Raw genomic sequence first — 58,177 nt, forward strand, 5'->3', positions numbered from 1 at the left:
AAACGTCAGTTTGTCTTTGACTTTGTTATGTAAAGTTAAAAAATATAGAAAGTGTTCGAAAGGCATTTCCACTGTTAGTTCGGTATAATAAAACAATTGTGGCCCCTTAGAATCGATGAATATCCAAAATTGTCAACCCTTAAAAGTTATTTCACTTCGGGCTGCGCCCTCATTGAAATAACCTTCTCGTGTTGACAATTTTGGATATTCACCTTTTCAACGGGCCATAATTGTATAATGTAGTAAAACCTTCATACATGTAGGCAAAGCAGAGATGACATTTCAGCATTTGCACAGTCACTCTTGTTTACATCTGACACCAGTGATCATGTCTACATCTTGATTATACACATGTACAGTAGCTGCTTTTTGATAACAAAAGTCTGACAACTATTAACAATTGTTATAATTCATTTGATAATACTAGGTATTTTAGTCTTGTATAACATATAAAAAAGAAGATGTGGTATGATTGCCAATGAGACAACTATCCACAAAAGACCAAAATGACACAAACATTAACAATTTAAGGTAACCGTACGGCCTTCAACAATGAGGAAAGCCCATACCACATAGTCAGCTATAAAAGGCCCTGATAAGACAATGTAAAACAATTCAAACGAGAAAACTAACGGCCTTATTTATTTTAAAAAATGAACGAAAAACAAATATGTAACACATAAACAAACGACAACCACTGAATTACAGGCTACTGACTTGGGACAGGCACATACATAAATAATGTGGCGGGGTTAAACATGTTAGCGAGTTCCCAACCCTCCCACTAACCTGGGACATTGGTATAACATGTATACTGTATGATAACCAGAATAAGGAGATGTGGTATGAATTTCAATAAGACAACCATCAACCGTAAACCAAGACAGGGATCTCCATGGATGAACATTGAACGATGGAGGAACTTCAAGTGAAGTGATGTAATTGTTAGTAACTGTACATCCTTCAACAATGAGCAAAATCAGTTCCCCATAAGTGTGATAATGAAAAACCTATAACAGGCCTAGCTATATTAGATAATGTAACACCGTGTAAACAAGTTCAGATGAGAAACCCAAGTTGGATTTTTATACCATGTATACAAAAGCAACATTGATAAGTCAGTGATGACAAATATAATATTGTGGTTAATCAAAGACTTGTACTATAATAGTTGATCATCTGCCCTTTAATATTCATGTTTTTCTACAAATCAATTAAATCTGCTTTTGAATATATGCCTTCTTAATATATATCCCAAGATGTTAAGCAACATTTTCCCATTGTTTTCCATAAACACAATAAGCATTACAAAGTCATACATGTATAACGCACTAAACCATTATAGGTCAATGTAAAGCCTCGGGCGCGGATCCAGGGGGGGGGGGGGGGGGGGGTTTCCGGGGGTTTGAACCCCCCTTTTTTGGACGATCAAGGCATTTGAATGGGTACATGTAATTAAAACCCCCCTTTGTCCTGGGTTAGTAACAACTCCTTTTTAAAATTGCTGGATCCGCTCCTTGGTCTTCAACATGGAGCCTCGGCTCACACCGAACAAAAAAATATAAAGGGACCCAAAATATTGTCTGTACATAATTATCTATCTATCTATCTAGTAACATTGTTAGTTTTCTTTACTGATTGAATAATATGTCATTATTGTACAAGCATTTATGGGATTAAATAATTTGAATTTGAACAAAATATTTTACATACGTAAGCATTGCTCACAGGCGACCAGGAGGGTTCAGTAGCCAATATTATGAGGGAACCCATAGGAACTATTTTTGCAGTTAAGAATCACAGTAGCATTCAAAAGGTTGCTGCCACAATAGAGACAACTTTGGCTAGTGATAAGGAGGCCCAAGAAAGTTGGGACTCCACCTCAGACGGTGAGGCACATACCACTTTGGTAGAAGGGGCCAGTGATGAGAAGATAGTCACAGTGTTTCCTACTCCTGTTGTTGACTGAGGAATGACTGACAATACTGAAAACAAACTTGGTCAAGTCCATGAAAAATTAGACAACATGATGGACCAATTCAAGCAACTCCTCACAAGCCCCATTGCAGGAAGCTGCTTACCTGGCAGACAGACAGGGACAGAAAGTTGCCACCACTGTGGGGAGAGGGGCCATTCCAAAATGAAATGCCCAAATGGAGGTAAGTCCGTTTCAGGGGGTCCCTCCACTGATAGAGGGCCTCCATGGGAGGGAGTGTGCTAACATTGTCTTAAGCCGGGGCATGTTAAGAAGGACTGTCTGGATTTACAGGAGAAGGATAGAACTGTTAGCTCCACAATTCAGTCAAGCAGAACAGAAACAGGACCATTAAACTTAAACGGGACTACTCAGGAGGCCGGAGTGAGTCCCCGCAAATGAAGTTAGGCCTCTCAGTAGTTGAGTCTGTACCCCAAGGCAGAGTAGCGGAGGCAGCTATAGTGGGCCCAGGGGTAGGTGCCAGGGACAGAGAGGGGAACAGAGAACCTAGAGTGTTGGTGAAGGTTAGAGCAGAGATGGAATCAGAGCAGTGCTCCAATTCTGACAAAGAGGCAACTCCTTCAAGCGGATTGGACTGCTACCTATTAAAATGTCTCTGGAACATATTGGGGCATGGTGCACCGGAGTTGGACCACAGCCTTCTCCCAGGTGGGTATTTTTTGGTTGAGGAAATCCTTAAAAGGGACCCAGGCTTTGACGGGTACTCCTTACCTGATATTCATAAACTGATCAAGGTTGATGTGGACAGAAGGTTCACTTTAATAAAGGACTCCGACAGTGGTTGTTGGAAAATAAGGGCCAACCAGGGGTATTCCTTGATGGTGGATACCCCAGCCATACCATTAGAAGAGAAATGTGAGGTGCCCCAAGGCAACTTATTTACTGCAGCATTGCTCACAGGCGACCAGGAGGGTTCAGTAGCCAATATTATGAGGGAACCCATAGGAACTATTTTTGCAGTTAAGAATCACAGTAGCATTCAAAAGGTTGCTGCTACAATAGAGACAACTTTGGCTAGTGATAAGGAGGCCCAAGAAAGTTGGGACTCCACCTCAGACGGTGAGGCACATACCACTTTGGTAGAAGGGGCCAGTGATGAGAAGATAGTCACAGTGTTTCCTACTCCTGTTGTTGACTGAGGAATGACTGACAATACTGAAAACAAACTTGGTCAAGTCCATGAAAAATTAGACAACATGATGGACCAATTCAAGCAACTCCTCACAAGCCCCATTGCAGGAAGCTGCTTACCTGGCAGACAGACAGGGACAGAAAGTTGCCACCACTGTGGGGAGAGGGGCCATTCCAAAATGAAATGCCCAAATGGAGGTAAGTCCGTTTCAGGGGGTCCCTCCACTGATAGAGGGCCTCCATGGGAGGGAGTGTGCTAACATTGTCTTAAGCCGGGGCATGTTAAGAAGGACTGTCTGGATTTACAGGAGAAGGATAGAACTGTTAGCTCCACAATTCAGTCAAGCAGAACAGAAACAGGACCATTAAACTTAAACGGGACTACTCAGGAGGCCGGAGTGAGTCCCCGCAAATGAAGTTAGGCCTCTCAGTAGTTGAGTCTGTACCCCAAGGCAGAGTACACTACTGGACGAAAAAACAACTGTCCATACCAGTAACAGTCGTTGTACATGTATATACAATGAAAATGTCATGGTTCATTGAACAATGCTTAGTTTTTGTGGTTTGATCTATTTCCAAATGTTTCTCAGATGCTACAGTATAAACTACATGTACATGCAAGACATGTATAGGATCACTATTTTTGGCATATTATTGGATATGCATAAGTTAGTTTTCATGGTTTGGATGTTAAGAATGTTAAATCTATTTCACAGTATAAATCACTAAATTTTGGGTATCATGGGTTTATAAGTCAGTTTGTAGGGTGTACATCATCTGTCTGGCATGGTTAATTTGACTGCAACTTCATTTTCAAAGGTTAATGAAAATTAAAAGTTTGTGTGATACTTGTACATGTAGTAAAACCTTCATACATGTAGGCAAAGCAGAGATGACATTTCAGCATTTGCACAGTCACTCTTGTTTACATCTGACACCAGTGATCATGTCTACATCTTGATTATACACATGTACAGTAGCTGCTTTTTGATAACAAAAGTCTGACAACTATTAACAATTGTTATAATTCATTTGATAATACTAGGTATTTTAGTCTTGTATAACATATAAAAAAGAAGATGTGGTATGATTGCCAATGAGACAACTATCCACAAAAGACCAAAATGACACAAACATTAACAATTTAAGGTAACCGTACGGCCTTCAACAATGAGGAAAGCCCATACCACATAGTCAGCTATAAAAGGCCCTGATAAGACAATGTAAAACAATTCAAACGAGAAAACTAACGGCCTTATTTATTTTAAAAAATGAACGAAAAACAAATATGTAACACATAAACAAACGACAACCACTGAATTACAGGCTACTGACTTGGGACAGGCACATACATAAATAATGTGGCGGGGTTAAACATGTTAGCGAGTTCCCAACCCTCCCACTAACCTGGGACATTGGTATAACATGTATACTGTATGATAACCAGAATAAGGAGATGTGGTATGAATTTCAATAAGACAACCATCAACCGTAAACCAAGACAGGGATCTCCATGGATGAACATTGAACGATGGAGGAACTTCAAGTGAAGTGATGTAATTGTTAGTAACTGTACATCCTTCAACAATGAGCAAAATCAGTTCCCCATAAGTGTGATAATGAAAAACCTATAACAGGCCTAGCTATATTAGATAATGTAACACCGTGTAAACAAGTTCAGATGAGAAACCCAAGTTGGATTTTTATACCATGTATACAAAAGCAACATTGATAAGTCAGTGATGACAAATATAATATTGTGGTTAATCAAAGACTTGTACTATAATAGTTGATCATCTGCCCTTTAATATTCATGTTTTTCTACAAATCAATTAAATCTGCTTTTGAATATATGCCTTCTTAATATATATCCCAAGATGTTAAGCAACATTTTCCCATTGTTTTCCATAAACACAATAAGCATTACAAAGTCATACATGTATAACGCACTAAACCATTATAGGTCAATGTAAAGCCTCGGGCGCGGATCCAGGGGGGGGGGGGGGGGGGGGGGTTCCGGGGGTTTGAACCCCCCTTTTTTGGACGATCAAGGCATTTGAATGGGTACATGTAATTAAAACCCCCCTTTGTCCTGGGTTAGTAACAACTCCTTTTTAAAATTGCTGGATCCGCTCCTTGGTCTTCAACATGGAGCCTCGGCTCACACCGAACAAAAAAATATAAAGGGACCCAAAATATTGTCTGTACATAATTATCTATCTATCTATCTAGTAACATTGTTAGTTTTCTTTACTGATTGAATAATATGTCATTATTGTACAAGCATTTATGGGATTAAATAATTTGAATTTGAACAAAATATTTTACATACGTAAGCATTGCTCACAGGCGACCAGGAGGGTTCAGTAGCCAATATTATGAGGGAACCCATAGGAACTATTTTTGCAGTTAAGAATCACAGTAGCATTCAAAAGGTTGCTGCCACAATAGAGACAACTTTGGCTAGTGATAAGGAGGCCCAAGAAAGTTGGGACTCCACCTCAGACGGTGAGGCACATACCACTTTGGTAGAAGGGGCCAGTGATGAGAAGATAGTCACAGTGTTTCCTACTCCTGTTGTTGACTGAGGAATGACTGACAATACTGAAAACAAACTTGGTCAAGTCCATGAAAAATTAGACAACATGATGGACCAATTCAAGCAACTCCTCACAAGCCCCATTGCAGGAAGCTGCTTACCTGGCAGACAGACAGGGACAGAAAGTTGCCACCACTGTGGGGAGAGGGGCCATTCCAAAATGAAATGCCCAAATGGAGGTAAGTCCGTTTCAGGGGGTCCCTCCATGGGAGGGAGTGTGCTAACATTGTCTTAAGCCGGGGCATGTTAAGAAGGACTGTCTGGATTTACAGGAGAAGGATAGAACTGTTAGCTCCACAATTCAGTCAAGCAGAACAGAAACAGGACCATTAAACTTAAACGGGACTACTCAGGAGGCCGGAGTGAGTCCCCGCAAATGAAGTTAGGCCTCTCAGTAGTTGAGTCTGTACCCCAAGGCAGAGTAGCGGAGGCAGCTATAGTGGGCCCAGGGGTAGGTGCCAGGGACAGAGAGGGGAACAGAGAACCTAGAGTGTTGGTGAAGGTTAGAGCAGAGATGGAATCAGAGCAGTGCTCCAATTCTAACAAAGAGGCAACTCCTTCAAGCGGATTGGACTGCTACCTATTAAAATGTCTCTGGAACATATTGGGGCATGGTGCACCGGAGTTGGACCACAGCCTTCTCCCAGGTGGGTATTTGTTGGTTGAGGAAATCCTTAAAAGGGACCCAGGCTTTGACGGGTACTCCTTACCTGATATTCATAAACTGATCAAGGTTGATGTGGACAGAAGGTTCACTTTAATAAAGGACTCCGACAGTGGTTGTTGGAAAATAAGGGCCAACCAGGGGTATTCCTTGATGGTGGATACCCCAGCCATACCATTAGAAGGGAAATGTGAGATAGCCCCAAGGCAACTTATTTACTGCAGCATTGCTCACAGGCGACCAGGAGGGTTCAGTAGCCAATATTATGAGGGAACCCATAGGAACTATTTTTGCAGTTAAGAATCACAGTAGCATTCAAAAGGTTGCTGCCACAATAGAGACAACTTTGGCTAGTGATAAGGAGGCCCAAGAAAGTTGGGACTCCACCTCAGACGGTGAGGCACATACCACTTTGGTAGAAGGGGCCAGTGATGAGAAGATAGTCACAGTGTTTCCTACTCCTGTTGTTGACGGAGGAATGACTGACAATACTGAAAACAGACTACCGACAGCTAGATCAAACTGCCAATAACAACTTGTAAAAAAATAGGTTAAATATCAATCAGTCAGTACACATTCCAACGTCCAATGAGTTTAGTCTCAAGACAATGTCAGAATTTATATAATCTTATATATAGTGATTCTTATTCTGCAATATTAAGAGGTGTTTGAACTGAAAACTCGTATCCGAGGCTTGTAAGATATCAACTGATTAGATTTTAAGTATTTTGTTTGCGTGTTATATATAGAATAACTGAATAATAAATGAACAGTGGCCGAGAGGTTTTTTTTATATTTTAAGATAGCAATTAAGGATATATATACTAGCTAGTAGTGTTTGAACAGTAAACGCTAATGCGAGGGCAGGAGTGTTATATATAGAATAATTGCTTACCTTATAATGAACAGTGGACAGTTTTTTTTTTTATAGATTTTATGATAACAAGGATCTAGCGTTTGGACAGTAAAATTTTAATGCTAATACATAAATAGCCGGTGAACTATCATCCGGCGATATGGATGAGTGAAATTAAATGTGTAATAACTTAACTTCGTTCACATGGTGATGAATTAGTCCGCATGCTGTATATATGTAACTGTTTATAATAACTACCATTATGAAATATACAATAACCAATTTTGTGAGTGCCCCGTGTGTAAGGGTTAGGGTGCAAATAAAGAAGTACGCTGTAGAAGCGAAGCTCCTGGCTGCTAGCCGGAGGAAGATAAAGACTAGGTAACAGATAACATATTTATATCTTTATTCTCGTAAACCAAAGTACAATGGTACAGAGACATATACAAATAAATTAACACAGTATAAATTTTAAATACAAATGTAAAATAGAGACATTAAGTAATTACTCAAGAGATTCTAGGCATTTATTTTAAAATACAGCACAAATAGTTCAGACGGGTTGCTACTATTCATGAGACCTTGAAATTTTAAAATATTTGATCTGTTTATAAAATGGTTTGTTTCAGGTTACAATGAATAAAACGAATCCATTGATCCCGAGTTTTTTTTTAATATACGACCAAAACAACAGATAGAGCGTAACCATTTTTCATAAGTGGGGCGAGTTAGTTAACATGGTTAACAAGAGTGGCGAGTTGGTGGAGAAATGGGGGCGATTTGGTGTCATGCTTCCGGAAACTGGAACATCCTAGATATTGACATCTACAGTCTACAGAAAATGGTGTTTTTGTCAATTTCAATTTGTGAAGATAACATCTTGACACAGTGATGATTATATTAAATATAATGTCTTAAAGCTTAAAATATTTATATGGTGAGAATATGCTCTTATGTAATGAATTCAAGTGTGTCATAAAAATGATATGATTTATTTATGCACAGTCGTTTGAATTTTATTTCTTCTTCTTCTTCTTCTTCTTCTTTAAGGTCAACAAGGCTTCAATACTGAAGAATACATGTTGTTGCGCATGCGTGATTGACAAAAATTTATACAAAATTTATAAAAATATTTTATAACAGTTTTAGCGACTTTTTTCTATTTTTTTTTGTTTATTTATAAGTAAAAATATGTTTTGTAATGGACGGCTAGCGTTTATTCCGACCCAAAACGTCACTTTTAAAAAAAGTAGAAAAATGCGTTGCATTCCTGTCGCTTCTCTCTACTGTGATAGTCGACTTTGGTATATTTTTACTTCGTTATTGATAGGATTTCAAACTCCTGTGGTTTATTCTGTAGTTTTAAAATTTTTCACATTTCAGTAAAAAGTTATTTTCATCTTCTACCTCACACGATTGAAATGTCACACTGTATAAACTCATCATTGCCATTGGGTAAACCTAAATGTCGCCTTTTTTAATAGCAAGATTTTGTGCACTCAATCTTATTTTACACAGAGATGATTGACCTTTCTTATTTATTAAGAACATCAACATAAGAACTACGCTGATTTGTACACGTGTTGAAAAACGTCTTATAAAAGATCATAAAAGGCAAACCTCAAACACCAAATGACAAATGAATGTGGACAATATTTCACCTATTAGTATATTGGAATTTTTGGAAAATTCAAGTTAAAACTAATTGTTTAATTACCAACTACCTTTTACAAACTTTAAAATGGAAAACCATTTGAGGGATGCCACCGGCACACTGTCAATTTAGATCTCGAAAAACGATAAATTTACAAAAAAGATTACTGATACATTTTTGTACATGTGCCATGTACTGATTGCAAATATGCTTTTGTCATTTGTTTGTCCGCTTCTCACAATCTCACAATCTTATGATTATCTTTTCTTATTCAGACTGCAGGCCATTTGATGAAACAAAAGACGCCAATTCACAAAGAAAAGGAAGAAAAAATGTCTGACACATTTAGTGATAAACCCCATAAGTGTACAGTATGTGGTAAAGGATTTAGTTTGAGTAATTACTTACGTAGGCACATGAAAATACATACAGGTGAAAAACCCCATGAATGTTCAGTATGTGGTAAGAGGTTTAGTATGAGTAATCCCTTGAAGAAGCACATGAGAGTACATACTGGTGAAAAACCCCATGAATGTACAATATGCGGTAAAGGGTTTAGTTTGAGTAATCCTTTGAAGGAGCACATGAGAATACATACGGGTGATAAACCCTATGAATGTACAGTATGTGGTAACTGGTTTAGTAGGATTAACCAATTGGAGATTCACATGAGAGCACATACTGGTGAAAAACCCCATGAATGTACAGTATGTGGTAAAAGGTTTAGTTTGAGAAGTAACTTGAACGTGCACATGAGAACACATACTGGTGATAAACCCTATGAATGTACAGTATGCGGTAAAAGGTTTAGTTTGAGATGCAACTTGAATGTGCACACGAGAACACATTCTGATGATAAACCCCATGAATGTACACTATGCGGTAAAAGGTTTAGTTTGAGAAATAACTTGAATGTACACATGAGAACACATACTGGTGATAAACCCCATGAATGTACACTATGCGGTAAAAGGTTTAGTAGAAGTATTTACTTAAAGTGGCACAAGAGAATACATACAGGTGACATACCTAATGATTGTACAGTATGTGGTAAGGGATTTAGTACGAGTCGGAACTTACTTAGACACGAGCTTATACACACTGGAGATAAACCTTATAAATGTGGAGAATGTGATAAAGAATTTATTCGAAGGCTTGACTTACAGAGACACATGAGAACACATACTGGAGATAAACCTTATAAATGTGATGTGTGTGGAAAATCGTTTAGTCAAAGTAATAGCAGAAATACACATGTAAGAACACACACAGGCGATAAACCTTATGAATGTCATGTGTGTGGAAAAGGATTTAGTCAGAGTAACAACAGAAATACACATTTAAGAACACATTCTGGTGATTAAACTTTGAATACTTATTTATGTTATGTATGTTACATGTATGTTTGTATATTTTGTGTAGTAAAGGAGTAAGCCAGAGTCATACAGAGATAAACATTTGTGAACACAGGACACCGGTGATTAACCTTATAGTTATGCATGTTTTGTTTGATATTTTGTGTAGTAAAGGAGTCAGTTAAAGTTATAGCAGAGATTTACATTTGTAAACACACACTGGTGATTAACCATAACCTTGTGAATGTTGTGTATGTTATGTATACATGTAAGACATAACAGTGTTCTGTGAAAAAGTGTCCACATGGACAGTTTTTGATTGAAATTTGATATTTAATAATGTCCATTGCCATGGAATGGTGTCCCTCAAAAGGACAGATTTTTACTGCTAACAATATGAAATAGTGACCACTCACAGGACAAATTTTCACAGTTGTTGCTAGTAAATTGTGTCCTCCAAGGGAAGTAATACAAATATAAAAAAGAAGATGTGGTATGATGGCCAATGAGACAACTGTCCATAAGAGACCAAAATGACACAGACATTAACAACTATAGGTCACCGTACGGCCTTCAACAATGAGCAAAGAACATACCGCATAGTCAGCTATAAAAGGCCCCGATAAGACAATGTAAAACAATTCAAACGAGAAAACTGACGGCCTTATTTATATAAAAAAAAATGAGCGAAAAACAAATACTAGTATGTAACACATAAACAAACGACAACCACTGAATTACAGGCTCCTGACTTGGGACAGGCACATATACATAAATAATGTGGCGGGGTTAAACATGTAAGCGGGATCCCAATCCTCCCCCTAACATGGGACAGTGGTATAACAGTACAACATAAGAACGAACTATAAAAATCAGTTGAAAGGGCTTAACTCATCAGATGGACAAAAATACAAGTGGATGTGGCTGGGTACTTATACATCCCGACACAAAAAGACACTATGAACAGATCTGAGAGTACTCGCAGTTATCTGACAGCTAATTCAAAGCCACTGACAACTAATAAAAAAATTATGCATCTACATTTGTAAGACAAAACCATCAATCCGTACACATCAAACATCCAATGGATTTAGTGTAAAGACGTCATAAACAGCCAGAGAAAAACATGACCTTGTGCAATGCCAAGTTACAGGTATCGAGATATTGTAGATCCCTGAATATGTATATGTTTATAACATACTAGTAATAATTATTTAGCTTTTAATTTACTGATAACAAAATCAATATGTATACCAATAAAAACAATATTCAATGATCTTATTACAGTGTTGAATAGGAAACCTTTTAGGATAAGTTTATTTAAAGGAGCGACAAGTTTACATGGATCATTTCTAAATTTCCAGGCACGGTTAACAACATTTCCGTAAAAATGAGGATGTGCTATCCATACATGGGAAGCACTAATGACAGGACGATTGCCCGGATAGTGACAGGACGGTTGACCGGACGAGATATAAATAGTCATAACTTTTTTGTTCTTCGGTAGATTTGTTTAATATTAGTAGACCTTAATTAAAATATTTTTTATGAAAATCAAATAAAAAAAGTGAAAAATAATATTTTTGTGTAAATAAAGTTGACCGGACGGTATTCACACTCGCCGTTATACGCTATACATATATTCAACTCCTCGACAACATGTGTTAATATCTCTTTTGTTTTACAATATTTGTCCATAAAATTCAGGAATCTGTGAGAATAATGAATATTAAATACGACAATATAAACTTTATAGTAAAAAAAAATGTTTTTTTCTGCTGAAAAAGTTGACCGGACGGTATTCACGTTCGCCGATATATGCTTTAAATATATTGAAATGATCAACACAAGTGTTAATATCTTTTTTGTTTTACAATATTTGTCCATGAAATTCAGGAATCTATGAGATTAATAAATATAACATACGAAAATATAAACTTCATGATAAACAAAAATGTTTTTCTGCCAAAAAAGTTGACCGGACGGTGTTCACATTCGCCGATGTACGCGTTAATTATATTGAACTTATAAAAAAAAAAGTGTTAAGATCTTATTTGTTTTACAATATTTTTACACGAAACTAAGAAATCTACGATATCAATAAATACTTGATATGAAAATATAGTTTTTATAGTAAATAAGAATGTTTTTCTTCAAAAAAAGTTGACCGGACGGAATTCACATTCGCCGATATATATGATTTAAATATATTGAAATGATCGACAACAAGTGTTAATATCTCTTTTATTTTTCCATATTTGTCAATGAAATTAAGGAATTTTGGAGATTTATAAATATGTTATACGAATATATATTTTTTATAGTAAAAAAAAATGTTTTTCCTCAAAATAAGTTGACCGGACGGAATTCACATTTGATGATATTGATGCTTTAAATATATTGAGCTGATCGTCATATGTTAAATATCTCTCCATGCTTGATGAAATTAAGGAATCTGTGAGATTAGTAAATATATTATACAAAAATATATACTTTATAATAAAAACTTTGAGCCCAACATGTTGACTTGAGTAAGTTCACCAGCACACTAAAGGACCTGATATTTAAAATATTTATTATTTAATTAGATTACTATCTAATTTTGCCACCTGTTGTTATCACCAATCAAGCCAATAATCATGTCATTTAAGTTTTCACACCTTATAGACATCAAATACCTGTAATTGAATTAACTTATTTAATCAGTTGGCAATTAGAATCCAATCAAAGATTACAGTGAATTGAAAAGAATACAAAACATTTTCCGAAACCTGACCATGGCGAGGATTATTTATTTTTGAAAAAATCAGCTTTGACCGTTCCATCAACACAAAAAATAGCAATGACATAATAAATTATATATGACGTTTATCATTCATGCAAATTTTCGCGTATTTTAAACTCTTTTTTAGACCACAAAAATTCCCACAAAAGTTATTTTGCGAATTATTTGTTACGTCTGACACGCATATTTTTGACGTTTTGGCAACATTTGTATCATTATTTGAAACTATTATGAAAAGTTAAAGAATATTTTTTTATATTTTTGGAAACAGTAATACCTGCCTAATCTATAGATATAAATTTCATAAAGCTGAACTATTTAGATTTCATAGAAGAGTTATTTATCAAATTGCTCTGTCGTATTTCAATGCATTGACGCTATTACGTGCTTAACGTCATTATAGAATTCGTTTCTACTGTATCCAGGGGCTTAACTATAGATTCTTTTAAAAGTGAGGCAAAATATATTCGCCATAAGGTGAGGGGTCTGGCTGCCGTTCAAGACCCCCAGAAGCTCTGTAAAAAAAATTACATAAAAACGTGCACCCCAATAGTTTCTCGGACTCTTAGGAGGCACACTTATTTGAGTGTCCTTTCCCTTGGAACCTCAGTCTCCAAAAACACTCAAAACACCAGTCAAGTTCAAGACATCAGCCAAGTTGAAAACACCAGCCAAGTTAAAAACACCTTCAAAACAGAAGGCTGTATCAACACCGAAATCTACTAAGATGGAGGTATGCTGATAATGGCAGTCAAGATCCTCAGATACTTCTTACTGACAGTCCACCTTCCGGCGTGAAGAAAGCAAAACTTGACAAGATTTCTGGGCTTAATGAAAAAAAGAGTTTTTAACACTTGTGTCGATCCCGTTAATATACTTAAAACCAGAGAGCTATAGACTCTATTAGAGTTGCGAATCTCTTGTATCATATGTCTCTGTGAAAGATCGTTAAACGGCAATGCCGCATACATCGACGAATGTGAATTCAGTCCGGTCAACTTTATTTTGAAGAAAAACATTTTTTTCATATTATATATTTAGTGAAGTCGCAGATTTCTCATTTTCATGACTTAAATCATGAATATTGTTAATCCATTTTTTTGGCAGAAAAACATTTTTGTTTATCATGAAGTTTATATTTTCGTATGTTATATTTATTAATCTCATAGATTCCTGAATTTCATGGACGAATATTGTAAAACAAAAAAGATATTTACACTTGTGTTGATCATTTCAATATGATTTAAAGTATATATCGGCGAACGTGAATACCGTCCGGTCAACTTTTTCAGCAGAAAAAACTTCTTTTTTTTACTATAAATTTATATTTTCGTATAATTTATTTATAAATCTCACAGGTTCCTGAATTTCTTGGACAAATATTGTAAAACAAAAGAGATATTAACACATGTTGTCGAGGAGTTGAATATATGTATAGTGTATAACGGCGAGTGTGAATACCGTCCGGTCAACTTTATTTACTCAAAAATATTATTTTTCACTTTTTTTATTTGATTTTCATAAAAAATATTTTAATATCTTTAAGGTCTACAAATATTAAACAAATCTACCGAATAACAAAATAGTTATGACTATTTATATCTCGTCCGGTCAACCGTCCTGTCACTATCCGGGCAATCGTCCTGTCATTAGTGCAACCCTGAGCCTATCCCATTTGAAATAAGTTTTCTACAGGCACAACCAAACTTCAAAACAAAATCTTTATATCTATGGAAAAATTTAGTAAAGGTTTTAAGTAATTTATGGTAACGATATCCCTGGTTTAATAATTTACCAGTAATACATAGATTGTGTTCGTTAAAATCAAAAACGTCACAACAGACACCGGCATAGCGAACGAGCTGTGAAATATAAACACCGTAAGATGGTGCCAAAGGAACATCACCATCTAAAAATGGAAAATTAACAATAGGGAACGAAAAAAAAATGTCTCTTTTGTCGTAAATTTTTGTGTGGAGTTTCCCGTATAAAACCGACATATCTAAATCCAGGAAAGGACAGTTATTACCGAATACATTTGATTTATTTTAAGTAAGTTCCTTGGGGTAAATTTCAGCAGTATATTGAGAAAATTCTTGATTATTTAACGAAAAAATATCATCAAGACAACGGTATGTGTTGTTGAATTTATCAATTAAATGCAATTTCGACGGGTCTTTACTGAGTTTAGTCATAAATTGTAATTCGTAAGAGTACAAAAACAAGTCTGTTATAAAGGGGTACAAATTAGTGCCCATGGGGATACCTACAACCTGTCAATAAACTTTGTTGCCGAAACGTACACAAATATATATCAAGGAGAAAATTAACAGCTTCAATCATCTCATCACACCTCCAGTAAGTATATCTAGCATGTTTACCTATCTCATTTATAGAGAAGAAGGCTTTAAATGAGTTGCAGCAAAGCTCATTACAAAGTTTTATTATTCTTGAATTTTAATTAAAATATGAAGGATTGATGAGAAATTGATCAATATACAAATGTAAACAAATAAAGAATGGATGGAAATGAATATAGAGAAATTTAAGTTCTTAGAAATTCCCAGCATTAATGGTAATGACAATGAAAGAATAACAATAAGAAGGAAGTGTAAAATCAAATATGAAGAACTTTACTATATTAAATATTATGTCAGAGAAGAAGACAATACAAAATAATGGCCATTGCCCTGAAATATTGTCTCTTAATTGGACAGCATTTACAGCAACAGTTGTGAAATACACCGTGTGTCTAAACCACACCGGCAAAATTTTGCTCGGACTCGATGGTATCTAACATCCGGCACAATGACGGAACATCAATAGACAAAAGAAGGTAGGTTTCTCCTTATTTTTTTTTTATTTTTTTATGATATCGAAAAATATATATACATATACAACTATTTTCTATTGTGAGATGCAATATTTTCTACAACCGTTCTATATTAACGGAGAAATAAGTCAAAATGCATGTCAAAATGACGAATTGAGTGAACCTTGCCTCAAAATTGTTTAATTTCTCGTTAAATTGTTCACATTGTACGGAAAGAAAGCTACGGGAAGATAGATATTGACACGGAGATTGCAAATTTAGTTATTATGAGCATCTCAATAATTGTATTTCTGTGTATGGAACGAAAGAAAAGGGTCATGTCAAATTAAAATAAACCGGTTTCGTCAATGTTGTTACTACACAATCACCCGGTTTCGTCTATATATATCACCCGTTTTTTTTTTTGAACAAACAATTTATGAAAAGAAACTTTGGCACGGATCTGAACATTGTCTTTCGAGAATTTAAATATATATTTATTGTAAAGTAAACTTGCATGGCGTGTTAAAATCTATTTTAAACGGGCACTTTTGGACATAGTTAATTATGATAATACACATTTTCCTAATGAAAGGCGTATCCCTTATTTCACTTAACTTGAAATTAATTTTAAATGGAATATAAATACTGAATAGCAAACACTGGTATCTAATTATTTTGTAACATTATTATATTTTCTTTGTTTATAATAGTAGTATGTAAAGATGAAAAATAAAAGGATGTGTTTTGATTGTGCCATAATTTTAATTTACTATACTATATTATATATACACTTAGTTTACAATATTTACTATCAATTATTAATACATTTATGACGATCATTGACGAACAGTCCCAAACCGACTATAGTCTATACTGTTCTGCACAAATTAATCATGCATGCAGTCCTGCCAGATTTTCTGGTACTATATATACTGTGTTACTTGCGCACTAAAGCGAGTTTTCACAATTAAGCATCCATAACATAGCGGTGAGATTTGTAACTTTCTCCCCGTTTCTGGTAGGCACATGTTGTAGAATGAAAAAGTATGTGCCCTCCTAAGACATGTAAGACAAAACATTATCATGATTATATTTGGTGAGATTATGTCAATAGTTATAATAAAGCTTCTGTTAAATTATTTTGTTGTTTCTGGGCTGCACAAGATGGGAATAAAGATAGAAAACTGCATAAGTTCTATATTTTTCATCGTTTTTGTGAAAACAGTACATATCAAGACGTGATTGTGAAGTCATCAGATAAAAATCTTTGTTTTTCATTTACATTTCTTAACCCTATGCATTTCTAAACACAATGTGCCAATTTGAAATAGTTATAAAACATTTCATATTCTTGAGCCAAACCAATGCTTTAAATTAATACATATTTTGTCTCTGACAAAGCCTTTAATCACATGCGCGATATATCATGTATATTATGATGCCTCTCATGCGAGGCTGTGAATTAAAACTAACAAAACCCTATACTTAATGTCTGCTTGACCAGACTGATTTTCGTGTACTAGTTTAAACAATAATTAATTTTTAAAAATGCACAACATACAATTATACAAAAGAAAAAAGGAAGCTCTCAAGAGCCTGTGTCGCTCACATGACTCTTCTTCATTGTACTTGGCTTTTTGAAATCATATAAAAAAAGATTGCTATGATTCTGGCTAAAACCTTTTAAATCTCATCACATTTATAAGGTTTATCACCTGTATGTGTTCTTATGTGCCTTTGTAAGTTCCCATTTTCACCAAACTCACTTCCCCATACACTGCATTTATTAGGTTTATCACACATATATGTTTTCATGTGTCTCTGCAAGTCAATCCTCTGAATGAATGCTCATCACATTTATGATGTGTATTACCAGTGTGTGTTCTCATATGCCTTTGTCAGTTCCCATTTTCACCAGTGTGTGTTCTCAAATGCCTTTGTCAGTTCCCATTTTCACCAGTATGTGTTCATGTGTTTCTTTAAGTCAATCCTTTGAATGAATGCTCATCACATGTATGATTTGTATTACCAGTGTGTGTTCTCATATATGCCTTTGTCAGTTCCCATTTTCACCAGTATGTGTTCATGTGTCTCTGTAAGTCAATCCTTTGAATGAATGTTCATCACATGTATGATGTGTATTACCAGTGTGTGTTCCATATGCCTTTGTCAGTTCCCATTTTCACCAGTGTGTGTTCTCAAATGCCTTTGTCAGTTCCCATTTTCACTAGTATGTGTTATCATATGCCTTTGTCAGTTCCCATTTTCACCAGTGTGTGTTATCATATGCCTTTGTCAGTTCCCATTTTCACCAGTGTGTTATCATATGCCTTTGTCAGTTCCCATTTTCACCAGTGTGTGTTCTCATATGCTTTTGTCAGTTCCCATTTTCACCAGTGTGTGTTCTCATATGCCTTTGTCAGTTCCCATTTTCACCAGTCTGTGTTCTCATATGCCTTTGTCCGTTCCCATTTTCACCAGTGTGTGTTATGCCTTTTTCAGTTCCCATTTTCACCAGTGTGTGTTCTCATATGCCTGTCAGTTCCCATTTTCACCAGTATGTGTTCCTGTGTCTCTGTAAGTCAATCCTTTAAATGAATTGTCCATCACATTTATCATGTTTATAAGGTTTATTTTATGTTTCTCCGTAAATCCCTTCTTTGAATGAATTGTTTATCACGTTGTAAATGTGTCACATTTATGAGGGTAATCGACAGTGTGTGCTTCATACGTCTTTCTCTGTAAGTTCCAACCACCAAAAACCATCTTCCACATGCATACATTATAAAGGTTTGTTTGGAGAATGCACAAAAAAATGTTGTATTAAGCTCTGTTCCTGACTAAACTCTTTACCACATTCTCCACATTTATAAGGTTTATATTCAGTATGTATATACTCATGTCTCTCTAAGTATGGAATCGAACTGAACACTTTGCCGCATACTGTACACTCATGGGGTTTGTCCCCAGGATCACTAGAATGTATTTTCATGTGCTTCGTTAGTTGGTTACTTGAAATAAATTCTTTATCGCATTCTGTACATTTATGTGGTTTTTCACCAGTATGTATTCGCATGTGCTCCTTCACTTGAGTTCTCCTAGTAAACCCTCTACCACATAATGTACATTCATGGGGTTTTTCACCCGTATGTACTCTCATGTGCTTCTTCAAGGGATTACTCATACTAAACCTTTTACCACATACTATACATTCATGGGGCTTTTCACCAGTATGTATTTTCATGTGCCTATTTAAGTAATTTCTCAAACTAAAGTTTTTACCGCAGACTGTACACTCATGGGGTTTTTCACCAGTATGTAATCTCATATGATCCCTCAAATAATCACTCACACCAAACCTTTTATCGCATACCGTACATTTATAGGGTTTTTCGCCAGTATGTATTTTCTCATGTTTTTGTAAACTCTGACTTGTACCAAACCCTTTACCGCATACTGTACATTCATAGGGTTTATCACTAAATGTGTCCGACAATTTTACAGTACATTCATAGGGTTTTTCAACAGTATTTATTTTCATATGATTTTGTAAAATCTGACTCGTACCAAACCCTTTACCACATACTGTACAGTCATGGGGTTTATCACTAAATGTGTCTGACATTTTTTTTCTTCGTTTTCTTTGTGAATTGACGTCCTTTGTTTTATCAGAATGTCCTGCAATCTGAATAAGAGAAGAAAATCATAAAATTGTGAGGAGCACCACGCGAACAAAAGAATATTTGCAATCAGTATGGCTTTTGTCAGCTCAGTACATCATATTACAGGAACAGTTTTTTTTAAGTATAGAAACACATGCATGTCATGTATGTCATTTATGTAAAATATTGGGGAACATGTAAAATGCGAAACAAAATAGAAACTAAATTTAAAGTAAAAGTGAATATTGCATTGTATATTGTATTCAATTTTTTTAGCATTGATTTAAGTTGATTCAACTACTATTTTAAACAAAGAAAGATAACTCCAATTTTCAAAGAATATTTCAAAAAGCATTGGTTTTAGGTGATTCAATAACCATTCTGGACAAAGAAAGACAACTTCAATTTATTTTCTTGAAACTACAAAAATGTTTGTTTTGGGCACCCTATGGGCCCCTTATTCCTAAACATAAGGGACCATAACCCCAAACATCAATCCCAAGCTTTCTTTGTGGTTATAAACAATGTGTTAAAATTTTATTGATTTCTATTTACTTATACTAAAGTTATTATCTGGAAACTATCTGTCTTTGGATGACGCTGACAATGACGCCTACATGATACCAATAGTAAGTTACAAAAGGAAGCATTCAATTCTTAAACATGTTAAATAAGATATTTCATGTATGTTCTTTATTTTTAGCCTCATTTTCAGTCGTTCTTACTTTCTATACAAAATGAAGTGTTTTATATGAACGCATGTTTTATTCCGTCTAGGCAGTTAAAATGATGCTGGCCATGGGAATGTGGGAGATGTTCATACAAAAAGGTCTGCTGAAACAAAATACCACTCAGTTTAATAAAAAAAAAAAAACAACACACACAATGTACGTACGCTAGATTAATAATTTTAACTTAAATCTATAGTTTTATATTGCTTAATTCTTTCTTATACATGTACTTAATAATACTGATAATGATAAATAATAAATATTATTATTCAACAAATGGTGTGTAAATAGTTTTACGTATTCATGGTTTTGATGTTCTTACTCCAGATTAGGACTGAGTCCTCCAAAGGCGAAAAATATAGTTCAATGGTTTCACTTTTTAAGTTCTAGCGTACGTACATTGCTGTTTTTCATGTAACATTAACTCAAAGTAACCGAAGTCTTAATAATTATTGTTACATTCGTAATTAATCGGTTCCTAACCCAACTTTCCATTCCGGCAATTAGACTCCAATGGAATCCGGGTCCGTTCGCGCCCATTCACGTTCGCACCCACTCATGTTCGCCCCCTTTCACTTTCGCACTCTACATGTTCGCACCCTACATGTTCGCGCCCAATTTTAACTTTGTAATTAAGTAGTATTCTTATAAGTATTATTGTTTTCATTGTCTCAAAATAAAGTGATACAGCATTTTTTTATGTTGAATAAATCTTAATTAATCATGTTTTGGATAGTAATTTGTTATAAAAAATAATATTCCTTTCTAAATAAAGTGGGATTCTGTCAACGTTTTGTTTTGTGTTGAATAAGTCTTTATCATGTTTTGGTTAGTGTATTACTATAACTTTGTTTCATTGACTTGTTTCAAAATGAAGTGAGATTCTGACTACGTTTTTTTTTTTTTAAGTCTTGAATAAATTTTATCATGTTTTGGTTATAATAGTGTTTTACTATATTTTATTGTTTCATTGTTTCAGATCAAAGGGACCAAGCTGTTAAAAACAATTATTTTTTGTGTTTTTCATTTATAATCTTCAATCTTTTACTCATACCAAGCTATAAATACATTCAGTATTTACACGAAAGCAATTAAAAACAACAATGATGATTTTCCAATTATTCAACTGGAATTTGAATTAAAATTGGGCGCGAACGTGTAGAGTGCGAACGGACCTTGGGTGCGAACGTGCGAACGTGTAGGGTGCGAACGTGTAGGGTGCGAAAGTATATTGGGCGCGAACGGACCTGATACCACTCCAATGTAACAATTATAATATTCTTATTATTCATGTTATTGTTACATTTCCATGTAACCGTAGCCAGTGCCTATTTTCAAACTGTAAATAAAACCATAAGTGCTAAAACATTGTAAAAAGAAAGAGAAAGATCTTTGCAAATAGTCTGTAAACTATATGACATGATGCTTTTACTGATTTTAATGCCAAACTAAATTTTTGATGCCCAATTTCACGGTCCACTGAACAAAGAAAATGTACAGGAATTTATTGGTGTATAAACTGGACCAAGTCACTCCTAAACATATCACATGTGAGTGAATTGGTCAACTTTATACACCAATAAATTCCTTTAAAAAGTTGTTTAATCCTATAATACAAGTAGGGAGAACGACCTTTGGGCGAACGGAACCAGGACAAACATGTTATCAGAACGAATGTACCTGATACCAAAATACATCACGTTTGAGTACAGCCAACAGACAAAGGTGGCGTCTGTATACCACAAAACACCACAGACTGTCATGACTGTATTAATAGATTTGCATTTTATAAAGTAATCTTAATGTTCCGTTGTATTTCAGTAGTTTAAATGTAATTTGTGTAGTGCTGTAGTATATTTAGAGTGTTTATTGGTATTCTGCGGTGTTCTGTGGTATTCTAAATTCTTTGGTGTTCTGTGGTAAAAACTATATAAGTGTCTTGTCCTTGGTTTTTATCCTATGATTTGGATTTTAAACTAATAAAATATCTTTATCCATGATTTTCACATCAATTCATTACACATGAGCATAATCTTACCACAAAAATAAGCTTCGGTACATTATAACCTCCGGCTCGATATCTAGTAATCCAATCTTCATTCGAAAAGTCACTGTTTTCTGTGATTGACCACAATGTCAATATTTAGGATGTTCCAGTTTTCGTTTGTAAGACAAGTCGCCCCACACCAAATCGGCCCATTCTTGCAAACATAATTAATAAAGAATACACAGTGTCGCTCAAGCATGATTGACAAACACAATAATTTTTTTTATAAAAGTATAAATTCATATTTTAAGGTCCTTTGATGGTTTATATATAATATCAGAGACATACATGTATAATACAATTGTATTTACGGTCTCTCTGATAATATAGAGATTGTGATTAAAAATACAAGTTTTATGAGGAACATATATATAATGACGTGATGTTATATATACTGTTCCCAGGTATTATGTAGTACAACATATTTGGTATTTGGCTTGAATTTTTTTACGGATTTGTATAGTTAGACTATACAAATCCAACAAAGCAAGGATTTAATTTTGTATAGTCTAACTATACAAATCCTAGCTTTGTTTAATATTTGAGGAAAGAGACGGAACAGCTGCATATTAGCGCAAGGATATTACAATGTAGTTGATCTCTAAAGCTGTCAAATGTCTATGTGGTTTCAAAAATAAACTTTGGTGTAGCAAATTCAGTTGTATTGAAGTTTGTCCTGGAAGTTTGGATATGTTTCACAGGCACTTGTCTCAGATTTTTTTCCCTTTATACATGTACCTTAATATAAAACAATTTTTTCTGAGACAAGTGCCTGTGATATGTTTGTACATTACATCTATGGTTTGTATTATCCGTGTATCACGTTGGTTTTTTTTTTTTCGATCCTGCGACTTTTGTCGCAAAAAGCTCGACATATAGGGATAGTGAATCGCGGCGGCGGCGGCGTTAGTTTACTTCTTAATTTCATTAATTATTATTTTGGAAAGTGGAAGACCTGGATGCCTCATACTTTGTATATACATGTAGATGCCTCGTGTTACGAAGTCAAGTTCGGTCAGTGACATGTCCTTGACCTCATTTTCATGGTTAAGTGACTTACGTGAACAATTTAGTTTAGGTTTTTTGAAATGTTTAATTCTCTCTTATTTAAAGCAATATAGGATAACTATATTTAGTATACCAAACGAACTTACTTTCAATAAATCAAACTGTCCTTTCCTAGAGATATTTCGGGGTTTTTTTAACAGGACACTCCACACTAAAACTGACGACAAACGTGACGATTTTCGTTCCCCATTGATATTTTTTTATTTTCACTACTGATAAAATTGAGAATGGAAATGGGAAATGTGTCAAAGAGACAACAACCCGACCTTAGAAAAAAACAACAGCAGAAGGTCACCAACAGGTCTTCAATGTAGCGAGAAATTCCCGTTTCTTGGGCACCATCTTACCGTTTGAAGTTTGGTTGTTCCTGTGTAAAACTTATGCCAACGGGATAGCACATCCTCATCTTTTATGGAAATGTAGTTTACCGTGCCCGATAATTTAGAAACGATCCTGGTAAACTTATCGTTTATTTGGATAAACTTATTCTTAAAGGTTACAAACTCAACACTGTAGATCATTAAATATTGTTTTCATTGGTATTACTAATATTGATTTTGTTATCAGTAAATAATTACATTAGATGTATGTTTCATTCTAATATGACGTGCAGCTGCTTCTTTCGCTTTGTAAACAACACCGTGATAAAATTCTCGATATATCTATGCTTAGCGCAGACTCCAAGATGTACACAAATGGCTGTTTAAATATGCCTCCCACGTAAATCCACATGTATCGTAACCTATGTGTAAACGGTTGTGGATTTCGATGTGTTAACAATTACAATTGAATAAAACCCTACAGAACATTTATTCTGATTCTGATGCATAACAAAAAGAATTTACACATTAGAGAACGGGAAAATGGACAAAAACAAAATAAATTAAAATTCCGCGAAATTCCAGTAATGATTTTTGCGCATTAACGCCATTTCAAAACATGACGTCATACGAATGAAAACGTCAAAGCTGAAGGTTTTTCTATTGCGTTTACCTTCTAAACTCGGATACAATTGCATTAAAATAAAGTATTGAGGTAGGTGTTGCTTGTTTTCTGTTCTATTGCAGTATTCGCACATTTACTGATTTCAGCAAGTCAACATGGCGGCTCATTGGTTACAACACGTCAACAGTGAATTTGACGGTAGCTTACGATAAAAAATGTAAATTTAAAATTGCAAATGTTGGGTTTACTGAGAAGTAAAAAAAGTAATCACATTTTTTTTCTAGCGGTTAGTTAAGGAATCATTCATGCAGGTTTATTAGATTTGTTTTACATTTATCGAACAGTGGGTAAAATAGAACAGCCACATGTAAGCCAAAAAAGTGTCCCATGAAATTGTGTCCTCTAGAACATTATTTCACAGTTCATCTGTGAAATTTTGTTCATGGGACAGAATATCACATTTTTTAACTATAAAAACGTGTCCCCCTAAGTGAAAAATTGTCCCTAGTACTTGCACATAATTTCATGGATGTTTTATAAAAATATGTCACAAAAGACAATATTTCATAGTGTAGCTATTTTTTTCTGTCCCTAAAGAAGGGAAATAATTTAGCAATCATCAATTAGTTAAATCATAATAGAAATTTAAATAAAGACAACACAGATGTAAACAAAAATGGAAAGTGGTGAATATAAACAGCTATATGACTTTTTGTGTGATGATCAATACCCTCCAGAGTTTGAAAATAATGATAGAAGATCATTTAGAAGGAAGGTAAAGCAGTTTCAAATTAAAAGCAATGAAATGTATTATATACATGTTGACAAAAAAAACACAAGAGAAAACATTAAAACTTGTAATTCAAAGATGTTAAAACAGGTCATAGATTCCTGTTGTTTATTTAAACGCTCAGGATAAAATTCGAATATCACGGCCCAGGCCATGTGTAAATTTCCAACAAATCTATGGCTTCCATGAATTATTTCTTAATTACAATACGTTATTCTGATTGGCTATTAACTGCACATCACGTGCTATTCCTGAAACAATTGTATTAGACAATAACATTTATCATTCATGATGACACGAGGTCCCACAATAAAGTGCACAGGTAAATTAAATGAAAACTTGATAAAAATCGTATTTTCATGATTCTAGCTAAAAAAAAAATGTAATTATAAGTATTGAATGCTTCTTTTTGTAACTTTATAGGGTTGTAAAAGCGTTGACCGTGCGCACATTTTTAGTATGAAGCGCTTCTTCATACAAAATGTACTTCGGTCAACGCTTTTGCACCCCAATAAATTTACAAAAAGCAGCTAGCATTCAATTCTTAAATTAAAACACAACTGAATGTCATTGTTATATACATATTTACATGCGTGGATCTACAATCTTGCGATACCTATATTTTGGCATTGCACAAAGTCGTATTTTTCTCTGACTGTCTATGCCGTCTTTACTAAATCCATTGGATGTCGGATGTGTACTGATTGATAATTTAGTCTTAGATGCATGCTTTTTGGTGGAAGTTGGCAGTGGATTTGAACTAACTGTCAGTAACTGCGAGTAGTACTCTCATGTCTGTTCTTGGTGTCTTTGTGTTGTTTGGATGTGCAAATACCCAGCCACGTACACTTGTATTTGTAGTATTCATAATTTTATCCATATGAGCTGAGCCTTTTTCTAACTGATTTTTATAGCTCGTTCTTTTGTTGTACTGTTACACCACTGTCCCCAGGTTAGGGGAGCGTTGGGATCCCGCTAACATGTTTAGCCCCGCCTCATAATTCTGCATTTATGTATGCGTTTGTCCCAAGTCAGGAGCCTGCAATTCAGTGGTTGTCATTTGTTGATGTGATACATATTTATTTTTCGTTCATTTTTTGTACATAAATTATATATAGAACATTGGTTTTCTCGTTTGAATTGTTTAACATTGTCATTTAGGGGCCTTGTATAGCGGACTATGCGGTTTGGTCTTTGCTCATTGTTGACGGTCGTAGACAATACTGTGACTTATAGTTGTTAATTTTTGTGTCATTTGGTTTCTTGTGAAGAGTTGTCTCATTGTCAATCCTACCACATCTTCTTTTCTATATATATAACACTAAGTACAATTAAATTAAATTATGAATATGTTATTTGATATCGCGATGGATTAGTGGTTATTGTTCAGTGGCAAATATTACATGAAACCAGGATTCGAGCATGTTTATATAATGTCGCGTCTTCGCTAGCCAGTGGTTACGATCCACTCCCGCAAGTGAAGATAATAATGTCGGTGTGCAGACAAATTGCCTTACATGCCTTAGACATGTAAGAGAGAAGCAATACATATCATTATCATTTGTCTGTAAAAATTCTCTTTTCTATAACATATAGGTAATCTGGACAGGATTCTCGCTAAGACCCATTCTGGACGCATCATTTTTGAAACCCGTGAGTCCCTTGGACACGTTCTCGTTGTATCCCCTAAGTCCAGACTCCGGCGAGCGAAATTTTAATAAGATCGAATTTAAGGTTTGGTTTTATATCGGGGTTCTTTCCCCTCTTTGGAAAGAATTCATGACAAAATTGATGGTGATGTACGTGTTTTTATATCTCATTTTACTGAACATTCTTGCTGTTTATCTCTTTCTATAATGAACTTGGCCCAGTAGTTTCAGAGGAAAATATTTTGTAAAAACTTACAAAAATTTACGAAAAAATTGACATTGTACATGTTGTAGGGCAATTACTCTTTATGGAGTCAAGTGACACTTTTGATCATGGTGTCTTACTTTGGTGAACAATTTTGCTGTTTACAGTTCAAGGTAATAACCAACAAGAATGTGTCCCAACTACACGGATGCCCTACTCGCACTATCATTTTCTATGTTCGGTGGACCGTAAAATTTGGGTAAAAACTCTAATTTGGCATAAAAATTAGAAAGATCATACCATAGGGAACATGTCAACTAAGTTTGTTAATTGGACTTCAACTTGATTCAAAACTACCTTGACCAAAAACTTTAACCTGAAGAAGGACGAACGAACAGACGGACGAACGGACCCACAGACAAGAAAACATAACGCCCCTCTACTATCATAGGTGGGGCATAAAAACTGCAAAATTTCCATAAAATTATGAATTCAACATTGATCAAGGACAGCAACCACCAAAACAAGGGGTTATCTGATGAATGCAACTTAAAATTTCAGGGCTGATATATCTTGACCTTATGAACATGTTTACCATGTTTACCACGTCAGATATGTGTTATAGATTTAGTTTCAGCATGTTCTGAGATATAAACCAAAATCTGTTATTAATTCACATGTTCTCTTTTAAGACGTGGTGGCCATCTTGGTTGATGGGCAAGGTCATCAGATACATTTTGTTAAAACTAAATACACTAAAAATAAAAGTAAACAGACTACTAATGACAGACGCTAAGTGATAAGAAAAGCTCACTTGGCCCTTTTGTGTCAGTGAACTAAAAATAAAGATACATGTGATATAATAAAACAATTTAAAGATTTGTCAAACTATAAAATAACATGTATAAACATGATAAACATGATAAAATAACATGTATAAACATGATAAACATGATACAGTTAAATATATAGTCAGTGTGCAATCTCATGTGTTTCTGAACGTCGGGTCTCTGGCCAAGTCCTTTATAAGATTTTTTTTTATGAAATTGAATAATCAGATGCTCGTGTGAGACTGTAAATTAAAACTGACAAAACCCTATACCTCATATGTCCTCATTAAGAGTTTAATAACTAGCTAGCACCATGACTTGTGTGTGTGTCTCTGTTGTGAATTTGACTGACTTCTTTTAAAACTATACAAAAATGTACACGTACAAATAACATACACAATACTCATTTTTAGCTCACCTGGCCCGAAGGGCCAAGTGAGCTTTTCTCACCACTTGGCGTCCGTCGTCCGTCGTCGTCCGTCGTCGTCCGTCGTCGTCGTCGTTAACAATTTACATTTTGAACTTCTTCTAGAGAACCACTGAATGGAATGGAACCAAACATGGCATGAATGTTCCTTATGAGGTCCTGACCAAGTGTTGTTACTTTGTAGCCGATCCATCATCCAAGATGGCCGCCAGCGGGGAACTTAGTTTAACATAGGACCCTATGGGAAATGCATACAAATGACTTCTTTTAGAGAACCACTGAATGGAATGAAACCAAACATGGCATGAATGTTCCTTATGAGGTACTGACCAAGTGTTGTTACTTTGTTGCCGATCCATCATCCAAGATGGCTGCTAGCCGGGGACTTAGTTTAACATAGGACCCTATGGGAAATGCATACAAATGACTTCTTTTAGAGAACCACTGAATGGAATAAAACCAAACATAGCATGAATGTTCCTTATGGGGTGCTGACCAAGTGTTGTTACTTTGTAGCCGATCCATCATCCAAGATGGCCGCCAGCAGGGGACTTAGTTTAACATAGGACCCTATGGGAAATGCATACAAATGACTTCTTTTAGAGAACCACTGAATTGAATGAAACCAAACATGGCATGAATGTTCCTTATGAGGTGCTGACCAAGTGTTGTTACTTTGTTGCCGATCCATCATCCAAGATGGCCGCCAGCGGGGGACTTAGTTTAACATAGGACCCTATGGGAAATGCATACAAATGACTTCCTCTAGAGAACCACTGAATGGAATGAAACCAAACATGGCATGAATGTTCCTTATGAGGTGCTGACCAAGTGTTGTTACTTTGTTGCCGATCCATCATCCAAGATGGCCGCCAGCCGGGAACTTAGTTTAACATAGGACCCTATGGGAAATGCATACAAATGACTTCTTTTAGAGAACCACTGAATGGAATAAAACCAAACATAGCATGAATGTTCCTTATGGGGTGCTGACCAAGTGTTGTTACTTTGTTGCCGATCCATCATCCAAGATGGCTGCCAGCGGGGGACTTAGTTTAACATAGGACCCTATAAGAAATGCATACAAATGACTTCTTCTAGAGAACCACTAAATTGAATGAAACCAAACATAGCATGAATGTTCCTTATGGAGTGCTGACCAAGTGTTGTTACTTTGTAGCCGATCCATCATCTAAGATGGCCGCCAGCGGGGGACTTAGTTTAACATAGGACCCTATAGGAAATGCATACAAATGACTTCTTCTTGAGAACCACTAAATGGAATGAAACCAAACATAGCATGAATGTTCCTTATGGAGTGCTGACCAAGTGTTGTTACTTTGTAGCCAATCCATCATCCAAGATGGCCGCCAGCGGGGGACTTAGTTTAACATAGGACCCTATGGGAAATGCATACAAATGACTTCTTTTAGAGAACCACTGAATGGAATGAAATCAAACATGGCATGAATGTTCCTAATGTGGTGCTGACCAAGTGTTGTTACTTTGTAGCCGATCCATTATCCAAGATGGACGCCAGCGGGGGACTTAGTTTAACATAGGACCCTATGGGAAATGCATACAAATGACTTTTTTTAGAGAACAACTGAATGGAATGAAACCAAACATTGCATGAATGTTCCTTATGCCGTGCTGACCATGTGTTGTTTCTTTGTAGCCCATCCATCATCCAAGATGGCCGCCAGCATGGGACTTAGTTTAACATAGGACCCTATGGGAAATGCATACAAATGACTTCTTTCAGAGAACCACTGAATGGAATGAAATCAAACATGGCATGAATGTTCCTTATGAGGTGCTGACCAAGTGTTGTTACTTTGTTGCCGATCCATCATCCAAGATGGCCGCCAGTGGGGGACTTTGTTTAACATAGGACCCAATGGGAAATGCATACAAATGACTTCCTCTAGAGAACCACTGAATGGAATGAAACCAAACATGGCATGAATGTTCCTTATGAGGTGCTGACCAAGTGTTGTTACTTTGTTGCCGATCCATCATCCAAGATGGCCGCCAGCCGGGAACTTAGTTTAACATAGGACCCTATGGGAAATGCATACAAATGACTTCTTTTAGAGAACCACTGAATGGAATAAAACAAAACATAGCATGAATGTTCCTTATGGGGTGCTGACCAAGTGTTGTTACTTTGTAGCCGATCCATCATCCAAGATGGCTGCCAGCGGGGGACTTAGTTTAACATAGGACCCTATAAGAAATGCATACAAATGACTTCTTCTAGAGAACCACTAAATTGAATGAAACCAAACATAGCATGAATGTTCCTTATGGAGTGCTGACCAAGTGTTGTTACTTTGTAGCCGATCCATCATCCAAGATGGCCGCCAGCGGGGGACTTAGTTTAACATAGGACCCTATAGGAAATGCATACAAATGACTTCTTCTAGAGAACCACTAAATGGAATGAAACCAAACATAGCATGAATGTTCCTTATGGAGTGCTGACCAAGTGTTGTTACTTTGTAGCCAATCCATCATTAAAGATGGCCGCCAGCGGGGGACTTAGTTTAACATAGGACCCTATGGGAAATGCATACAAATGACTTCTTTTAGAGAACCACTGAATGGAATGAAATCAAACATTGCATGAATGTTCCTTATGCCGTGCTGACCATGTGTTGTTTCTTTGTAGCCCATCCATCATCCAAGATGGCCGCCAGCATGGGACTTAGTTTAACATAGGACCCTATGGGAAATGCATACAAATGACTTCTTTCAGAGAACCACTGAATGGAATGAAATCAAACATGGCATGAATGTTCCTTATGAGGTGCTGACCAAGTGTTGTTACTTTGTTGCCGATCCATCATCCAAGATGGCCGCCAGCGGGGGACTTTGTTTAACATAGGACCCTATGGGAAATGCATACAAATGACTTCCTCTAGAGAACCACTGAATGGAATGAAACCAAACATGGCATGAATGTTCCTTATGAGGTGCTGACCAAGTGTTGTTACTTTGTTGCCGATCCATCATCCAAGATGGCCGCCAGCCGGGAACTTAGTTTAACATAGGACCCTATGGGAAATGCATACAAATGACTTCTTTTAGAGAACCACTGAATGGAATAAAACAAAACATAGCATGAATGTTCCTTATGGGGTGCTGACCAAGTGTTGTTACTTTGTAGCCGATCCATCATCCAAGATGGCTGCCAGCGGGGGACTTAGTTTAACATAGGACCCTATAAGAAATGCATACAAATGACTTCTTCTAGAGAACCACTAAATTGAATGAAACCAAACATAGCATGAATGTTCCTTATGGAGTGCTGACCAAGTGTTGTTACTTTGTAGCCGATCCATCATCCAAGATGGCCGCCAGCGGGGGACTTAGTTTAACATAGGACCCTATAGGAAATGCATACAAATGACTTCTTCTAGAGAACCACTAAATGGAATGAAACCAAACATAGCATGAATGTTCCTTATGGAGTGCTGACCAAGTGTTGTTACTTTGTAGCCAATCCATCATTAAAGATGGCCGCCAGCGGGGGACTTAGTTTAACATAGGACCCTATGGGAAATGCATACAAATGACTTCTTTTAGAGAACCACTGAATGGAATGAAATCAAACATGGCATGAATGTTCCTAATGTGGTGCTGACCAAGTGTTGTTACTTTGTAGCCGATCCATTATCCAAGATGGACGCCAGCGGGAGACTTAGTTTAACATAGGACCCTATGGGAAATGCATACAAATGACTTCTTTTAGAGAACCACTGAATGGAATAAAACTAAACATTGCATGAATGTTCCTTATGAGGTGCTGACAAAGTGTTGTTACTTTGTAGCAGATCCATCATCCAAGATGGCAGCCAGCAGGGGACTTAGTTTAACATAGGACCCTATGGGAAATGCATACAAATGACTTCTTTTAGAGAACCACTGAATGGAATAAAACCAAACATGGCATGAATGTTCCTTATGAGGTGCTGACCAAGTGTTGTTACTTTGTAGCCGATCCGCCATCCAAGATAGCCGGCAGTGGGGGACTTTTGAATGAAATTAAACATGTTCCTTTCCTTATCAATGAGGTTGTGTTGTCACTTTTAGCCAAATTTTATATTTTTTCATATGATTTCAAAAACCCAAGTAGAATCAGGTGAGCGATACAGGCTCTTGAGAGCCTCTAGTATTAATCACCAGTGTGTGTTCGTACATGTTTATCTCTGCTAGTACTTTGAGTAAACCATTTCCCACACACATCACATTTATAAGGTTTATCTCCAGTATGGGATCTCATATGTTTCTGCAAGTCATTACTTTGAATGAATTCTTTGTCACATTTGTCACATTTGTGTGGTTTATCACCAGTGTGTGTTCTAATGTGCCTTTGTAAATTTCCATTATCACCAAATCCTCTCCCGCATACAGTACATTTAAAAGGTTTATCACCAGTATGTGTATTGATGTGTCTTTTAAGGTGCATATCCCTACTAAACTCTTTTCCACAATCACCACATTTATACGGTTTATCTCCAGTGTGAATTTTCCCATGTCTTTTTAAATTGTGACTCGAACTAAACGCTTTGCCACATACTTTACACTCATGGGGTTTATCGCCAGTGTGTATTCGCATGTGCCCCTTTAAGTGCTGACCCATACTAAATTGTGTACCACAAACATCACATTTATAAGGTTTATCACCAGTATGTGTTCTCATGTGTTTCTCTATGTCACACTTTTGTAAAAATTCTTTATCACATTCGTCACATTTAAAAGGTTTGTCACCTGTGTGTGTTCTCATGTGTCTCTGTAAGTGTCCACTCTGGCCAAACCTTTTTCCACAAACTTCACACATAAAAGATAGATCCTTCCCGTCTGTTCTTTTATGTTTCTGAGACATGATTTTGACTTATTAAACCTCTACAACGTTATCCCATTCAAAACCTTATATCCAGTATGTGTTTCCTTATGCGTTCTCTTAAATGTTCTCTAATTTTCAACAATATGTATTCACCACAATTTACACATGATTATTTTGATAAGTATAAAATCTTGTTTTATCTTGAATAAAGTGACCTATAGTCTACAATGGTCTTATACGTGTATTATGTATAAAGGGAGCATCTGTATTTTGGTGTTAAACGTATTTTGGTGTTAAACTTTTTCTTTAGGTTCTATGTGACTTTTCTTCCATGCCTTTTGCTTTCTCCAACAGGCTTGAATTCTGAATAAGAAAAGATAATTATCATTAAAATTTGGAAAGCACCATGATTTGTGCAAAAGTTGAGATGCAACTGCAACATAAAACTAATTTGTGTTGAACATGTTGAATGAAAACTGATAAGGAAAATTTAATCTCTTCAAACAATGTCAAAGCATTTATCATGTTTATAGTAAATTTTCAAACCAAAAAATTTGATGGACCGGGATTGATAGAACGTTTAATTTATATCCCGAAATGTTTGTCAATAGAATATCACAGAGTATGCTTTAGAAAATCATTTAAAAAAAGAAGTAGGTCATTGACGTCTTGGATGGAATTGATCAATAAATTTTGGATATTTCTGAAAATATATTGCACCAACATGACCAAAGAGCATTTATAAAGAGCATATACACCAGGGGCGGATCCAGCCATTTTAAAAAAGGGGGGGGGTTCCTAACCCAGGACAAAGGGGGGGGTTCCAACTATATGTCCCCATTCAAATGCATTGATCGTCCAAAAAAAAGGGGGGGGGGGGTTCCAACCCCCGGAACCCCCCCCTCTGGATCCGCGCCTGTACACTGTCAAGGGTATAAGTTTGTGTATATATGCAAAAATTTCTATCTATTGATGAATATTCAGCCTTAAAGATGTTGCAAGCCAATAATGAATATATAAATAACAAAAAAATTGCAAATAAAATCAGATGTGAGGAATTTGACACATTATTACACATGATAATTTTTAATCATGATAGCCTGTTTCACTTTATTAATAATAAAGTGAAACAGGCTAGATATAGAATACTGATATATATAATTTATTTATATCAATATTCTATGTGTATTATAGCTGCGGAACCGTAGCTCTTAGGTCTTCTAAGGGCATCCAATACAGTTTCAAGGGAGTTTTAAAGTTTTTTTAAAACTCTTGGCGCGACGTTTAAAAAATGGTTTAGCGTTTGAATTACCGCAAAACGTCACTTTTTGCGGGACATAATGCATGTTATTTTCCGAAATAAGAAACGTAATGTTCCAATTTTTCTTTGTCCCATATGCTAACTTCTACACAATTTATATTAGTGCATTCGAATCAAACAGGATAACAGTCTAATAGAATCATAAGAAATAAAACACATTACTGTTTCTGTGAGATCTTCAACAAAATATCGTATAGTGAGCAATCTTAAGACAACTGACCCTTTTGGTGTTACTAATATATTGCATGTCAGTTATCATTTTTATTATTATTTATCATCCATGATTTGGTCCAGATCCAGATTCTGACATTTTATTACAGCACAGAAACCAAAAGATATTTTAAAACTAATACCGAAAATTTTGGTACACGAAGAAGTAAATTTCCAAACTGAAACATTTATTCAATTTATTTATGTTAAATAAATAATGGTATGCCGCTAATATTAAACTTTGAATAAAAGAACAAAATTCCTATTTCCTCCACGTTATCTAACAAAAGGCAATTGCCAACAATATGTTTATATGCCCGTAAAAAATTTGACGGGACCTATCAGTGGCGGATCCAGGGGGGGGGGGGGTTTCGGGGGTGCGCACCCCCCCTTTATTTTTGCCGATCAATGCATTTGTATCGGGACATATGTTTTGCACCCCCTGCACCCCCCCTTTGCCCTAGGTTAGCACCCCCCCTTTCGAAAATTCCTGCATCCGCCCCTGCCTATGTTTACAAATGTCCAGTGTCCGTCGTAAACATGGTACAGCATATTATCCAAATTTCATTAAACTGAACATGGTTGTTTTTTCATGATAGTCAAATGATCTGTATACTTTTTGGTGAAGGTTTTGAGTTACAGGACTTTGTAGCTATAATGTTCTCAAAAACGATTTATAATTATCATGATTATAGCTTAAAACTATACACACTTCTTAGTTATATTAATCTGAAGATCTGTATACTTTTTGAGGTTGATTCAAAATTTCATTTTAGAGTTATTTAGTTTATGAAAAAAAGACGGGATTTTCACATGTCGTGCCGTTTCTCAGAAACTATTTATAATTATTTCATAAAACTTCACATACTTGTTAGTTAAATTTTCTTAAGATCTGTATACTTTTTCTTGATGATTCTTTAAATTTGTTTTTAGTTCTTAAACTTTTATTGAGCTTCAATTTGGTATCATCATGATCATATAAAACATGTTGTGATATATAAACTTCCTATTGAGCAAGAATAAGGAATGAGTCAGGATATACTTAGCATGACTTCCTGTACGACCCCCGTGTTATTTCAAAAACATTTATTATGGGTTTTTTTTATAAGACGACAGGTGATCATGCGCTCGTATCACAGCTGTTTATTTTGTTCTTTATTTTTAATTTGACAAATTTATTAGAAAAATGACGGATTGACAGCAAAAAAACATGAAAACTGCAATTTCCAATAAAATTAATGTTACAAAATGACATAATATAAAAAGAAGATGTGGTATGATTGCCAATGAGACAACTATCCACAAAAGACCAAAATGACACAGACATTAACAACTACAGGTCACCGTATGGCCTTCAACAATGAGCAAAGCCCATACCGCATAACTCTTTTTAAAAAAAGTTGATATGCACTGTGCAACGTGTACCATACGATATCAGTTTAATCATGTTAATAGAAATTTGTCAAGAATTATATACTTGAAAAATTTAATTTACCGGAAGGACAGACACATGAGACATAGAATGAACGTGCAATATTTTATGTACTCAGCAATGAGTCGCACTGTGGTAAAAAAATATATATAGTTATTAACCATTACAATTACGTTATGAGAAAAGTATTTTCAAAAAACAGTTCTGAAAACTGAGGAGAAAGTATATTACAATAGTACAAGATTATAAAAGTGACTTTATTTGAATTCATAATTTAGGTGGGTATAGTGTGGAAAGTTGGGAGAGGAACAAAAACAAACCCAAAGCTGGGGGAGAGGATGGGGGTATAGGTAATATGTCCAGTCCTCTTGCTATCAATTCAATTGTTTTTGCTAAATTAAAGATTTCAAAGTTAAGGTATAGTTTCTCTGTCTGGACAAAAGCATCCTTTAGCAGATTGAAGATTCTCCTTTATCACGTTTATAAGATTTTGTTTTTGTTTTCTCACAACATAAAAAAGAAGATGTGGTATAATTGCAAATGAGACAACAAGAGACAAACATGACACAGAAATTAACAACTATAGGTCACCGTACGGTCTTCAACAATGAGCAAAGCCCATTAAGCATAATCAGCTATAAAAGGCCCCGAGATGACAATGTAAAACAATTCCAACGAGAAAACAAACGCCTAATTTATGTACAAAAAAAGTTCCGTTTGCAGGAAAAGACCTCATGTCAGTCACCTCTATGTTGTGAACCAGCATGACCAGTGGAATTAAGTGTATACCAGTGAACTTTAAAACTGTTAATAAGCCTTCAAATTTTATTCAATTGTAATAATGGACCCGAATAAAAGTTTAATTTTATGAATAAATGTGAAATTTTAAAACATGAATAAAAGGATTTTATGGAGTATTATATTGAAACAGCAGCCCACCAAACAAAAAAAACCAAAAAACAACATCAAGAGGTAAACAAATGATATGAAATAATACACGAGTGTGTACAGTACATGTACCTGTATGTCAAGTTCTAAATTGTTGACTGCAAGTTTTTAATTTTAAAAGCCGTCAATATTATCATCAGTCTGTTACAACTTTCTTCAGATGTTTCTAACTCAGACCACAAACAGTGAGAGGTATTTATGAGTTACATGATTTTATTTCCAAAAACAATATTACCAATTTATAGGTAGCTCTTTACAAGCAATATTCATACATCTGAAAAATGTCACCGGTAATTTGCAAGATAACGTCGAAATTGTCTGCCAGCGACGTCGTGCACTTTAGTGCCAACGTTGAGGTTACAAAGGGAGGACTCAATCTTTTAGGATAAATCGTGTTTATCATGAAATCTAGCACGGTGACATATATTTTTTATTTTAGATTTGGAGAAAGCATGACAAAATGCAATTAATGCAGAAAAATTATAAAAATGACATTTTCAGAAACACTTTATTTCCATGTTTTTAGGTTTAAAAAAATACCACTTTGAGCATCTGGTCTGCAATGTCAAGCAAGACGTGAATAATTGTATACTGAATTCGTGTAGTTTTTTTACTTATTATCACTTATCACAGCTTCAGATTGAACCGGATCTTAATAATTTACGACGAAGAAAATTTGCTCAAATTTTTTTTTTAACATTTCCTAAACTTTTTGCAAAATTACATAAATCCCCAATTTTCAGCCTCAATTTTCTGTAAAACAAGCACGGTGACCTAGGTTTTATTTAGCGTTTTTTTAATAACTCGCCAAGGCCTACAACATATTTCAAAATCATAAAAATGACATTATATCGAGAAACTGTATTGGATGCCCTTAAGTATTTTTTCCTACATATAGATGGTCCACAAAATAAAAAAAAAAACAACAAAAAACGACCATTTATAATAATATAAAGTTACGGTTCAACAACTAGGTGTATTATAGTTGTATTCATGTAAAGCACAATGTTTTAAAGATTATATATGTTATATGTGCCCTCTTTGGGGACCTCAATTAGAAAAAAATAAAATATATGTGTCTCTTATGAGGGTGATAAAGGGTTATTTTCCTGCAACGTTTTCTGTCTTTTTATTTCACATGTTTTCGTGTTTTGTTGTTTTATTTCTCGTTTTCTCGAGTTTGGTTAGCAGTCAGGGGACTTACTTAAACAAGTGATTTTCTAAATCACTGATTCAAGTAACATTATTTCCATAAAGGTTGGAAGTTAGAGTTGTCTTTCTTTAATAATCACCTATTTAAGTAGTACAAATTAATCACTAGAAGAAGTGATTTAATATTAGTGTAGCTTTAAATATAGAATACTAATGATCCAGGGACTAATTATGTTTCTAAACTTATCAGAACCAACATCTGTGTTGTCTAGGATGACCAGGTCATTTCAGGTGATGACCTTGTACTGAATCTAGGATAATGACATAAAAATCACTTGTTTATGTATCAGACCTCAATTTCCTTCCCCAAAATCACTTCTTTAAGTATCATTCTTTTAATAACCCCCACTAATTTCAACAACCCCGAACAGTGAAATTTTTATCGCGAACAGTAGAATTTTATTACATAATCTGAAGATGAAACCTTGAACTTCACAGGAAAAATACTCCCACTGCTGTGAAAAATCTTTTAAGAAAGTATCAGTTCATTATGTAAAGCCATTATTATAGCATTTTTTCAACTAAAATAGAATTTTCAGGTAAATGATAGCATCAAAGGCATAAACCTTGCTACTTAAAAGAAGCAAAAAGTTCATATTTTTTTTAATTTTACTAATCATGCTAATTAAAAGATGTAATTTAAACCTATGTGTTTAAAATTTTGAAAAAACTACAAAATCCCAAAACCTCGAATTTACTACTCAAATAAGTGATTTAAAAATCACTTATTTTCTTATTCGTGCCCTCAAACGCAAATAAAGTATTTATGAACAAAAACTCAAACACATATCTATGGGAAACAGCTCGCCTAGACGAGTGCAGCAAAGTTTTATTATAATTTATTCAACTGTCCTCAATCACTTTGCCAGCACACTAAGACCGCTGCAGCATACATGTCTAACAAACATATCTACAATGAGAAAACATGAAATAGAATCTTTCATATCACAAAACCATAATTTCGTAATGTTCTTTTTAACATCTGCAGAAAAAGCATAATGCATTTACAATATTATAAGCTTATACAAAACATGTACACAAGGGGGAGAGGGTGGGAGGGGGGGGGGGAACTTCACTGCACTAAGACTGAGCTTCGAATGGTCAAGCTATGAAAATGTATTTTCAATGTTAACTTTTACCGCGACTGACCAGTCCGTGCTATCATACAAAGAACTTTAAACTCTTAACTTTGTTAAGGTGACTTATTGTTATGCTAAAATAATTTAAATATTATTGTAAACATAAACACATGTTTCCAATATAACAACAAACGCATGTGCTATCGATAGTTAATAAATACATTTATTTTCTTATTCGTGCCCTCAAACGCAAATAAAGTATTTATGAACAAAAACTCAAACACATATCTATGGGAAACAGCTCGCCTAGACGAGTGCAGCAAAGTTTCGAACAAAACAAAGGATGGGCCAAAAATGGACACATTGATTATATATCAAACACCAAGATTTTTTGTAACTGACAACCTTTCTTCTAAATTTTCTTTAACATAGCCATCTTTAGCACGATCACTTTTCCATCTACCGTGTTTTTTGAAAATTCTATCTTCAATTTTTGATGCGGCAGCTGCCGTAGCTCCGCCAGATCTCAAACTGTGAAGACCAAATTTAGTCTTGTCTAAACCTAACTTATGAAGAGCGGACAATAAAATGTCTCTAGCGGAGGAATACGATATTTTCCCCGACTTACGAAGTACATAACTGTTGTTACTTTTACAATAGCTTAAACCTCGAAATATATATTCCGTACTATCGGAAGAAATATTTGCCAAACTTAAATACCTGTGTAGCATATTGACTGGACAAGTGATGTTATAAGTCTTAGAAATGAGAACATCGTTACCCTCTCTGTATACATCTGTTTTACTCTTTTCAAGAAAAAGTTTCACATATGAATCATAAAAAGTTATGTTGTTTCTTTTCAAATTTGACAATTCTGAAAAACGTAAAAAACCAGAAAAACACAATAAGCACATACATGCTATTCTCAAATCTTTTAAAGAAGACTTTTCATTGCCATATAACAATACAATATGTTTCAAAATTTCCGGAGTAATTGGCTCTTTTTTGTTTACAGTGTGACCTATTAATCTTAAAGCACCTTCTTTGACAGATAACACTAAATCTGATTTACATGGATCAGGTAACCCGGCGAGCCGGTGGGCCCAACTAATAGCGTAAAACATTTCATTAATCTTGCTATGTGACTTAGCAGTTTCGGTTAAATCTATTAAATACAATGAAACATGAGTGTCAGAACCCGGTAAATAGCAAATTCCATTAAATACACACCATTTAGTCCAAGCTTCAAAAGCATATTTGTAGTTTTTTGTTGTATTCTCTGATCTAGAAGAAAGGCAAAACTGTGGCAACTTAGTTGACAACTGTGAAAGGTGACTGTTGAAAGAATTCTTTGGTAATGCTTCCCATCTACCAGTATGAAAAATAGCTGAAAAACGTATACATTGTAATACATATTAAAATGAGAATACTGATGTATGATGATAATCAATAAGCCCTGTCTACTATAATTTATATAGGACCATGCTTTCCTTAATCATGCCAACAAGTGGCTATGACAGCTTAGTTAAAACACATAAAATTAATAACAATAAGCCATGTCAACTATACTTCTGTAGGACCATGCTTTTCCATGACCATGACAGCAACCGTTCATGTCAGAATAAACAATGAATACACAAATAATTTTTAATCAAACTGAAAGCCTTGTCAACTATAATGCAATAGGACCATGCTCTTCTGAGACCATAACAATATTTAAGCCATGTCAACTATACTTCTGTAGGACCATGCTTTTCCCTGACCATGACAGCAACCGTTCATGTCAGAATATACAATGACCACACAAATAATTGTAATCAATTTAAAAAGCCTTGTCAACTATAATGCTATAGGACCATGCTCTTCTGAGACCATAACAATATTTAAGCCCTGTCAACTATACTTCTGTAGGACCATGCTCTTCCCTGACCATGACAGCAACTAATCATGTCAGAATATACAATGGATACACAAATATCAACGAAATGATCATTTTAACAAAAATCTATGTTATACAGTATAGCATCAAGCTTTCATTCTAATTGCCAACACTGACGAATTAAACCGTTCCGAACCGAAAATAGACTTTTCATTCGAACCTTGCATAAAAATGCCTTCTGTTTTTTGAAATTCTAATACATCAACGACATAATCCTGATATATCATATCTTTCTTAAAAATGTATGGCCAAAACACTGCAGACGTCCATTTAGGGACAATCAATGTACCACTTGCCTTGCAAGCTATAACATGTTTGAAAACTCTTAGAACCAAATAAATTGGAGGAACAAGCCAATTGTTCTCTTGAGACCAGTCTTGTGTAAACGCGTCAATAGCTTCAGCAGTTGCATTCCAAAACAAGGAATTGTAACGAGGTAACTTAGCATTTAAATGACTAGCAAAACGATCAATCGTATGTGGACCCCACATTTCATCTATAAAATTGAAAAATTCGAAGGATACACCCCAATCTTCATGATCAACCATTTTGCTAACATAATCAGCCAAAGTGTTTTCAGAACGTGGAATCCATTGTACATGGATAGATATGCCTTGTTGAGAACAAACAGAAAATATAGAATTTGCCAAATTTTGTAACTCAAATTTCATGCTTCCAGATCTAACAATTCTTACACAATTTTGGTTGTCTGTGAACCATTTCAATGTTCTCCCTTTGAAAACATTTTTAAAAGAAATCAGGGACTGCTCAATTGCCTTCATTTCTCTCCAAGTAGAGCTCAGTTGCATTTCTGAACGATTCCACATTTGATGAAAAATCTTACTATTTACTTCAACTGTATAAGCACCACAAGCAACATTACTTGCATCTGAATACACAATTACCGTAGATTTGCTATAAAAATCTAGCTTTTTTACATTAACTCTCTTAATGTTATCAAGCCAAAACAGTAATTCGTCCTTAACTTGGACTGGTATTTCCATATTCAATACCGTATCCCAAGATACCCTGCTTTCAATACACATGTAACTATATCTAGTTTTAAGTCTAGAAATATTGCCAATTACAGGAGACATAGATATAATTTTCCCCACTACCTGGGCTAATCGTCTGGCTGACAATGTGTTAAAATTAGTCAAAGCATCCGACAAGGAACGTATCAAATCATTAATACGCCTATCAGGTATAGTAACACAAAATTCAATTGAATTCCAAATGATTCCGAGCCATTCTAGCTCCTGAACAGGAGTGAAAATAGATTTTTTCTCGTTTATCAAAAACCCGGCTGACAAAAGGCTTTTTCTAACAAAAATAGCATCTTTATTACATTCTTCAAAAGTAGGAGCCATGCCAAAACCATCGTCTAGATATAAAACTATCTTTATAGAATTTCTTCTCCAGTATTTCACCATTTCACGTAGACATTTTGAAAAAATAAAAGGAGCTGTTGATAAGCCAAAAGGTAAGACTGTAAAGCAGAAAAACTGCTGTTTCCACGAAAACCCTAAAAAGGTGTGCTGTTGGGGACAAATATCAAAATGATGATACCCCGATTTTAAATCAAACTTAAAAAGTGAGTAATCATTCGCAAAATATTGTATTGCAACTTTCCAGTCTTCAAACTTGAACTTGTCTTTCCTGACACTTTGATTCAAAATACTAAGATCTAATATTAACCTAGGCTTTGAAGATGAATTTAGCGCTACACTCAAAGGATTCACGACGAAGGGCTTAAAAGGGACCAATTTAGCACACCCAGTATCTACTAATTCAGAAATAGCTTCATCAACAAATTTCTCATTCATAAATGCAGATTTGTTGTTCTTACTGTGCATCTGTTTAGGCGTTTCTAAAAACGGTATAATGTAACCGCCTTTTATAGTGTTTATGACAAAATCACTAGCGCCCATATTTTTCCAAAATTCGATATGTTTATTCAAACTCCCCTTTACACCGTGAAAAGTGCTATTATGTTCTGCATTTTCAAAAAACTTTACTTGTTCAAGAAAAACAGAATAGTCATCAACATTGTTTTCATTACCCCATTTAGAAAAATGTGATTCACAATTTAAATACTTATCATTAAATACCGGTTTAAGATCGTTGGGCGCCTTGTCCTTGAGCGTTGTGTTGAAATGTCTGGACCCTGTTAAGTGGGCAGTTCTTGCGCCAATGTCCAAACTGTTTACACTGGTGACACATGTCATACTGGGCCGGCTCACGCCGACCGTAGCCTGCACGAAAGGGCTGTGGAGGTTGAGAATAACGACTGTAAGACTGAGAATAAGCAGGATTCGGCACAGTTTCAGCTGGTCTAGCATTTTGGTTTGCTCTGTTGCTAATGTTGTAAGGAGAAGGGCGGGGTTTGGTTCTCTCTTTAATTGACTTAACCGCACGACTTTCAGCTTGTCTGATCTTCTTTTCATCGTCAGAGTTATCAGCGATGGTATTTGACTCATATTCGCGCACTGTAGTCCAGCCCCCTGCAGAGCTGTCGGCGATCCTTATCGACTTATTCCTAGCTTTAACTTTAGTAATAAGCTCAGACACAATACTGTTAGTGGGAGAATCTAAAGAGGAGCCCTTCTTTTGAATTTTAAGGAGCCCGGTCAGAATTTCATCATTGAAATGATATTGAATACTGTTCCCTTCTTTCTTGAATTTAATACCGACTTCTTCTTTAAATTTACGTGACAAATTGTCTTGCTCAGAAGCCAGATCTGCTTTTAAATCTACAAGTTTGTAATCTAGGTAATCACGGAACAAATGAAAAGCATCTGCTATATCAGAATGTGGTGCAGGGGGCTGTGACTCACCTCTAGGTTGGGCATTAGTTGAGGCGTGGTCCGTATCAATATCCGACATAGCTTATATACAATTAAGCCAACTTCACTGCACTAAGACTGAGCTTCGAATGGTCAAGCTATGAAAATGTATTTTCAATGTTAACTTTTACCGCGACTGACCAGTCCGTGCTATCATACAAAGAACTTTAAACTCTTAACTTTGTTAAGGTGACTTATTGTTATGCTAAAATAATTTAAATATTATTGTAAACATAAACACATGTTTCCAATATAACAACAAACGCATGTGCTATCGATAGTTAATAAATACATTTATTTCAGTAAGTCCCCTGACTGGTTAGATTGCGTGCTTCGTGTTTCCCCTTATTTATTTTCTGTGTTTCGCATTTTATTAAAAAGTAAATTGGAATTAATTCAAAGTCAGTGTGTTATAATACCTTCTGAAACTTGTGTAATCTAATAGAAATTGATGTATATTGTTACCATTCTACTTTCTATTGTATATGTATGCTATGTAATAAACAGACCAAATTACTATAAATAATAAAAAAAAATTCAAATCAGATGCAAGTAGCAGATGCTAAAAGGTGACCGCAAGGTCTTCATGCCCATTAAGGGGGCTCGCGGGTCTAAATCAAATTTTTTATTTAATATAGGATTTCGCTATATTTTTCTATAAATGAACTTTATCTTATACGTAATAGAAAAATGAAATAAAAAAATGGGGTCACCGTTCATTTACGCTCACAATCTGCCTTCGAAAGAAGCATACATTTTTGTTAATATCCTTTTTTTCTGTTGAACTAATAGGAGAAAAAGCGGTAATATCGAAATAAAAAAAGAACTAAATTACAGAAATCGGCTAAATTTTACAATTATTTAGTTTATGTACAGCTTATTCGAAAACAACAATAAAAAATATAGGTCACCGATGAGTTAAAAAAGATATTTCAATTTCAATGCCAAAAAATGGCATTTTTTTCACCAAAGGGAGATAATTTGGAGCTTTTTCGATGATATCTACATTTAAAAAGTCACCTGGGGCCAACACGAATTGATTTTTTGGAATGATTTTTGTTCCATATTGATAAAGTAACAACTACTAAAGGTAATTAATAAATTTTGTAATGAAAAATAAATGTTTAATTTTTTTCTGAAAATCTCCAAGAACGGCTGAGTAATAACTTCTGGTACTTTTTTTCTTAATATTTACGATTTTATTTCTCTTGCTTCGTTTTCCCCCTTTTTTACTTTTCGTACTACGTTTTTGTGATTTTTATTTCACATGTTTCCGTGTTCAGTACCCCCCTTTACCACCCACTCTTATCATTAGCATGATTTGGAAAATATGTTATTTGTTTGTTTGTTTGTTTATATTTGTATTTGTATTTTGTAAATTTCAGATGGTAACATTCCTGTATTGGAATTTACACTAATAAAATTATTTGATTAGATTGGATTTGATTTACATCTATGGCAAGCCGTTCTCGTCAAAACTATGTTTAAACCATTTTTCGAAAAATTTACACACTGAGAATTACAACAAAGCACACTGAGATTTAAAAACTTCAAAACGCACACTGAGAATTGAAAATTACACACTGAGAATTGAAGATTACACACTGAGAATTAAAAATTACACACTGAGATTTCATAAAGACGCACTGAGATTACAAAAATGAAAAACGCACACTGAGAATTGAAAATTACACACTGAGAATTGAAAATTACACACTGAGATTTCAAAAAGACACAATGAGAATAAATAAACTGAAAACACACATTGAGAATTTGAAATTACACACTGAGAATTTGAAATTACACACTGAGAATTTGAAATTACACACTGAGAATTTAAAATTACACACTGAGATTTGTGCGCACTTTTTATGCGCACATATCTAATTAGCATACTTAATCTGAATCTATTACAAGCTTAAAACAACAAGGGGACAGAACTCGTTAGTCCTTCGATTTGGTTCCAAATTATTAATAAAAAATACTTTAGAAATACAAGAACAAGAAAAATACCCACTTACTCTTATTACTAAATATAACCAAATGGTGAAAAACTTTATTAAAATTATAAGAAAACATTGGAACAATCTGCAAAAGAATGCAGTGAAATTTTTACTCAAGTGTCTATAATAGCATATAAACGTAACAAAAATATGAAAGATTAACTAGCGAAATCAGGGTGTTACGAATTTGCAGTTTAAGAAGGTTATAATAGTTCTACAGTTATATATTTTCCGATATCTCTATTACTTTTCCATATCATCCGTTTATCGTTGAAAACTGTATCTAAAATCATCCCTTTATCCTTGGTTGCTATCAGACGCTTTACCTGTACAGTTGTTGCTAGGGTGCTCTCTTCGAGGTCCGCGTTAGAAGTATAAATAGTGGGTAGCTATCCAGTGTAAATTGTCATTCTTATCAGAGACGTCGTAAGAAGGAGATGAAAAAGGTTGGATCGTTAATATTTAAAGACGAGTAGCAGGAGTATTCAAACAAAGTGGAGTGTTTGAAACCTGTTGAGAAGATATAAATAGTTTCGGTTCCGTAGAAGTTGTATAAACAGGGTTAGTGCTAAGGTTTTGCGTTCCACATCTCTCACTATTGCAGTGAGTGTTTGCTGTTAAACCATACCTTAGTTCTACCCTGTTCCAACAGTTTTATAAATATATTTTAATAAAGTTTCATACGTCGAAAGTTAACAACAGTTGAAATAGTTTCCAAACATTCGTTTTATTAAGGTTTCAGCCCGTTTGATACATTTCGGTTCAGCCCGTTTTATACATTCAGGTTTAGTCCCGTTTTAAACCTTTAGGTTCCAGACAGGTTCCAAACATTTAGGTTTCAGACAATAGTTCCAAACCGTCGACCCGTTTCAAACATTTAGGTTCTAGACAGGTTTCAGACAATAGTTCCAAACCGTCTGACCCGTTTCAAACATTTAGGTTCCAGACAGGTTCCAAACATTTAGGTTTCAGACAATAGTTCCAAACCGTCTGGCCATTTTCATACATTTAGGTTTCTGACAAGTGTTATATATTGAGGTTTCGAACCAGTTCTATACATTTAGGTTCCAGACTATAGTTTCAAACAGTTGGTTTTAAACAGTATAAGACAGAAAGGGTTTTTAACAGTTTTAATTCAACAAGTTCGGGTTAGGTTGATAGGTGTTGAAAATCGTTGTATGTAGTTAAGTATTTGTTTCATATTTGATAGAGATAGTGTAAACATTTAATTGACTTTAGAACTTTTGAATTGCTTTTCAAATCCCAGGAAACTGGTACGAACCCGAGGATAAAAATATCTAAACGTCCCCGCCCGGTTACACGTTACAAATGGTGGCTTAGCGGTGGGATTTGTCTAGCACTTCTCAAGCGTATTTTTTATATATCTATAAAAATTGTATGTTATCATGAATTCAAATAGGAAAGATAGTGTTTTATATGATCCTGACATAAGTTTAACTGAGGAACGGTTAAGTCAGGAAATAGATATTTTAACCGCCGAATTAGAAAAATATCGGTATGTTAAAGACAGATCAATTTCCCATGTTGATACACCTCGAACAGTGTTTAGACATAGTGATTCGGGGATAGGTTCAGTCAGGCGTTCCGAACAATTGTCAAAACAAACAAACTCTCCGATTTATGAAAAAAATGTAAGTAGTAGTGTAACTGGAGGCGGTTTAGGAGCCCGACGTAGATCTTCAGTCAGGTTTGAAACATCAACACCTGCTGCAGAAAAACAGTCTTCTAAACATTTTACTGAACAATTACAATTCCCAATTAATGACAAATTTGTCACAAAAAGAGCAAGTAAAACTGGTTTAACTCGTGATACCGAGTTTTGTGAAGACAAACAATCCTATGCTTCGGATGGATACAAAAATAAAAACATAGTAAAGACTGCTACCTATGATGGGAAAGGTCCTTGGCTTGACTTTAGATCACATTTTGATGCCTGTTCCCAAATTAATAACTGGACAGACAAAGAGAAAGGTCTGTATTTGGCCGTTTCTCTCAGGGGTCAGGCTCAAGGTGTTTTGGGAAACTTAACCCAGGAGTCTAGACAAGATTTCAAGGAATTGGTTAAGGCATTAGAAGAGCGTTTTTCTCCGTCTAACCAAACGGAACTGTACAGAACACAGCTCAGAGAGAGACACCAGAGAGCTGTAGAGACCTTGCCAGAGTTAGGCCAAGACATAAGAAGGTTAACTAACCTTGCGTATGCAACTGCACCAAACGAAGTGCGGGAGACTTTGTCAAAAGAACAGTTTATAGACTCGTTAATAGATTCGGATATGAGGCTCCGAATAAAGCAGGCAAGACCTACTGATTTGAATGACGCTATCAGACATGCAGTTGAACTTGAGGCTTTTAACAAAGCTGAAAGCAAAAGAAATGAAGGTCATGGGTTTTTACGAACTGCGTCTGAAAATAGACATAGTGCTGACAACATAACAAGTCAGCTTTTGAAAACCATGTCAGAGACATTAATAGAGTTGCAAAAAGAAATGCGAGACTTGAAACAAAACAATAAAGGTAGGAAGCAGGGTAGTGCCCCGCAGCCCTTTCCATTTAGGTGTTATGCTTGTGACGAGGTAGGCCACAGAGCATTTAATTGTCCTTCCTATCCAAACTTTCAATATAATTATCAGAACCCTAGATATCAGGACAAACCTAAAACAAGGTACGCTTACCAAGACTATGATAATTCAGATTCGACACCGGGGAAAGTGGGGGTTCACAAACTATTTCCTGATGCAGGTATGTTTCTGAAAGCAAAAGTAAACGGAATTATTACAGATTTGTTGATAGATACTGGAGCTACAGTTACAGTTATCTCCACTAAAATGTTTCAGAAAATGTCAAATATGCCTTATTTAATTCCAACTGAAAGGGATATACTTACAGCTAGTGGACATTCGTTGCATGTGTCAGGCAAAACTGAACTTGAAATTGAAACTGACACGTTCAAATGTATAAGCGCTGCCATAGTTGCTGACATTAATGTAGATTGTATACTAGGATTGGATTTCTTGAGAACACATGAAGCTAACATAAATATATACAAGGGGACTTTAACTATTAAGGGACATGAAGTTAGATTATATGTCCAAGGTCACATAGGCTGTGATAGGGTTGCAGTATCAGAAACTATCAACAAACACCCTAGACGTGAGATTGTTGTAAATGGAGTTGTATTCAATGAAGTTCCTGACTCATTTAAAACAGAACTTGTTCAACCTAGAGATGACTATAAGAGAACTAATGAAGGAAAGTCTGAGATCAGATGTGATGACTGTGAAACAGTTTTTAAGAAGCAGGAGTATCTAAAAAGACACACGAAAAATATTCACAGAGTGGAGACTAATAATAAAAGTAACAGAGTTGTTGAAAAGAAGGTTGGTGTTACAGAAAGAGGACAAGATGATTTTGATCAGTCTGACTCTCAAAACCGGATAAATATTTTGGATGACAGTAGCAATGCAAACTTAGATACACCGGACAGTTTAGATAGCAATCTGCAGGACTCTGAACTGAAGGCATGTTATAGTGAAGGAGGTATCATCGGATCAGTTATAGATACGGATAAGAAGGATGCAGTTTTTCATTACCAGGAATATTCTACAGAAGACATGTCACAAAAGAAAGAAGAAACGATGGTAGATCATACTCTGGAGGACAAACGAAGTGGTCCTACAGTTATAAGGAAAAGGTGTGCCCCATTACTAGGTGTGGCACCAACAAAGAAAAAGTGTCAAGAAGTGGAACAACCTAAAAGACAAAAGTTTGTTACAGAAGAACAGGCCAGACAGACCAATGTAGCAAAAGAAAGGACAATGGTTAGGATCATAACAAAGTATGATGAGCACGGTCACCAGATAGAAAAGGTTGAGGAAAATGAGACAGTTTGGGTGGTTTGAGAAATTGATATTCGTTTATTGATGCAGGAAGCATCATACATATTAAAACTGTATCATAAAATATGGTGTTTTTTTATTGCTGTTGTTTATAATGTATATGTCCGTCCGTCGGATGGGGACGTTAAATCCGAGGTCCTGTGTTCAGGAAGTACCACGTCTTGTGCACGTTAAAGAACCCTTTACAACAACTCTTATTGAGGGGTCCATAAGTGGCCTGTTGTGAGGCAAAATTGTTTTAAACCAGTTTTTGGCAACACAACTTTTCTAGTGGTATTCAAAACAGAATATTTGAAATGGTTTTATCTGGTCAAAATTTAATCTAAGTTCAGTATTCAGTTGCTTTTACAAATATGAATAAAAGTATGATACTAGTATTTGGACAATAGGAGCATAGCTAACAAAACAGAAAGAACATGCTAGTCGAACGAGGCTGACAGGAACCCCGGAACTGTGAGTAGGCTAAGGTACCCCTAGGTCTGACGCTTGTCGGCAGATTGTTGTAGGAAAGCCATTAGTTGGTTATCATGGTATAACCCTCGGTGTACAAACAGTTGCTGGGAGAGATATTCTGCGGAATGAGTGGATACATTGAGGTTTAAAGTAAAACCTTGGTATGGTGTCAGCTAGTTTTAACGAGAACAGTTTTGATTGTGTTTTGATTAAGTCAGTATAAAATTGTAAAACTCATGCGAGGACGCATGAAATCGGAGGCGTGGGTAGTGTTACGAATTTGCAGTTTAAGAAGGTTATAATAGTTCTACAGTTATATATTTTCCGATATCTCTATTACTTTTCCATATCATCCGTTTATCGTTGAAAACTGTATCTAAAATCATCCCTTTATCCTTGGTTGCTATCAGACGCTTTACCTGTACAGTTGTTGCTAGGGTGCTCTCTTCGAGGTCCGCGTTAGAAGTATAAATAGTGGGTAGCTATCCAGTGTAAATTGTCATTCTTATCAGAGACGTCGTAAGAAGGAGATGAAAAAGGTTGGATCGTTAATATTTAAAGACGAGTAGCAGGAGTATTCAAACAAAGTGGAGTGTTTGAAACCTGTTGAGAAGATATAAATAGTTTCGGTTCCGTAGAAGTTGTATAAACAGGGTTAGTGCTAAGGTTTTGCGTTCCACATCTCTCACTATTGCAGTGAGTGTTTGCTGTTAAACCATACCTTAGTTCTACCCTGTTCCAACAGTTTTATAAATATATTTTAATAAAGTTTCATACGTCGAAAGTTAACAACAGTTGAAATAGTTTCCAAACATTCGTTTTATTAAGGTTTCAGCCCGTTTGATACATTTCGGTTCAGCCCGTTTTATACATTCAGGTTTAGTCCCGTTTTAAACCTTTAGGTTCCAGACAGGTTCCAAACATTTAGGTTTCAGACAATAGTTCCAAACCGTCGACCCGTTTCAAACATTTAGGTTCTAGACAGGTTTCAGACAATAGTTCCAAACCGTCTGACCCGTTTCAAACATTTAGGTTCCAGACAGGTTCCAAACATTTAGGTTTCAGACAATAGTTCCAAACCGTCTGGCCATTTTCATACATTTAGGTTTCTGACAAGTGTTATATATTGAGGTTTCAAACCAGTTCTATACATTTAGGTTCCAGACTATAGTTTCAAACAGTTGGTTTTAAACAGTATAAGACAGAAAGGGTTTTTAACAGTTTTAATTCAACAAGTTCGGGTTAGGTTGATAGGTGTTGAAAATCGTTGTATGTAGTTAAGTATTTGTTTCATATTTGATAGAGATAGTGTAAACATTTAATTGACTTTAGAACTTTTGAATTGCTTTTCAAATCCCAGGAAACTGGTACGAACCCGAGGATAAAAATATCTAAACGTCCCCGCCCGGTTACACGTTACACAGGGAAACAGTTGGAAGACTTTTGAAAAGGGACACATGTTTAATTACTGGTAGTAATGATCTGAATTATAGGCAACAAACTTATGAATATGAGCGATGTTAAGTCTTGAAATTTATAACGAATGTTGGTTGAAGGAATCGTATTTCATTATAATGACAAGAGTTCTTGAGATCAAGATATGAATCTGTTGAATTATTCATCTCATGAATATTCATTAGTAATTTGCATATTAATCTCAGTGTGTATTTTTGAAATCTCAGTGTGTAATTAACAATTCTCAGTGTGTGTTTTTCAGTTTATTTCATCTCAGTGTGTATTTTTAAAATCTCAGTGTGTAATTTTGAATTCTCAGTGTGTGTTTTTTATTTTTTTAAATCTCAGTGTGTAATTTTGATTTCTCAGTGTGTTATTTTAGGTTTTTAATTCTCAGTGTGTATTTTTTTTTCGAAAAAAGGGTTTAAACATAGTTTTGACGAGAACGGCTTGCCATATACATCTCTTCTCTGTATCCAGGGGCGGATCCAGCCATTTTAAAAAGGGGGGTCCTAACCCAGGACAAAGGGGGGTTTCAAATATATGTCCCCATTCAAATGCATTGATCGTCCAAAAAAAAGGGGGGTTCAAACCCCTGGAACCCCCTCTCTGGATCCGCGCCTGGTATCTAAGACTAATAGACTAGACATGCTACATTGTGCTAGTGTCTCAGTTTGTATCCTCGCCTTCAAGTGTTCCAACACGTGTAATTTTTCTTTTATAGATCATGAAATTGATGACAACCCATAAATTCAGAAACCAAGAGACTATATTCTCACCATATTATTAAGTTTGATGCATGATATCACTGTTATTATTTGAAAATACAATATTTACGGGAAAACTGGACTCGCAAAACTGGAAAATGCACATCAGGTTAATATCTAGGACGTTCATGTTGAAATGAAGACAACTCGGACCAAAAATAAAACTCGGACCAATCCAAATAGATATTTTCAAATCATATCAAATCAAATCAAAGTTTTATTTATTGTCGATACATAGTAAGTTAACCAAAGTAACACAAGCTCTAGGGAGCTTTTAAAATCGACATTATAATAAATTACACACAAGCAAATAACATGCAAACAAAACACACATATTAAGACAAACATACATGCATCATGCATTACAGCAGGATATTTAAAGCACATAATGACATAAGGAAATAAAATAATACTGTTCATGTAAATAAAATATAAAATTATAGCTAGCTAATTTTAGTATGTATAAAAAAAGGAAAAAAAGCAAAGCTATGCTCAAATCCCATAGCATTAATGGCATGCATTACATTGGGCCAGGCATGAGCTGCTATTCCATGTAGGTCTGTAATTATATTGGAAAATTGAGTTAGAGAATTTTCCTGTCTTATGTGGTTTGGCAGCTCATTCCATAACTGTGCAGCACTGAAACGAAATGATATAAACCCATATCTTGTAGTTTTAACTCTCTGTATGTCGATCATCTGTATTCTTAGATCTAAAATTATAACGTTGAGTTTTGATATTTATTAGGTCATGAAGATAACTGGAACCTAATTTTCTTGTGTAAAATTTTAAAGGTTTCGATTCCAATGGTTCTAAGTCTGCGAAAATTTGAAGATGGAAGTTTAGAAGTCAAAAGTAAAATTTCATAGCTGCTTTTTGTGAGTGAATGGATGGCTACAGTATATATAGAGACTAATGGTCCATCAAAAACGAATAGTGAAAAGTGAGAATTACTGTGGAAAATTAAAAAAATAAAGAGTAAGTAAGTAAGTAAGTAAGTACATTTGTAATTAATTATTATAGTGACATGTGTATCATACACTGTAAAAACAGTGTTTAGATCCTAAACACTTATCTAAACACTTTTTCTGTGTACGTTTTGAAACGCGTTTAGCATCTAAACATGTTTAGATTTTAACAAGTGTTTAGATTTCAACAAGTGTTTAGATGTTATATGTTTAGAAATTTATGGTGTTTAGACCTTCTAACGGTTAGCCTACTAGTATTAGGATTTCACAGGAACTACTTGTGGTACAGCACTACAGGTTGAATAGTCCACACGGTATTGTAGAATATACAATGCTTGTGTACATTTCTGCTTAATGTTCTTGCAATGCTTTTTACCATAATAAATTTTTTTGACTTGTCTATATAGCATATTAAAGTTGGAAAACTTCAGTAATAATAATAATAATACTAACAATAATAGGTTTACATGTGACATTTTATTCTTCCTGGAGACCAAAGAAAAGTTTGTAAACAATAGGACCAAGTTAAGAAAAGTCTGTAAACAATAAGACCAAGTTTTGAAAAGTATGTAAACAATTAGACAAAGTTTAACCCTCCATTATCTTTTAAGGAAAAGCCTGTACCAAGTCAGGAATATGACTTTTTTTTCGTTCCTTTTGATTGTTTATGTAGTGTTTGATTTTTTTTAACGTTTTATGGACCTTCCACCTTCTTATACAACTTCGAGTCTAGTTCTTTTGTTTTTGTTTTTTTCTGATCTTGTCTTAAACATAACATACAATCTATTCAAATTATTTCAATAATTTATTTTTAAGTCTCACTAAATGCAAACAAAAAATAAAATTATAAAATTTGATGATTTTTATCCTCAACAAAACATAAATTGTCAGTTCATCTCCTATCATACAGGAATTTTTCATTGCGGAACAATCTTCTTTTGAATGATAAAGGCTCTAGGTGTGGAGTTCTTTTTGGTTGTCAGGTGAACTTTTGTATCCTGAAATGAAAAAATGAAACCTTCATGTACATTTGTATGCAACAGTCACTTATTCTTAGATCATGTTTATTAAAATACATTAAACAAGCTTCTTGAAAAAAGATTCTTACAAAAGAAAAATACAAATTGTAGTTAAAAAGACAACACTTTACACCTTGTACAAATGTACACATCAAAAGACAAACAAATTAAACGGAACAATATTTAGAGCAAACAAGCATGCAAGTTTTTTTATTATAAAACAAATTCCTTGATTTCTGAGAACTACAGCCTGTTTTTCCTATTTTATCCTAATATATGAATATATTTTTTTTAAATTGCACATTTTTTAGTTTTTACCTATTCAACAGGATTAATATTAGAGGATGATTTAACCTCCATTTTTCAATCATATTATAGCTCTATTGGCAACTTAATAATATACTTATATATTTTTACTTACATCTGCTCTTGAAATTAAGTCATCCTTTTCTTTCTTCGTTGCTTTCTTTCTGATCTGCTCTTCAATTTGATCTATGATATGGATCTATTCTAGCTCTTTTCATTCCCTCTACATGTACAGTGTCACAGTCCTATAAATGCATACATACAAATAATTATTATAGGTTTATATGAAAAAGAACAACTTGACAGTTTATTTTTGACATTGGAGTTTGAATGTCAGTTTATTATCAACTTTTTAGTCATGGCGTAGTCAATTATTTTCAACTTTTTAGCCATGACGTGGTCAGTTTATTTTCAAGTAATGAGTTTGAATGTCCTTTTGGATGTTTGGTATACTTTGTTTCTCTTTGACAAATGAACAAGTGAAACTATAATTTCAGTGTTTGTGTAAAGGATGTTGCACTATGGGCCATTGTGATCAGATCATCTTATTCCCTGCAAAGTTAAATACTTGAAACTATGATTTTATGACATTTACGTACAGTGACAGTTTAGACTATACATGTATTCAATCTCATTTTAAATTTCCGAACTAGCTCATTCTTATTTTATGCTTGGTCCCTGCTACTGATTATGTGTGTATATTATATGATTCATACCACAATAGTGAACTTGAAATAGCATAGGTTAACAGTTTAACGCACATATTCCTTTTATTAGTCTGTTAAATTATGGTTTGTGCCCCTCCCCCTTTTTACGAAATCTGGATCTGCTTACCTTCCGCTGCTGTAATCACTGTTAAGATGGCTTTTGATTCCGTCAATATTCTAATATGAAATTCTGTATCTGTTGCATCGTCAATAGATATATATACTTGATAGATGGGATCCATTGTTTTAAATGTTGTTTGTCTTTGGCGGGTCCGAAGGCGTCCGTATCAAATTACCACGATAGATAACTCTGTTCGTTAATTAATATAAGATCATATTCGGACAACGACTCCGGAAATTAGATAAAATATTCACTCACATCTTCCCGTTATAAATACTATAAAAGATTATTTTATATGTCCCTGGTATAAACAGCTAATTGCTTAACTTATAAAAAAAAATTGAAAGTATTATTTAATAATCTTACAACACAAAAAAGGGAAACTCAGTTGGGGAAGATGATATGATTTGTTCTCATAAATAAAGAAGCTCCACAAACTTGGGACTGAAGTTTGAAATTATTTTAATTTCAAGACACCCACGATATCATAGTTTCACAAAATATGCTGGAATATGTAGGAACATCGGGTAAAAAGGTGAAACCAGTACTGAAATATTATAAAGTGTTTAGGTGTTTAGGAAAGTGTTTCAGAAGTGTTTAGATGCCATTTAATGTTTAGCTTAATGATAACATTCATTGATAATAACCCTGAAACACGTTTAAATTCTAAACACGTTTAGGGTTTTATGTGTTTAGATAAATATCCGTTTAGATCCTAAACGCTTTCCTAAACACGTTTAGACCTAAACATGTTGTAGATCCGTTTCAAATCTAAACGCTGTTTTTACAGTGTATAAACATCAGACTCGGACTTCTCTTGAACTGAATTTTAATGTGCGTGTTGTTATGCGGTTACTTTTCTACATTGGCTAGAGGTATAGGGGGAGGTTGAGATATCATAAATATGTTTAACCCCGCCGCATTTTTGCGCCTGTCCCAAGTCAGGAGCCTCTGGCCTTTGTTAGTCTTGTAATATTTTTAATTTTAGTTTCTTGTGTATAATTTGGAGTTAAGTATGGCGTTCATTATCACTGAACTAGTATATATATTTGTTTAGGGACCAGCTGAAGGACGCCTCCGGGTTACGGGAATTTCTCGCTGAATGGATGACCTTCTGCTGTTGTCTGTTCTATGGTCGGGTTGTTGTCTCTTTGACACATTCCCCATTTTCATTCTCATTTTTATATTATACATTTATACACTTATATACACAGCAATTTGATATTTACACCCGGCCCATTAGTCCTGTTTGTCACTTTCAAGAGCAATATCATATCATATTCGAAAACGTTAAAAGTTTACAAAATAAGAATACAGAATTAGACGTGAAGTGGTTTTTCTATGATTGAATGCTGAATTTACAAATTGTGCAGTTGGAATTTGATAGTATTTCAATGAATGAATAAGTTTTTCGCCATAATAAGGCAATAGATAGACATTTTTGTCTAAGTTTGTCATAGCACGGACAGTTTAACATAAAATGTTTTTCATCTTCGACCTCTTGTATTTCACACATGACTAAATTTGGTCGGTGCTAAATGCAGATCATCAAAACCATTCTGCAGTATTTTTTTGTTTGTTCATTTCTTTATTCTATGAAAGACGAGTTCATGTTAATATGGTTAATGTTCAGTTAACTTCATGTACATTGTTTGATGTCCACTTGTAAACAATTGCAAAAAAAAAAAAATGAAATATGCAATTAACCGGGTGAGGGGATGTATACTCAATATAGGTGCTGTCTTTTCTGTTCACGGTTTGTAAATTTATGTATTAGCAGTATGTTTATGCTTCCACAGTAGGCAATGTTTCCTTTGACGACCTGTCTTTCCGTCCGTCCTTCCCATTTCCTAATCAAAATTTCACAAAACCCATAGCTGTAGGACGCCTCCGAGTGCGGGATTTTCTAGCTGCATTGAAGACCTATTGGTGACCTTATGCTGTTGTCTGTTCTATGGTCGGGTTGTTGTCTCTTTGGCACATTCCCCATTTCCATTCTCAATTTTACAATACAAGTATATACTATTAAACAACCAAAACTCGCAAACATAGTTCGAATTTGCATGGGCAAACAATGCTAGATATCAAAACTCACACACAGACAGAGTTTGAACTTTGACAGATATGAACTTAACGTTCTAGAGCTTTTCTCCTTCATAACTTGGACAATTTGATGTTCATGGAGGTGTGCGTCAGAATCTGTTTATTATAGTCGCATAACTTCAATATAAAAAAGAAGACGTGGTATGATTTCCAATGAGACAACTGTCCACAAGAGACCAAAATGACACAGACATTAACAATTATAGGTCACCGTACGGCCTTCAACAATGAGCAAAGCCCATACCGCATAGTCAGCATAGTCAGGTCCCGATATGATAATGTGAAACAATTCAAACGAGAAAACTAACGG

General features: G+C 35.0%; 3 protein-coding genes and 1 long non-coding RNA gene across 4 annotated transcripts; 1 reads left to right on the forward strand and 3 right to left on the reverse strand.

Annotated features, from left to right (window-relative positions):
• Positions 1-8,054: 8,054 nt before the first annotated feature.
• On the forward strand, positions 8,055-10,445 carry LOC139496014 (zinc finger protein 568-like). Its single transcript, XM_071284453.1, has 2 exons — positions 8,055-8,183; positions 9,176-10,445. Exons 1-2 carry the CDS (start codon positions 8,181-8,183, stop codon positions 10,262-10,264), a joined length of 1,092 nt encoding a protein of 363 aa, XP_071140554.1. The 5' UTR covers positions 8,055-8,180; the 3' UTR covers positions 10,265-10,445.
• Positions 10,446-16,849: 6,404 nt separating this feature from the next.
• LOC139494465 (zinc finger protein 845-like) lies at positions 16,850-33,424 on the reverse strand. Its single transcript, XM_071282625.1, has 3 exons — positions 32,392-33,424; positions 22,287-22,390; positions 16,850-19,540 (listed from the first exon to the last, which is right to left on the reverse strand). Exons 1-3 carry the CDS (start codon positions 33,098-33,100, stop codon positions 18,638-18,640), a joined length of 1,716 nt encoding a protein of 571 aa, XP_071138726.1. The 5' UTR covers positions 33,101-33,424; the 3' UTR covers positions 16,850-18,637.
• Positions 33,425-38,975: 5,551 nt separating this feature from the next.
• Positions 38,976-44,335, reverse strand: LOC139495967 (integrase/recombinase xerD homolog). The gene is made up of 2 exons (XM_071284394.1): positions 44,040-44,335; positions 38,976-40,650 (listed from the first exon to the last, which is right to left on the reverse strand). The coding sequence occupies exons 1-2, from the start codon at positions 44,086-44,088 to the stop codon at positions 39,638-39,640; spliced, it is 1,062 nt and encodes a 353-aa protein (XP_071140495.1). The 5' UTR covers positions 44,089-44,335; the 3' UTR covers positions 38,976-39,637.
• Positions 44,336-54,397: 10,062 nt separating this feature from the next.
• On the reverse strand, positions 54,398-56,045 carry LOC139494918 (uncharacterized). The gene is made up of 3 exons (XR_011657209.1): positions 55,771-56,045; positions 55,052-55,181; positions 54,398-54,609 (listed from the first exon to the last, which is right to left on the reverse strand). It is a non-coding gene; the product is annotated as an uncharacterized lncRNA (long non-coding RNA).
• Positions 56,046-58,177: the final 2,132 nt, after the last annotated feature.

This window comes from Mytilus edulis, chromosome 11, assembly GCF_963676685.1.
Source record: "Mytilus edulis chromosome 11, xbMytEdul2.2, whole genome shotgun sequence".
In the NCBI taxonomy this organism is placed as follows: Eukaryota; Metazoa; Mollusca; class Bivalvia; order Mytilida; family Mytilidae; genus Mytilus; species Mytilus edulis.

Bases quoted from the DNA above. Each gene is read 5' to 3' on its own strand.
- LOC139495967 (XM_071284394.1), bottom strand. From the start codon at position 44,088: ATGTCGGATATTGATACGGACCACGCCTCAACTAATGCCCAACCTAGA. The intron at 40,651-44,039 runs GTGAGTCACAGC...TACGTTTTTCAG, and splicing joins AACTAATGCCCAACCTAGAG to CTATTTTTCATACTGGTAGA.
- LOC139494465 (XM_071282625.1), bottom strand. From the start codon at position 33,100: ATGTCTCAGAAACATAAAAGAACAGACGGGAAGGATCTATCTTTTATG. The intron at 22,391-32,391 runs AATACTAGAGGC...GAACATCCTAAA, and splicing joins ACGAACACACACTGGTGATT to TATTGACATTGTGGTCAATC. The intron at 19,541-22,286 runs GTAAGATTATGC...TCTCTTATTCAG, and splicing joins TACCGAAGCTTATTTTTGTG to ATTGCAGGACATTCTGATAA.